Source organism: Plectropomus leopardus, chromosome 17 (genome assembly GCF_008729295.1).
Source record: "Plectropomus leopardus isolate mb chromosome 17, YSFRI_Pleo_2.0, whole genome shotgun sequence".
Classification (NCBI taxonomy): domain Eukaryota; kingdom Metazoa; phylum Chordata; class Actinopteri; order Perciformes; family Serranidae; genus Plectropomus; species Plectropomus leopardus.
This window is the reverse complement of record NC_056479.1, coordinates 10,766,283-10,831,372: the sequence shown is the minus strand read 5'-3', so window position 1 is coordinate 10,831,372 and position 65,090 is coordinate 10,766,283. Positions and strand designations below refer to the sequence as shown.

Genomic DNA, 65,090 nt, shown 5'->3' with positions numbered 1-65,090 from the left:
ACAGTAGCAACGTCACAGAGCATAAATAGCAGACACAGAAGGATGCCTAATTACTAATATGTAGACGTGGAAGTCCATTGACAAAGTAGCAATATGTGACAAGTCGGGATGAAATTGTGTTAAACATTTTGGGCATCAAACAATTTCAGAAATTCTAGAGAATTCTTATGCTCAATCTGTGACTGCACAACAGCTCATATGCTATCTTGCAAATCAGCACCCCACAAATGACATTACCGTCTCAATGTACAGTTATGTTATTAAAATTAACTTATGCAGGTTCAGTTTAGACAAGTAAAGTCACTGTGGTTATGGTGAGGCTCTTTGAGGATTTTTGAGAACCATCCACCACCCCAACCATGAAAGCAAAAAATGTAAAACATATATTATAATCTGATGCAGTAAATGCACAAATAGTGCATAAAAATTCGCCAGAACTCTGTGTTTCTTGTTGTACTTGTATTCACAGCTTTTGTGTAGTTTCTGTTCACCATCAAAATAAACAACTCTGCAATGCGCTCAGGTGGGAACAATTTAATATGTTGTGAAACCAGAAAATGCAGCATACTGGGTGGATTTCTAGTTCCTAATAGAAGTTCAGCACTTTACTCCAGTGAATGTGTCACACTTCTTTTTGCAATCAAGTGGTAAGGTGATGATTTCTTCACTGCAGTCGAGGATGCTGCGATAAGTCGTTCTGCAGGAGGTACTGTATTGTACATAAAAAAGTGATGGAAAGAAAACCATTTAAATTAAATGTGTCATCCTTTTAAGTATCAAAATAGAACTCTTAATATGCTAGAAATAGTTTTTTAAATATTTCTAATAAGAAGGCAGAGAGTACAGTCTTTTTTTACCCCACATTATTTATTCATTAGTAGTAGTATTTGTCTATCCTATAATAATCATTGTATAAATACCTATATTTTCACTAAATTATCACTTTGGGAGAGCAGCATAAATGCTCAGTACATTATGCTTCTTGGTTTAGTGCCAGCATGACCTCTTAATGGAGATACAATAAATGCAGCGTACATACATAAAATAGTCCATCAAATTAAGTAGTTCAAGGTGGCTGCGCTGTCTTTATGGATCTCATTGCCTTGCATTTAGTTGATGTTCCTTGTAAGTGCCCTGCTGAGGAGTTATTGCTTTTGTGAATGAGATGATTAAATGATGTGCCACAACCACTCAGCACTGTTGAGTCATGTTTTGTCCTCTGAAGACCGACACTGCAGCCCTCTGGACACGAATGGTATTACATCACATTCAATTTACAAGTGGCAAAAGAGCTACTAGTCACATTGAGGACAAGCAGGACAATAATGTATGTCAATCCAATACAACAGACCTGCAAAATTGTTACTTATTTTCCTTATATTATCTGTGTGAAGTGCCCTCTTTCAGTGATGGAGTATGGACTACGTTCTCTCGCTTAATTAAAAGTAGGCTTTATATGCAAAACTTAAAAAATATTCCATTACAAGCAAAAGTTGTGTATTCCAACTCCTACCTTAATAAGGTTTTATCAGATAGCACAGGAGTATAAAAAGTGACAGTAGCTATTGATTATGCAGAAAATGGCCTCTTTAACTGACATGCTATTATCGCCTGTATGACATTGTTAGATTGTTCATGCTGATGCATTAATAGGCCTATGTAAGCAGCATATTATTGTAGTTGTTGTGGTTGGTTGTGGTGCTGATTTTAACTACTTTAAATTGAATTCTTAGTTTAGTCCAGTTGTTCCCAGCCTGGGGGTCGGGCCCCTCCGAAGGGTCACAAGTAAAATAAACAGTCTTTAACAATGCACTGTATTTTAGAAGCTTATTGTACATTTCTTGAGGTAAAAACATAATGTTAAAATGGGGTACCCACTAGCTTGCCTGGTAGAGCAGGTGCCCCATGTACAAAGGCTATGTCCCTGTTGCAGTGGCGGCAGGTTCAACTCCAACCTCACAGTCTCCTCTTGATGCATGTCATCCCCCCCTTTCCTATTTTATGCTATAGCCTCCCCCCAAAAAATCGAAAAAACAAACAAGCAAACAAATAACATAATGTGAAACTAACCTGTAACTGTAGCTGTCAGATAAATGAAGTGGAGTAAAAAGTGCAAAGTTTCCCTTGGAAATGTATAATTGGGGCGTGCAGCTGTGTATGCACACTATACAGTGTGTAAAAACTGTGCAGTGGTTTTGGCTGCAGTCACTGTGGAATGAAAATTGTTCATAAACCTAAATCTACATGCTGCTGTCTGCTTTGGTGATGTTCTATCCTACTGTCGATTCCATACGAAGCATCAGCTAATTTAGCTTATCTGTGTCACTTAGATTACTGTTGCTTGTTGCTGCTGCTGTGGTGTCATTTTTGTGTTTTTGTGCAAGTGTTGTCCTCTTATCTGGTCAATTAGAGTGAGGTTACACTGAGGCAGGAAACTGTGCTTTTATAATCGGTCATCAGTATGCACAGGCATTTTTAGTTTTATCTTTTTTTGTTTTATTTCATGTTCGTTTTTACACAAGTTCACCTTTATATAAGTTAAAATAACTGCTATTTCTCAGTTAGAATATAGTAGTACTCTTTTCACATTTGCTTGTTTCTGGAAACCTTGTTGAGTTTTTCAAATTTAATTTCCAAATGCTTTGAGTGGCACAGGCACAACTCCTCTCAGCTCTGTTCTATTAGAAGGGTGGTGCTCATTTTAGAAGCGGATAACTTAAAACATGGGAAGACTTACCATTTGGGGTAAGGAAAAAAATTAGATTTGTGTGAGTGCATGCTGTGTGTGTGTGTGTTTGTGTGTGTGTGAGTGATTTGGAGGAATTGACCCTTTAGAGTCAAAATCAGTCTTTGAGCCAGAAGAACAGCAGGTGGCAGCATGTTTTCATTACATACGGTTTATGGATATTGTATCCCATGACTCCCCAGACCTTGTAGGAAACAGACAAATAGCCCATATTTATTTTTTTCAAAGGTGAAATGAGCAGAAATCATCAGGTCTCTATAGGAAACTCCTGGAGCTCATCATTTTTTGTCCATAACACTTTAAATTACTTTCACTAACAACAAGAAGAAGCTGACAAGAAGCTCTGCTTGCATCTCATACTTCTGGCCAGTTGGTTTTCTTGTTAAGGACATTGGACTATTTACTATAACTAAACTTGAGGGACAAAGATGCTATATATAGTACTTGGAAACAGTGTTGCTGTAAGCCAATCCCACTCAACATATCTACAAAAGGATTTACATAAATGCATAAATACTTACAGTATCTGGTAGGTGGAATACACTCACTCTTAGGCTGCTGTCCGCTGGACCTGCCAGCATGTAGGTGTAGTGTTCCTCATTCCCACTGCCTCTATATTAGTATGTGGGAAGAGATGCTTTGATGGATATGCTCATTAGGCCCATGTGTAAACAGAGCACAGATGCCACCAGTGGATCAGGGTAAATGATATAGAAGAAAAATGCATTAATGACCTGAGGTTGAGGAGCCATTAGGCAGTGGCTTTGGAGCTTCTTTGTTTCTATAAACTTTCCAATGCGACTGTAAAACACACAAAAGCTCTTGGAAACACTCCGTTTTAATTAAACATCTGAAAATGACTGCAGCATATGTAATGCATATATGCTTCTGCACCATCTGTACACTGAGCCTGTAAGTGGATGGGATGAGAGAGGAAAATGAATGCTGTAATGCATCTGTGTTGGAATGTAAATGTAAGAGTATTTATTCAAATATTGTAGCCTATTTAAAGGGACAGTTCACCCCAAAATTGAAAATAGATATTTTTCTTTTTACCTGTGGTGTTGTTTATCAGTCTTTGTTGTTTTGATATTGAGTGGCTGAGTGTTAAAGGTATCAGCAGTAGGGATGTCTGCCTTCAGCTTGTGGTTAACTGGTGTGTTCAATTTCCAATTTCCACCAAAAGAATCTAGCTTGATAAATAGCACTATAGGTAAGAAGAAAAATATGTATTTTTGATTTTGGGGTGAACTGTCCCTTTAAATGAGGTACTTGGTCTATTCTTACGTATTTCCATGTTATTCTACTTTATACTCATATTTCATTACATTTTAGATGGAAATATTTTAGTTTTTTTTCTCCACTACATGCATAATACTAATTTGTGTATATACAGTATAGTTAACGAACTTTGCATTGTCTTGAGAAGAGGCAACATAGGTGAAACACTTGTGTGTAAGGATCATGGAGCTTTGAGATTTTACTTACAAAATGTATAATCATTTAATGAAATATAATGCGTTATTGTTGCTTAAACTATTAGACAGTATAATAACTAGTTAGAATTTACTTCACCTTATAATTCTGCTTATGTACCTTGATGCAGTGGTTTCTCACCTCAGGGTCTGGACTTCAGAAATGTTTATGACAATAATCTTGGGCATCACAAAATGATTAATGTTAAAGTTTTAATTGTTCTAAATAAATTATACTTATTTGTCTCTGACTTCTTCAGTCTGTGCTTTTTTAAAGCTAAATACTGAACTGTTTTACTTCTTCAGGCCTCTGTAAATCTGTCGCAATTAAACAATTTGAGTAGCCCACAAATTTGTTTGAACATTTCAGAATCAATAGACAAAAATGGGTTGCAAATAGACATTTCATAATTTAGGTCACAAATCAAAAAGGTTGGATACCAATGATTTAGCAAAACAGCAGTACTGAAAGGGATTCAGCATCTTACTGAAGGCTATTGTAATAATGAATGAAATTGTAACATTTACCTGTGTATTACGCAGCTAAGAGGACCAATAAAACATTGAGGGACCTTATTACTTACAGTAATAAGCAGTTAAGTCACCACAGAACATGGAAGTATTCGTATGTCTTACATCTGCAGTAATAATTCATGCAGTCAGCTTGTGTGGGATTTGTTAAAAATCCCTGTATTTGCCCAGTTTTAATGGAAGTGAAAATATCAGTGTGTTTGTATTTCAGACACACACATCCTCAGAGACGGTCCAGACTCCCTGTAGACTCTATTTGCCTGGCAGAGTGGTGACACAGTACTTTATCCAGGCCAAATTACACCGCTGAGCAACATTATGCATTCGGTAACCTACTTAGACAAAAGAGGAAGTCTCCAAACTACACCAGGTGTCCAAAGCAGTGCATCTCTGTTCTTGTGTTACTTTAACCGCAGCCATTTCCCGTGATGGATACATTTTCAAAGCCCGTTTAGCTGCTGGAACATGTCCTGAAATTTTCTCCTTGGTCTCACAGTGGAACTATTATAGAAAGCTTTTGCAGCGTGCTTCTCTGCTAATCCTTTTTTCAGACTCCAACCTGCAGTCCAAGTCATTTTCCTGACTGTGCTCTGCTGGTACATTAGCATACTGGCCCTGTCAGAGCTAATGAGGAGAAGAGCCACTCTGCGAGCACCCACAGCATACTGATGTGTATTCAGAGTGGCTCAGTGCGGTCGGTTTGGAAGAACAGACAATCTGCCTTGTAACATTATGCCTGTGTCAAGGCGGCAGATCAATAATGCCTGCATCCTACATCATTAAGCCCCTGTGGGATATTGATCGGGACACTGCTGACTTTGGCCCCAGAAGTGCTGAGTGGCACTTTACGGCCACAAGGTGTCTCACCACTCCTCTTGTGGTCTCCTCTCACTGAATGGACACTGGGCTGGTCCTCAGCTCTGAAGGCACGGAGCTGGAAAATGTGAGCAGACTCTGGTGTCTTTTTGTGACAAATATACTGAAATCTGTGATCATAAGAGTTTATGTATTTTGGCTTTGTCCCATGTTTACTAGCTTATGATGGGGAGGTCATCCCGCCCTGTGGCTCTGGCTCCCTGAATAACACAAAGCGGGTTATATCGTTTAATCAAAAACTGGCGTGACCTCAACACAAACTCATATTTTTCTGAGCTGCCTGCACGGGGAAGTTACAACAATGAGCCGTACGCAGCCCCAAAGTTCCTGCAAATACTAGGCAGCATAAACAGACATTTCCTCTGGCTCCTACTGCTCCAGCACCACACACCTCACTGCTGAACAGGCAGAAAGAAGCAAATATTTGCTGAAAGAAATTTTAATGTATTATTTGTGTCTTCTGTTTCATCACTTCTGAAGGACAGATGTGCACAGCAGTGGTGTAGTACCAAACTTCTGGGCCCTATGCACGAGCTGCCTCTGTGGGCCCCCTACTCCCCCTTCCTCTCTTCTTCGTGTCTCTGTCACGCACCTTTGGTATGCTGCTTTTTTGCTCTTATGATATCACAACGTTCAAACTTTAAAGGGATAGTTTGGATATTTTGAAGTGGAATTGTATGGGGTTCTTATTTGTAGTCGATGGTCAGTTTGGAGAACAAGCAGGAGTCTGGTCTACCACTGCCTTTATTAGTTTGTTAGTTTGTTTTAGTGTGCAATTTTGGTGAATCCAGACTAACCTTTTAAACACCAGAGTCACACAATAACACAAACAGAATAACTGTTCACGGCAGCGGTGCACCACCTGCACCTGTTTTTGTCGGTGGACTCTGGTGGCTTTGACAAGAGCACAGACGGGGAACTGAAGCTGATAACAGTTTTCCTGGTGGAACTGGCTGTCTGACAGAAAGGTCAAAGCGGTGAAAATACTTTCAACATAGCATACACTTAAACTGTTGTAGATGTTACTTGGAGTGATTTTTTTTTTGTGACAAAAGTTAATTTTGTTTCAGACCCCTCCACAGCACTAGACTGCTTAGCCTCCATGTAGGACTCCAGCCTGCCTCTCCAAACTGGGGGTGTGTCGACTGACATCCACTGTATGTAATATCCCAGCTAGCAGGGAACGTTCCCACAACATTGGCTAACATTACCCACAAGTTGCAATAATGTTTTAAAGAGAACATTTTAACCTAATGTTAAAAGAATGTTTTAAGGAAGTTTGTCACATCAAATAATGTTCCTGTACAATTAAATGATGACTAAGACGTTACATTTTCACTGAAACACTCTGAGGAGGTTTTGGTGATGTTGAGAGGTGACAGATCATATAAAAGGTTCCCACAATGTTACATGAGAACAAAATATTAACGTTTTCAAAGCAACATTCAGAAAATGTTATTGAGGCCTGAGATTACAGACCTTTTTTGTTGAAAATGTAATGTGATATGTTAACAGTAGAATGTTGCCTGGACTTTAGTAAGAATGTTCTGGTAACATTAAAAAAACAAAAAATTGCTAGCTAGGATACTGTCTATAAATTGGTGCCCTATGCAATCCTACTTTTTAAAAAAAAAAATCAGCACTAGCCCTTTAATATTTCTGTTGAGACTAAGAGTTGCAGTAATCACCAGATTTTCTCGGATTGGCTCCAATGGACATTTTTGCAAATCACCTCTCAGCTTGATGCAATATAGGCTTATCTTATAGCCCTACCCAGACGGCCAAACCCACCCAATCAGAGACGCCAGCTCCCTGGGTTTCATCAGCTCTCCGTGTTTTCCAGCCTGCCTCTGTCTCGTCCCACTCACACTCTCTGTCAGAGCGCGGCGTTGACAGCCACTGGCCACTGATCAGCCCACTTTGTCGGGGTTTGTGTCTCCATGCAAGACTGCTGAAAAAGAAGCTCTGACTCTCGCATCTTCTTTTATTTGCAAAGGCAAGCAACGAAACAACAAGCCCGTCCACGGCAACAAAAGCGCAAGAAGTCCAAAAAAAAAGCCTTCAAGTAATTTTCTAGACTCATCCCTGTCTCACATCCCTTGCACAATGTCTGGAGAGGACGCACCTGCCGAGCAGCAAAACGCCGTGGACCAGAAGCAGGAGACCAAACCCGCCGAGGAGCCCAAAGCCGAGGCGCCCAAGACGGAGCCTGCACCCGCCGCCGCCGCCGAGGCGACCACCGAGAAGGTCCCCGAGGAGGAGACGTTCACCTACCGCGCGCTGGTGCTCACCGGCTACGGCGGCTATGATAAAGTGAAGCTGCAGGTGAAGAAGGGCAAGCCTGCGCTTAAGGCTGGCGAGGTGATGGTGCGGGTCAAGGCTTGCGGGCTGAACTTCGCAGACCTGATGGCTCGGCAGGGGCTGTACGACCGGCTGCCGTCCCCGCCGGTCACCCCCGGAATGGAGTGCTCTGGGGTGGTGGAGGCTGTGGGGGAAGAAGTGACGGACAGAAAAGTAAGCACACATGCCTCTCAGCTTTTTCTAGTAACGTTAAGTCTCATTTAGTAGTTGTGCTTTATTGTGTCAGTGATGAACATTTGCCAAGCTCCGTTTTTGGTACATCTGGATATGGGCGTGTCAGGCTTTGCTCGCCGCTCAGGCACTGATGGTGTGCAGTTTCATGACTTGATGAATTTATAGCCCATTTGGTCAGACAGTAAACACAATGATGGGTTAATAATAAATATCGAGCTGCAGTTTATATTTGAGCTTTTATGTGCGCCCATCCATTCATTTACTCGTGCGTAAAGAGCGAGCATTTCCAAGTGGAAAGCCTGTAAGTGTGCCCATGTTGTATTTTATTTCTGCACAAGAAGCCCAAAGTGTGTAAATGACACGAGTTGAGCACAATGAAGCCAGCAGCAGGCGTCGCCCCTCCTGTCTCCCCGCTTTTCAAATTGCGCTGAACAGTGCGCACTTAAGATAGAGCAACTTCGAGTCCAAAATAGTTGCCGAGATGGATTCTTTGTTCTTACGCAACATGCGTGTTGAAAGACTTTAAGTCTAAATAAACGCATGCAAATCCGCGGGATGCTTTCCGCCCTTGCAGCACCTACGCTGTATATACTGCGCTTTGATGTGTGCCAAGGCGCGGAAAGCTGCGTCAAGCCAGCCAGAGATAGCAGCACAGAGACAGGAAATTAGACTGCTGTGCCTTCAAAATAAAGCTATGAGTTGTCACTCTTTTCTTTTGCATTTTATGTTAGCAGAAGAATAGAGAAGAAAATTATGTGCAAGACATGGAAATCTAGATGGCGTTATGAGTGTGCAAAAGTGTGTAGCCGGCAGAAAGTGCAATATTCTGCCTTATGCAGTGCACATGCGGATTGTAGACCTGCATTTTCTGATCCTGCTTGGGCCTTTATTGCACTAAAAGCAACTGCAAAAATAACGTTTTTTGGAATAACACAACAAAAAAATGAGTTCTCCGTTCTATATTGCTTCTCATACTTTGCTTATAAAATGTTAACCAACAAGGGATTTTATTGTGAAACCGATAGCACGATGCCACAGCTCTTAATATGGCTGACTTGACACCGGTGGCGGAGACCGGAGTCACCGACGCCTTTTGTTACCGGGAGCGGCGGTGGCGCACAGACTCACCGCGCGGAAAGGGCGAGGCGCGACGCACCAGACAGCGTGGTGTGAGATATGAAATCATTCGCCCTCTTTGTCAACAGAGAGCCTATCGCCCCTGTTGTGTTCAGAAAATATTGACAGCCATAAATACATCGCGATCAAAGTTAAAAACCCACGCGCTCTCGGACAATGAAGTCAATTAAACCCTCATGATAATAAAAAAGACAGTTTTTTTTATGTTCAGCCACAAGGAATGAAGTGGTGATTGCAAGAGCGTTATTTGTCGCTTTCTTCCATTGCATGATGACTCACACTGGCCTATATGTCTGTCTCCTGGCTGCATGGCACCACCAGGGTAACGCCTTTGTAAGGATATTAAACTACAAAGCCAACATTTTACACATGAGCCAGTGATGACTCACATGTATTCTAAGAGCTCCACGTTTTCTCACATCAGCTTGTCAATATCTACAGACAACACCTGATCAGATGTGCAAATGCAGAATCAGAGCATCTGGCTGGGAGTGGCACATAATGCCATGTCCTTACTGAAGTGGAATCTATGCAGAGTAATAGGAATATAACCGGTGACAGGTCAGCCAACAGCAGCCAGACATCATAAGATGTTAAGACCCATGTGTTTCTTAAATAGCTACTTTCCACATTGTAAGTAATGTAGATTGGATTTAAAGGTCATGTATCACACACACACATGCACGAACACCCAGCCTGTCATCAAGGCCTCACACTCCCTCATCCCCTTGCAGCCTTATAGAATTAAGAGCCAATCTTCCTAATGGATGGAGATCTCTGAGATCTGTTGGCAGCCGACTCGGAGGGAATGTGCTGACCCTAGTGGCACAGAATTTTTTGGGAGGCTCATCACTCACTGCGGCACACACACACACACGCACACACACACACACACACACACACACACACACACACACACACACACACACAAAGACACAGTATGGGTGTGTCTGATAGTTTGCTTCAAGTACAAAGCTATGCACACATGTATACCATTTAATTAGATAATGCAACAGAAGCATTGAGGGCTAAGTAAACTGTTATTGATTTTTATTTTACCTTTCAGACATTTAAATACAGCGTGGCAGCTTGTGTTTTCTAAAAGAAGGGCCTGCTTTCATACACAGATAGAAGACCCATTTTAGGACTTTAGGGTTTTTTTTAATGAGAAAAATGTTTATATTTGTTACAGGTGTTGGAAATAATGTTATTTTCTGATCAAAATTCAAGCAAGCAACAGCCATCCATACAGTGCAATCAGACATTGAGAGTTGATAAAGGCAACACTTTCACAATTGTTGCCCTCTAATCACCCGTCTTTGTCTTGTTTTTTGTTGTGCCGCTTGCTGCCTCCTGTGCTTTCATATTATCCCCTGCATGCCTCCCATTATATTTCAATAACTTCTGCAAAACAAGCATCCCTTGAGGGAAATTGAATGAAGTAATACTACAGTGCCCTCACCCGAAATGACCTCAGATGGAGTGTGGGGAAAAGTGTAACAGTGAGTAAGCGAGGAAAGAGGGGAAATATCACAAATCACACCGAAGCTCCCCCGACACCAAACATCAGCACTTTTCTCTCCGGCCCACTTTTTTTTTTTTCATTTTTCATTCTCCCTCTCAGTGAGTCTTGGTCGGATCTGACCCATATGTTCTCAATTACCTCCCTCTGGCCCACATTGTCAGTCTGGTATTTCCTCCATCCCTCCTTCCTTGACTAACTATCTCTCCTTCTTTCTTATAATCTTTTGATTCTTCCTCTGTCGAACGTCCTGTCAGTGAATTTATCATGCTGCCCTCCCTTTATGTTACCTCCTCTCAGCTTCTCCTCTCTCAGAACATATAAAGGCCTTTCTCTTTCATCCTACATGTCTTTCTTAGCATGATGACAACATTAAGGGCTTGCTTTCATACACCACAGCCCATTGACAGTTAAGCTGCTGGGTTAAAAAACAAAAATCAGACATCTGTGTTTTGTCTTTTTTCCCTCATGCTTGTCTAGCGTGATAAAATCTGGACATTTATTAGACTGAAAGTGCATCACGGCTTCTGATTTGAATCAAGCTGCAAAAAAACAGCATGAAGAATAATGTTATTTTGTTGGCATGACATGCTCATTTGCATATTCAATGGTGCAGTCAGGTGAAAAAAGCAGCATGTTAGACCCTCCTGTCACACATTTAACTGTATGTGAGCAGGGCGTGGCCTTTATCTGAACATCACACAAACCATGTTAGAGCACAATAACACCTACACTCACACTGGAGTGATATTGTGTTTCCGTCTAATTACATTTACAGGAGCCGTGCAGGCCATGTGGGTGTTGCATCTAACATTCATCTTTTGCCTCAACCTGACTCAGGAGTAGAAGTTGTTGTTCATCCTTTTTTTCTCTCTCTCTCTTTCTCTCTTTGATAATTTTTTGCTGAGCTCATCAAGGCTCAAAACCACAAAGCAGCTGACTCGGAGGCCCCTCATACCCCAAAACTGAATCACCATCTGATTAGGTCCATTCATATACAGTTAACTGGAAGTGTCTTTGTTCTGCGTGCCCTGCACTCCTGACCCTGACTGTGACTAGATTTGATGCAGTGGCATGAAGGCCTAGAAAGGAAATGCAAGTGTTTGTGTGTCAAACTGTGATGTTGTAACAGAACTGTCACAAGGCTCGCTCGCTTTGGCCTTGAGTGTTCCTACCTCCGTTCTGTGTGAGTGACAGTAACTCACATGCTTTTATGTGGGCGCCGAAGAATAGCTGCAGATGCATTAGAATGCAATGTGTGAGTCATATTTGAGTGTGTTTCCTGTAAAAGCCTGAACTCCCCTGTCTATCGATTTGTGCCACGCTGTACCCCCAATTAAACCCGCGAGGTTGATGAGTTTGAAGACTCAAAAAGGGCGAAAAAATGGAGATGGGAGTGAGCATGGATAACAAAGGGGAGGAAAGAGGGGCAGCCCACGCTGAAAAAGTGACAGTTTGAAAATAAACCAAATGACTTGGCCTCAGACAGAAAAGATGCGGGTATGAAAAGAGAAAGAGAGAGAGAGAGATCTCTCTAATTGGAGTGGATAGACAGCGAGGCGCATGGCTCCCTCCAGACCATTAGAGAGGCCCGGGTGGAGAGGGTTTGTTCCCAGGAGGAGAGAGCTTGTCTTATGCTCAGCCATGGGGAAGAATCTGGCAGGGACTCTGATGAGTGGAGGGAAGCCAGGGGAGAAGATGGGCCCCATTGTCCTGTCTCGCTGATGAGGAAGAGGGGATACGGGACACTCCTTCACAAGAGAAAAGAAAGAGGGTGGTGAGGATGCAATGAGACGGTGAATGATATGGAGGAAAGAGAGAGCGTCGAGGAAGGCGGCAAGACCGAGACACAGGCGGGACGAGACGAGGGACTGGAGAAGGGGAAGGAAGATGTTCTAAAGTTGTAAGGGGAAAAGGAGACAGGAAGTGAAAGAGAAAGAAGGGAAGAGAAAAAGTGAGGAGAATGGAAACGGTGCGGGAGGGAGAGCTGTGCCGCGCGGGGTGAGTGGGGAGGAAGAAAACAGGAAGAGAGTTATAACGCTGCAGTCGTCTCTGTTTCCTGTGTCCCTTGGGCGGGCTCTTCTGATTGGTTAGTGAGGGCGCCGGGGGGGGTAAGTTTACAAAGTGGCGTGTCCTTCTGGAAAGAGACAGTTGTGAATCAAAGGAATCTGCTTCGATAAGGACAGTTTGGAAGCAGAAAGTGACAAGATGGTGATTGTGGCGTGCAGCATGTCTGTGAATTCCTCACTGTCAGAATTGTGGTTCAAAGAGAAAGAAACTGCTTAATGATGCTCATATATTCAGTTTATACTTCGCGATCAATCCCAAAGCATCTAACGTGTCAAACAAAGAGAAAAAACGTAGAGGCACTTCCCTTTTTACCCTGACTCCTCTGTCGTCTCATCTTTTCCCTCCATAAAGTCAATACAGTTTCTGCCCTCACTCTGCTGCGGTTTATCACTTTCCTTGTTTGCTCTCACTTTTTAAGAGAAAACACTTTGAGATTTGGTGGACGAGGTGGCTGCATGTTTGCATGCCTGCCATTGTTGTAGACCATACTCTGTTGTTTGCTGCTGCACGACTCTCATCATTCCCACTGTGCCAAAGAAACTGTGAGGCCCAAACACCCTGTCAGACAAACTGTAACTGCTGACTAATTTTCTAGCAGTCTTGTGGTGTTCAGGTGGATTCACAGTATTCCTAGCTCAGAAACAGCCCAGTCACCGCAAGAAAATGTTGGCATTATACATTTCTGCAAAACAATTAAATACCTTTATTTTGCATTTTTCATTGCTGTCATAAATGTTTCTTAAGTGGTGGAGTGTTAGGGCTGACTTTGTTATGGGTAGATGGCGGGGATGGTGGATGGAGGTGCCTGCCAGGCTGCAGACCACTGTTTGAGACCTGCAAACACCCAAAACCAGTTGTGATCTAGCAGGTCCTTGCTTTGTTTGCAGGGGCTTTTTAGGCTCTAAACATGGTGTTTTGTAGCAACCAGCGGGGATAGTGGCACAAAAATTGCTTGTTTTTACTGAGAAATTGCTGTGTTTCCTGCTGAAATAGTGTTACAAGACATCACTGCATTGTTAATGCCAGGACAGTGGTCCAAAAACCAGTTGTTTTTTTACTGATATATCAATGCAAATAATGCCAGATTGTGGCACAAAAAGTTCTTGTTTTTTTACTGAGACATCACTGCGTTTCATGCCAGGATAGTGGCACAAAAAGCGGTTGTTTTTACAACATTTTTCTGGCGATTGTATTGTGGGAATAACTGCATTAAGTTAGTTTGCACTGTTTTTAGTAACAGGAGAAAGAGAGTCCTTTACTTTGCCATCTTCTTATCCTGTGTCCTCCTTTTGCTCCAGGTCGGTGATAAGGTGATGGTGCTGAACCGCTTTGGGCTGTGGCAGGAGGTGGCAGTGGTGCCAGCAAACCACACCTTCCTCATCCCAGACGGCATGAGCTTTGAGGAAGCAGCCGCCCTCCCTGTGAACTACATCACTGCTTACATGATGCTGTTTGACTTCGGCAACCTGCGGCCCAACCAGAGCGTCCTCATTCACGCTGCTGCAGGTAAGCAGACACATACAGAGAGGGATGCACAGTGCACATGCACATAGGGCAACCCTTTTAATGTGTCAGTATACTCTCCATGAAATGGCTATTAACTTAAATAATAGTTAAATTCATCATAAATTAATCAATGGTTTACTCACAAATTAAAGCAAACATTGTTTCCTGTTGTAGCTATGAATAACTGTTGATTTATGTTGTAATCTTGCAACTAGAAACCACATTTAATCAGTTTCATCTTAAACATTGTCAACCCAGAAACAGATGCAAATCAATATAGTATTTTAGCACCAGCTGTTTGCGCATTTTGAAATCTTGCGCAGAAGCTTGACATAAAGATGCAAAGTTGGTATTATGACGTTAAGGAAATGCCTTTGAATGTTTACAGAACCACCAGACTACTTCCCTCTCTGCACCTCCTGTTTATGCATGTCTTTTCTATATGAATTATGGCTGCTGGAGAAGGTCCCGCTGCTCATTAGTGTGAGATATGGCTCCGTGTTTTGCACTCTCTAGCACTGCAACCAGAGGAAGAGAGAGCACCTGCCACCTGGACCGTGAGGTGAAAGTTCGGTGTGAGTGGGTGGGAGAAAGATGGGGATTGAGGGAGTAAAAGCACCTGTTTTGGGGCGTGATGCACCGAGCCAGAGAGCATTTGATTTTGCTGTGTTTACACAATCAAGCCAGCTGGAGAGAATGGGGAGTGCATTAGCCAAAAAAAAAAATTGTTCTCTCGCTATCTGCCGGCTCTCACTCTTCCTCTGGTTCTCACTCTGTGCAGAGGGAGTCAGAGAGGGATCCCTTGGCATTTGGGACAGTGTGTGGGCGTAGATGGCTAAAAGAAGTGAGCACAAAATGAAACATGGTCCCGGTTTCTCTCTGTCAGACAACAAAAATTACTGTGGGAGACCGCCAGCCCAGGTGGATATGATGTCCCTTGGTGTGCACAATAGCACTGAAAAAGAATGAATTCATAAGATAAAAAAGTACAGTTTCCCCAGAGCTGAACGCTGACAGTTAACAGACTCATAGTTGTGGGATTGGTGGTTACAGAGGAATCCCAAATGTTTGCGTTCACCATTTCATCTGGCTGATGTCACTCACCCCTGTGAACACACATCTCGCTAGATATTTCTGAATATGTTTGCTATAGGAGGAATGCTGTGGAAGTGTGGTGTAAGACGCTTTTCCCCACTGGTTTGGTTGAGGCGGCGTCTCTGGTTTCTCAGGGCTGGCTGCCAGTCTTGGCTCGCCAGCTGTCCGGACATCAGGATTGTAAAAGCACATTACTGAGGCTATGACAAAAACATTTGCTTAACAGTCTGCTTCACTGCACTCTGTCGTTCTCTACATGTGTAAATCATAATCATCACACTGTAGGCTCCACAACGCGCTCTGTTTAGACAAAAGCGTTTTTGTGAACAGGACAGTAATACCTTTTGTGGAAAAGGTGTTACCAGTGTGTGAGATGTGCACATCCCTCTCTTAACACCACCTTTCTGCGTTGTGGGGCTGCATGGTTCACACGGTGCTGGATGCTGAGTGTGGGAGGGGGGTCCCACCCCTGAGGCTGTCAAAAAAGGTTCCTGATATTCTCTGATTCGAGAGACAAGAGGTATCTGCTTTGACAGGGCCAGAGAGAGAGGGTGTGACTGTGTCTGTGCCTTTCTGTCTGCCTTCTCAAGTCTGATATTTTTTAATATTATGAAGGAAATTGCAGTCAGGGTGGCATGTATTCCTCACTGAATGATCTCCGGTGCTGGAACTAGTTGTTTTAGGCAATGTAATGCAGGAAATATTAACAGGTCTGTAAATCAACAGAAAACTCATCTGTAAGAATTTTGGTAACAAATTAACCAATTTAAGTAATTTATCAACAAAAATGCCAAAATTTACTGACTCTGGCTTTCAAAATGCCAAAATTATCTGCTTTTTCTGTTTTATATCATTATGATTTGAATATCTTTGACTTTTGCTTTTTTTGCTAAAACAAAGAAAGCAATTTCAAGACATCACTTTAGGTCCAGGAAAATTTCATTTCTCTCAGTATTTTCTGTCATTTTACAGACTAAAGAATAAACAGATGAACCTGAAAAATAATCAGCATGTTCACTGATTACGGAAATATTTGTTAGTTGCAACCCTGCAGTAATGTAATTAAAGGGCGTGTCTTCACAAACAGATAACTGTATAATGCAGATTACATGTCTACAGATTAACTAATGATAACATCTGTGATGATTATGATTTAACAGAAAGACTTTCACGCTTACACTCAACAGGGAGATTTTGTGTTCGAGGGGCGTCTGCCCTGCAGCAGCAATAAGACGAATCAGTCATGGAGGCCGAACACTGATAGTGATGGCTGGTGACTGTGCTGAGACTGATAGGCTGATGAGGCTGTTGAATCTGCAAAGACTTGGCACTGATAGTGATGAGGTGGAGGGTGTGCACAACTGAAAATACTAGAGGAAGAAGGAGAATCATGTTAGTTAAATGTGATCAGCTGAAAGAACAGCTGATGTGTCAATTGACAAGAATTTCCCAATTTGGGATCAATAAAGTAGTATCTATCTATTGATCGATCTATCCCTCCCCTCTCTCTCCGTCTGTCTGTCTCTCTCTCAGGTCAGATACTGTATGTCTGAGATGTGAGCAGATCAAAGACATTTTCCCATCTGTCCGTAATATATCTTTAAGAGGCCTGAGGAGGTGAAATTGTACAGTATTTTAGACATTTTGTGTACACCCTTAGAAATAAAGCTGCTGACGAGGACCATATAGGGTTCTTTGGCTTGTTGCCATAGGGGAACACTTTTTGGTTCCTGGTAGAACCTTTATAAGGATTTCACCTTCAGAGGATTCTACCTAGAGCCCAAGATATAGGGTTATGCTAAGAACAATCTGTGAAACCTTTGACCTAGAGAAGTGAGATGTTCTACAGAGAACTCTTAAGTGGTGTAATGGTTCCACCCAGTACCCTCTCTTTCTCTTTTTCCACCAAATTAACTCTGGTTCTCTGGACCAGTTCCATTCAGGATTCTTGGAACCTTGGTGTTATGTAGAAAACCAGTCCTCTTTTCCAACAGTTTTCTGCAGAATTATTGTGATCGAGGATGTGTCATCGGATGAGAGCATTACGCATATTACAGATTTTTATTATCCAAAAAACAAGCATGATCTAAATTTAACGGGACCCCTGAACAATCTTTTTTTCTGATGATTTTTCACTTGATGTCTCCATTGTTGTCTTCTCCATCCCATCCTTCTGGTCTATAGAATATGACACGCCCACTGATATTGTTACGGTTCAGGTGAAGAAAAACCTGCTACTTTTAGGGTTTGGGGGTTTTGAGGTTCTAAACCAATGTATTAATCTGTTCCATTTTGGTTAAAAAGGGGTATTGTGGGGTTCGGTCCAGAACATTTCCACTATTTTGTGTTTTTCTTTTGCATCATTTAGGGTGAGAAAACTCGTGAGGGGCCGGGGCTGATGCTGTTCAGTGTAACCAACAACACTCATGGTTCACAATCATGTTTTTAGGGGGCAGAGATGTTGTGAAATCACTACTACTTGGAGTTCTTTACTAATTCAACAGTGCAGTGGATATCAACTCTACCAGGATGCTCGGAGGCAGAGTGCACAGTATCTCCACTAATTAATGATTTAACAACAAGAGTCTGTTCAATACAGCTACGCAACTAAGTACTGTATAGCATGAAATGATGGTAAAGATATCAGCTATGTCAGAACACAAGTAAAATGAATTGATCAAGGGGATACATCTGAATGTAAAAATGCCATTTGAAAAATGGCAAAACATTTGAATAGTTGATGGTGAGGACCTTTTAAAATGTGTGCTTTCAACAATCCTTGAAGAACTTTCTTGAGAAAGGGCTCTTTGGATTGAAAGGGTTCTTATTTAGTCTTACGAATAACCCTTTGTTGGAAAAATGGTTCCTCAGAAGCAAATGGCTCTGGATCAAACTTTAGCCTCTAAGGAAGAACCTTTTTGGAACCCTTATTTCTAAGAATGTAGAGAGAAAGGAGTTTTTCCTTTTTTTTTTCCTAGCATTTTGACGCAACAAGTGGGGATCCCGACCCTCTAACTGAGAATCACAGATCAACAGTATTATCCATCCTCCGAAGTGTACTCAGATTCCTTGCACTCATTTTGCAATTACGTCCAACTTAACCCATTCAGATGTCATTTACTTTACTGTAGTGTGTCACATGAAAATGTGGAAAACCACCACTGTTACCTCAATTAAAATTCCTTGTTCCAGTATGAATGTTTTCCAAGAATGTATCTCATTTTTTACAAGTATTTGGAGTCAAAACCAAGTAACACATCAGTACACAGAGCCTGTATTGTATGTTGATTATGAAACAATAATTAAAAACTACTCTGTCACTTCTCAACCCTGCCCACAGCTCCAGTGAACGCCCCATTCAGCCGCACAGTATTAGTATGTGGTTAAATGTCTTTACTAAAGCTAGTCAGACTGTCTCACAAGACTTTGCAACTGATGTTTGCATATAGTCATATATCCAACTAAACAGCAGCAATTTTGCGTGTCAGACATGCCTGTACAACGCCACATTCCTGCTAGAACAGTGTCTGTTTTGCAAAGATAAAATAGTGAGCTTTTACTTGAGATTAAGTGGGTTTATTTGTACAGCTGAGGAGTAGCAGTGGCAGATACACAATTTGTTTTTCACCCTCAGTCACAGGGTAGGATTCGGCAATTACCAAACAGCTCTCATAGACGTAGTGTGTGAAGAGCAATTTTCTTCTCCAGTCATAAATCTTTTCATCAGAGCATCATTCTAGTAAATGCTTGAGGGGTTCATCCTCACTTGATCTGGCTCATGGTTGACCTGTTTATTCTCATAATAAGCATGTAATCCACTGATTGAATCACAATAGGAAAACGATCCTCCTCTTTTCAATTACTTTTAAATTACTTTGTCTCCAAAGTCCCTGAAGCTTGCAGTTAAACAGATAATTCATTCTAGATCATTACAAAATTTAATGATATTCGTATGATTTCATCATCTTCAACTATAGCCTGTTAAAACAATGGACATAGGTACCCTGACGTCACCTGCTTGTTTGTGAACTTCTGTTTTTGATGCTCCTAGTTTGGCATTTTGGCCATCCGCATTTAGTTTTTTTGGCGCCACAAGTGACCACATTTTGGTGAGAGGCTGGCTCTGTGGAGGAGCGAGGGGTGGATCTGTCTGAGAATCTGAGGACGCTATTTGGAGACACTCAAAGCAGCCCACCCTTCATTATGTGTAATGTTAAGCCTTAATAAAATGTAAATTAGTGAGTTATATAAAAATCCACCCTCAGTACAGTTGTCGTGACTGTTGAAATTAGCTATAGACGTGTTTATTTCTGCTGTGAAGTTGGGCATTTTAACATGGCAGTATGTGGGGATTTACTATGTTTTGGAGCCAGCCTCAAGTGACCATTTGATGTGCTGAAGCTTTTGGCACTTCCATATTGGCTTCATTTTCCAGCCTCAGAGATTACCACTTGTCTTCAGTAGGTTAAGATTTATGTCAAGATAGTCACAAGGGGTCTTCGTCTTGTGTCATTAATAGTGTCATAACCTTTTTTTTCTCTATGAAATGAAACAACAGTAAAAGAGCAAGTCAGGTCCATTTTATTTATCGGATCCATATGGCTTTACAGTGTAACATCCAACAAGCCTTGATTGGGAGAAGGTGAAACCCCATAATGAAACTCTTTCATGGGTAGAGGAAGAAACTATAGGAAGAGCAACAGGAAATATAAAGTGTTAATTAAAGAGCTTTAGAGGTGCTGATAGAAGAGTTTTGTTGCTCCAGCATATTTAAAGCAAATAAGTAAAATGTCCCCAAATTTCATATAAAGTGAAGTTTTAAGTAAGATAACAGTTTGGTGAAAAACGACAGATTGTATGTAAAGATGCACAATACTTCCGCCTCTTCCCACTGTTAACAAAAAAGGAGGCCAAAATATTACAGATATTGCTGCTACCATCTTGCACTGGTGATGTAATTTGGGGCCACATTCTTCGCAGTAGTGATCTCACAGTATACACACCTATACATTTGTCCAACCAATCTTGAGCAGTGCCATTTATTGTGAGCACATCGATCTGCAAACACAGGTGTCAATTATGATGCTATGCCACCTTCTTAGAGCATCAAATAACTAATTAAACCATTTTATCAGGGGAAAAAAGAAAACTTGAAAAAAACCTTGGCATAATAAGAACTACATTCAATGTCAAGACTTTCTTTGGGAATAATTTATTTGACTAGTACTTTTTAGTTTGGGTTACCCACTAAAACAGACCTATACTGCAGTCAGCCACCAGGGGGTGATTCAAATTTTTGCCCTCACTTTTTGGGAGCTTTCATGTCATCATCTTCATATTAAGTCTATGTGTAAAACTTCAACAGTGACAGCTCTATATGGCAAATGACCTGTAGAACCTGAAGATGTAGCGAGGGCCTAAACAGACGATGATGGGTGATGATGGATATCCAAAAAGAGAAATAATTCTCTCAAAAGTATGGTGACCTTTACCCATCATGATCAGGTGACCAGCGTGGAATGCCTGGTGCTTAGACCATCAGTCAGTCATGCCTTTATGTGTGTGTGTGTGCGTGTGTGCGCACATGTGCGTGTGTGTGTGTGAGTAAACTCTGGTGAATAGTCCTCAGCTGTCTCTCCCGTGGGTCCGCTCCTGTCCTCTCTCTCCAAACAATAGCTTGTTGTATTTCCTCCCATCGTGCCTCCCTTCTCTGCCGCACCGCACATCTGCATCCTCCCTTCTCCTCCTCCCCCTCCGGCCCTCCGTAACCTCCGCTCCCTCTGCGTGACCTCGCCATATCCGTGCTCGATTCCTCGTCATCGGGGAACGTGTGTACGTTTCCCATTTTTGTTTTCCCCAGAGGGCTTGGGCGGGGGGAAGTTCAGCGACATTTGGATGTACCTCGTGGGTCTTCCACTGTGCCCAGCCAACAGCCTTTCCTCTGACCTCTCCCTGAACTGGTCCTAATGTTTATGAACCCTGGCCAGCCACCCCACCCACACTACACATTCCTGCATACATATGGGGCTCCGCTGCTTCAGTGATGACGTCCACCTCTGTTTTATTTATGAGCTCTCAAGTGACTTCAGGCCAACGTCAAGTGTCACGCATTGTATTGCAGATGTGGAATATGAATTAGGTGGCGCTACAGGAGCCTGTGTCATCAATTTATCTGATGCCTCAGGGCTCAGATGCTTCCCCCTGTTTGACATTTTGGCACTAATGCTGCTGGAGTTTGTGGATTCCAACTGGATCTTCTCAAACACGCTGACTAACAGCATAGTAAGGTGCTTCGGCCTGCTAAATAACATGTGTTGTCAATCATCTGCTCTCATAAAACTCCACAGAAGTGTGACTGAGGTTTGTGTGTGAGCTTCCACATGTCCTGACCGTTATTAAACTTTTTATTTTCCCCACCAGCCAATTATGGTGGCTTCCATAGTTGTGCAGCTGCTTCTTGCTGGAGTGGCTGTGTATAGGATAGAGTTACACCAGGTTACACTGAGGATTATCTGGAAACGCTTGATGTGAGAGGCTTCCAGCTGCTGCATGTGGGTGCAATACAACCCTGAGAGTGATGGGCCACAACAGTCATAGCAGAGGAGTTAAATCCTTGTTTATGGTAATCTACGTATAGACTTGAGCCGCTTGTTCTAGGAGTAAATTTAACCACCAGAAATTCCTGTTTGAAAGTTTTCTTTTCGTGATAGCCATATTGTTTAATGTTCATCATAGAAACAAGGGAGTTTTCTGTATAATTGAATGATCTTATAGAGTTGTGTTAATGCCATCAGTCTGATTTATTTTAACTTTGCTTCTTAGAAATCACATTTCTTTCTGTCTATTCAGTGTGGCAGATTGCTCTAAATACTGTTGCTGAAGACAGTTGGAAGCACAAATCAGAGCTGTGGCAAATCACAAAAAATATGCCACAAGTTAAATCCAAAATTGACCATGAATCTTAAAAACAGCTGATTGGAATTACTGAATGTTTTATCAGTTTTCTTCATAATCTGATGAAGATATATCTGATGATGTTATAACTCAACTGTTTACATTTTATAAGGCTTCGTGTAACTAAGAGTGGGCCGCTTTGAGTGATAGGTTGTCTTTCAATTGTGTCCTCAGCTTCTTAGTCAGATCCATCCCTTGTCCTTCCACAGCTCCACCCTCACACCCAAATATGTCATTCTGGCTCCAAATATCAAAGATGGCCAAAGCCAAAATGCCAAATTCGAGGCTTCAGAATGGAAGTCCACAAACCAATGGATGATGCCATAGAGGCTACATCCATTATATTAACAGTTTATGGTTTTTAGGTACACGAGGGCTTGAAGCTTAGACTTTTCATTAAAGAGCCAGATCATTTCTTATGTCAGTGGTTCATCAGCAAAATTTCCTGTCGTGTGTAGTGATGGGATATTAATGCAGTTATTGATTTTTCATCAGTCACATTCTTTATTGATTTCCTTATGAATTCTATCAATAATCTGTGTAGAAAAAAGAAGGCCCACACAGGTTTTCATTGTCAATGCAACTGTCATATTATCGCTGAGTCTGAACACAGTGTAGAGACAGAGTAGAAAAAATGTGATCAAAACATTACAGCATCACTGTTGTTATTTTTTTTTTATGAAATGAAGCCAACACTTTGGAATGTTTCTTCCTCTCCACCAGGACTCCTTGTTGTTGCAAGTTTCCAGCAGTGTAGAGGCTTGAGTTTGACATCATTTTTTTTGCAACAGGCAAATTTGAACAGCTTCGTAGTTGATATTTAACAACTCAACTGTTTTGCTTCGTCTTTAGATTTTTGGAGATCTTCTTTCAACTTTATGTGACAATTCATGAACATACCTACAGATTCTCAGAGTCATTTAGTTGTAATTGAACTATTCACTCAACCTATGCAGCATAGATTGAGTGAATTGAATATGTAGTGCATTGCCACATAGATAAACATCTACAATCAAAGGATTGTTTGTAGATTGAACTGTTGAACTCAACTAATAAGCTGAACTAATGTTACTACTTCTCTATAAACTATCTGCAGGAGGACTGTCTAAATAAAGTGTTACCAGACTTAAACTTCTGGAATAAAATTGCTAACTCTATAAGTTGTGTCTGTAAGGGAAGTTGGCCTAAAACATCTCTAAACTATGATTTTAGAAAAGTGAAGTGCACTGTAAATACTTAAAGGAAGTGGAACAGGTGGCTGGATCTCTTGGGTTTGGTGAATTAGAGCCTCATCCTGGTGTAGATCTTCATGACTGCTGTCAGACCTGCAGGCGGGGCCTCAGGCATATGAGCCCTCAGTGCACAGATGATTGCAGATGGGATTGAAAAATGAGAAGCAAAAAAAAAAAAAAACATGTTTGGGGAGGTTGGATGACTACAAGAAACTTTGCTATAGGGACAGAAATATAGATGTATCTTGCTCTCTTAAGACTCCCCCACCTGACAGATTATTGTGCTCATTCATTACAAAGCAGCTAACAATGTCCCTAGCTATTAAAGCATTAGCTCAAGTATAGTTACATCTCTCTCTTTTATGGACCCATTGTTCCTGGGAGCCATGATAAAAGTGATGTGCCTTGAAAATGGTTTCCTCTCCTCTCCTCTGTCTGCTCGGGAGGTCTTACCCTACTTTAGAGAATGCTAATTCAGTCTGACCACTAAGCGGGAGTCTGGGCTGCGTGGTTGAACCGTCTCTGTGTTCCCCAGGCCTGGCATCGCCAGCGGCAGATCAGCTGCACTGATAGGAGAGGGAAACCAGGGCAACCTCCAACCCAACCCACCAATCACAATGCTCGCTCGCGCTCTCGTCGCTGCAGCCGTTGACAAATGACCCCATCCACCCACCCCCCACCCTAACCACCACATACAGTCGCAGGTGCATGTGAAACTTGTGTCAGGGCACCTGTTTGTGTGTGTGTGTGTGTGTGTGTGTGTGTGTGTGTGTGTGTGTGTGTGTGTGTGTGTGAGAAACTGGATGAGTGTGCACCACCTTGCATTTCATTTTGTAACTGGGTTTATGGGAGGAAAGAAAGTGGCTTATGTCAGAAGTAGATTTTGTGTCCATACATGTAGAAGCATATTTTTCTGTTAGCAGTGTGAGAATCCTCACGCAGGAAATCACAGGGACCACCTTCACACACGCGCAAAGGGCGTTTTTTTAAATTCACTCACCCAGTAACTAAAAATGAGCTTCTTCTCTACTGCACGGAGAGAAATTCACCATCAGAGAGAGCACATTAAACTGCTCTTCAAGCCCACAGTGCACACAGACACACATACACACACACACACATGCTTACACAGTCATCCCAGAAAAAACACCAAGGTTACATAATGCAGAGTAATACCTCAACAGTCCACGTTCACAAACAGCCAACCACAGCTCCTATCACCGTTACAGGACTCATATCTGAACTGTTGTTATGGAGCTGCGCAAAGTGGCAATAAAAAGTTCATTTATTGGGTTGTTGATGTTGTAACGCTGCCACAGCGGGGTAAGAAGAGATGCTTGGGTCCACGTTTGTATTTCATTCTTTGTCAGCTGCTACCACTGCAGGCTAGTGAGAGGTTAAGACACACATGAGTCCTTGAGGAAATGTGGAAATAAATGCAGGAGAAATCACACAAGAAAACAACACGGAGCTCAGAGACAAGGGACCAGTCATCTCTCTGGTGGTGACAGTAGACATATGGCCCCATCCGTCCCCCGACTAACACCTGAGATCATCGCTCACACGATATAGAAATGGTGCATTGAGACTACATTTATTTATTTAGACAACAAACCAAATCTGTCATTGAGGTGTTTTAATCGCGACGAGGCAGACGTGGCGTCCGTCCCGTTATTTTTTCATAAATCTGAAAAACATTTCAGATCTCCCCACCCACCCATGCTGCTGAACTCTGGGTGTGGAGCAATAACAGTGGCCTCAGTGTCAGTCTGGATTCCACTGTGTTTTGGGGAAAATTCCTCTTCGCTCCTAACAGTCATGTTATGGAAGCCAAGTGCAATTTGTGCCAAAATGCGAGTACGTAAAGATTCAGGGGAAGACAAATCCTTCTTTGTATTCTCCACAGAGAGAGAAAAACAAAATAGATAGGTGGAAGCTTTTTGACATCTCTTAATTTCCAAGTGTAAACAATTCAATTCAATCTTGAGAACAAATGCAATTAGGAGCAAGAATTTGCTTAAGCTGCTTTCTCTTCCCCGAGGTATGGGTAAGTGTTAGTGGATGGTCTTAAATCACGCTCAGCACATACCAAAAGAGATGATTCCTGTCGGAGGAAGGAAATATAGAAGGAGAAATCAGGAAACCAAGGAAACAACTGGAACTGAAGCATTGGGTTAATGAAAGGTTGATATTTTAATCTCTGTGCATATTTGTGAAGATTAGCTGCCATGCAGGACTGTTCAAGGCTGCAGCCCCACTCCTCTCTGCCTTGTGATCTGTGTATGGATGTATGGATGTGTGTGACTGCATGTGTGTGTGTTCCTAAAGTGATGTGGGGAGCGGTGAGGGGTTCTTGGCACAGCTCAGTAGTCTTGTGACAGGAGATCAGGAGTTTGTTCTCATGGGGATCCAGAAACAGGTACCTTCTTCCTCCCTAGGCATTGTATTTCTTTGCCTGGAAAATACATTTTTACACACCAGAATTTTAACGAACAAAGACAGTAGTGCCATGTTACAAATCAGTGTTTCTCCAAAGCTTTTCATCATGTTGCATATGGGCGGCCAACCTAGTACCTGCTAGTATGTGTACTTACCATATTTCTGATCTAGACATTAAGGAAGTTTTACGGTGTGCCGAATTATCCACAGAGGTCTCTTCCTCTCCAAAACAAACTGTCCCAGTGATACAAACTAGCAAAAACACTCACTAAAGCAGTTTTATGTTAAAATAAGTGTTTTTCCAACGTTGTTTGGCATATCAGAGCTAGCCCAGCATCTGCTGAAGTGTGCTCACCTATTTTCCTATTAACTTAAAATCAAGACATACAGGAGGTTTTTACTGGTAGATGAATTAAAAGCATAGATTTCTTCCTCTCCAAAACAAACAGGCAGGCTGATTAAAATCGCTGAAAACACTGAATAGAGCAGTTTCACGTAAAAAATCTGTGTTTTTCTGATTCTTTAAGGTTCATAGCATAGGGGCTTCTAATTACAGTGGCTGGTGCAAAAACAAAAATGTCTCTACCTATCTCTTATTCTCAGGTGAGAAAAAAAAGAAAACATATTTATATATATTTATATATATATATATATATATATACATATATATATATATATATATACACATCCCTTTACACATCCCCTAAATCTTACATACTGGACCTTTAAGAATAAAGATTTTTTCCTCATGGCTCACTGACTTCATAAAGCAGAAGCAGAAGGGGAATCACTGTGTTTATGACAGCAGCGTTGGTTAAATATTAATATGCGAGTGCCTGGCTGTACGTGGGATTAATGCATGCATCATCCTGTCGGACAGTTTTTCACACCTGTATGTGAGGGTTGCTACTATGCGACAGAGCCATCTAGCAAAACCAGCTCTTAGACAATGCATATATTCAACATTTTCTCACCTTTTTTTATCATCCCTTCTACCTCACACAAACAGTTGATATGTGTAAAAACCCATGTGAGCCAAACAGATGCACATTTGCTTGTTGTGTTTGCCTAAAATATTTATACAAGTACATTTGTTGCACTGTATATCATAAATCCACAGTTTTTTTAGTCTGCCTGTAAATTACTCCTGAATATATAAAAACCTTGACACATGCCATTAAGGGGAAGGTATCACCCAGTCTGTCAAACATAAACTGATGACAAACACACAATAACCACCAAATGACTCTTACATGCCCAGGAAGAGCAGTCAATGAAACAAAATGGCTCCCTTTGCTCAGTCATTGCTGGCAATTTGGCCGAGGTTTCCTTGGCAACACAAACTTGGTTTCTCACTGAGGACAAGGAGAGATGCTGCTGCTATAACGCAGCCGCAACAACACTCACATCCAACAGCAATGGCCTTGATTTTGTTTTCTCATCAATTCTCCCCTCAGGTGTGATTTTAGTAATGCAGAGCAGTGTATTCAGATTGCATGGATATAAGGTGTCAGATGAGAACCAAAAATCTGAAATGCTTCTACACTGATATTGAGGTAGTCAACATTTTTGTCTTTTTTTCCATCAAATGACTAATATCTCTAGCAGAGCACTCAAAACTTCAAATGAAAGGCCCTGAAATGAGTGTTTTTTCTAAAGAGGATAATATGATTTGACTTTAATGTTATCATTACATCTTGCTTTTTTTGGGGGGGGCTGTTTTTGTGATGTGATAGTGCAGCCTCAGAGACTAACTGCCAGGATGTTGTTGAGGAAATTGTGCTATTTGACTGGTTCACTGGCTCAGAATAATTTTCATGCTGAGCTGAAAGGACCAGAGGTGTATCAGGGTCATCTAATCTTATATCCCATTATACAAGATGTTAAGACATGATAACTCTGATATCAATTTGGTTACACATTATCGAACATCATTAAGGAAATATATCTTGTATCTGTCAAAGAAAAACCATCTATATCAGTGCGTTTTCCTAAAAAAAAGTAATGCACTTGCAAGTTTGTACATATCCTTCGTAATCATGAGCCAGTTATTGTTGCATGACCCATGTATTTGCAAAAAACACTGGACTTTCACCCAAATTGAAAGGATTAAAGGTTCTGTATGCAACAGTCAGAGTATTAATATAGCAGCAAACCAGAGCAGAGAATGAAGTCATGTTACCACTGTGTGAGCGGTAATCTGAGCTTCTCTGTTCTTTGTTGTGGTGTTAGTCCCTGTCAGTGTAATCCATTGGCTTTCTAATTGCCCTGCAGTGTGCTCATATAGAGGTTATGGTGTTGTCGCAGAAGCATAAAGCCCACCCTTCAATTAGCTCTGTCAGCACTGTTGCTGTTGTTAGTACTGTTTGCATTGTTAGCACCGTTAGTTGCTGGCCACCAGCTAACGCACCCATGTTGAGAGCAGTGTCCAGTAAATCCTGGCTCAGACTCTGAATCACAAATATGCTCTGAATGCGTGTAGTTTGTAGTATTTAGGGATATGTATTGCCAGAAGTGGAATACAAATAATCATAACTGTATTTTCATTTATTTATAATCACCGGAAAGTAAGATACATTGTGTTTTTCTTACCTTAGAATGAGACATATATATCTACACACAGAGCAGGTCCTTTCTGCGGTCAGCCATGTTGTTCTACAATAGTCCAGAATGGACAAATCAAACACTGGCTCTATATGGAGCTATTTGCGTTTTTGTGTATTTGCATCAGCCACTGTAGATCTTTTACACACTTGGCAAATGCTAGAAGTTTTAGTCTGCAGCCTCACTGCTAGATGCCACTAAATTCTACACACTAGACCTTTAACTACCCTCATAGGTTACAGAAATTCTCCTACATCTGAAGCCAAATAAACCATTTAAGAACCCAGTGGATTCTTAAAAAATGCCTCATAACACAGCTGCTAACGGGGCAGCTTTTCTTAGCTTGTGAAAATTTGACGTTTTGGATATATTTCAGTATTTGCAACTTCCAGTCTGTTGTAATATGTGTCATTCCTGTGTGTTCTCTTAGTTTTTATAGGACTTATGGAGGAAACCTGTCTTTATTAATGGAACATGATAGAATCAGAAATGTACTAGATTATAAATATGTCTTCCTCTTGGGTTACTTCTGCACAGTCTTATCAAACACGCAGAGGCCTTCTCGTGCATGTCTTCCTGCCTTTCTTTATCTCACTGTGCGTGCATATTAAATGTTGGGTTTTTTGTTAGTAAGCAAATCATGATTTCATCATCCATTTAATCCAGACCTGTGCAGCAGTCTGGCAGCTCAGCTATGCTATTAAAAATGGATGTAAAGGCACATGTTTCTTGTTGCTTTGTCCTCTGGTATCAGATAAGATGTGCTCTTTACATGGTCAGGCACAAATGACCTTTGCTGGTGCCTTTCAGTTCAAGTCCTCCAGTCAGCCTCCATTTCAAACAGGCCACTGCTTATCAGTAACCTATTACTTCTTGCCCTGGCTGCCTTAGCAAACATTGGCTGAGGCATTTGCCACAACTATGTACACACTTTCAAATACAGCGAACACAAACACAGATATCCGAAACATCCACTGAAGCACACAGTCTCACAGCGCTTTGTCTTTAAAAGTTATCTTGGACAACGTTGCACATTTTGTTTTCAGCTGGCACTGTTATAAGGAGCTCTGTTTATGTAATTTGCGATAGAATGTCATCCAGCTCTCCAAAACAGATACCACAGCTATATTTTTTTTGTCCTACTGATTTTTAGACAGGTTGTCTCTTGAATAAGGAAACCAAAAAATTAGATGTGTCATTTGAGCTACAATGGCTACTTTCTCCAGAGTTATATGTGTGTGTGTGTGTGTGTGTGTGTGTGTGTCTGTGTCTGTGTCTGTGTCTGTGTCTGTGTGTCTGTGCTTCTGCGTGTGGGTGTCTATTCTCCCCAGGCCAGTCGGGGTAATGTGATTGTGTTTAATGCGCTCTTTACATACCCTTGAGCAAAACACGTCCATGCTGTTATTGACTGGCTTGTTTGGAACAATAAATAATGCAAATCACATTTACCTGCCGTAGAAAGTACGAATGGAATGAGAATTCTTGGGTGCCTTTAGGGACTGTTCTGCTCAGCTGAGTTTCATATAGGTCTTGGTAGGGCTGAACAATATAAAGAAATTGTGCACAATTTTACAATAATGATGTCGCTTGTAATAAATATAAAGTATACCTAGTTTTGCATTTCTGCTGTTTCACTATATTGCTCAATTAAAACAATTTGCTTGTTGAATAAAATTTCCAGCATTCTTTTATTGAACAACTCAAAAACAAAAGCAACCAATATAAGTGCAGTTTTTTACTGATACTTTTAACTAACTCAAATAAATTTGAAGTTGAAATCACAATGAAGAATAAAAAAAAACGACATATTTTTTAGTTCCAGGTCTTGGCGTTGCTTTGAACAACCATTTTCAATTAAAGGGACACTTTGCAGATTTTTCGATCAGCTTTGCATTATAACAGTGAGGGCAGTCCATGAAAATGAACTTTGGTAAACTCCCTCCATCTAACCAGGGCCCAGATCTCCCTACTCATCTCCCAGCTCAAGTCTGCCAAATAATGCGAAATCGCTGGCTCTACAGCAGTTAATTTCACTACAGATTGAACTTCCACACTTTTGCACGCCTGCCACCATGGACACAGAGTATAGAAGCGGATCAAGAGAAAGACACACCCCTCTCTCTCAAACACAGACTGAACCTAGATCAAACTCTAAAACTAGGCAGCGCTGAGCAAATTTAAACCAATATTCTGTCACTGTATTGCCTATGTCTTGCCTAAAATGTCTTCAGAAACATATTTTTGCTCACCATTTAACTGTAATACAAGATCATTTGTCACCAGCTGGTCCCCATAGTTAGCCTTTCACTAGCTATAAAGTGTTAGCTTAAAAGTTAGGTGGTTAAGGTTAGGATTAGGGTATGGATAAGGGTTTCTTGTAACTTAAATCATGTCTTCAGGTATAATTAATAATGTCAATACATAAAGTTGATTATTTACACTTTTGGCCCTTCCTCTGGTCATGCTGTACATATTTTCAAAAGTATTTGTGTATTCCTACTGCATAGATAGCGCAGTTTTATGGAAATACCATCTTTCCAGCAAAGAAATGCTTTTTTAAGCTCTTTGTTAGTTGTCTTTTAATATAACATAAGTCATACCCTGTTATTTATATTTTTTCAAAAAATCATCAACAAACTTTTAACCCCTCCTTTCGTCCTTTAGGTGGTGTTGGTATTGCAGCCACTCAGCTGTGCAAAACAGTGAAGGACGTGACTGTATTCGGCACAGCATCTGCCAGCAAGCACGAGACCATCACCCAGGGCGGAGTCACGCATCCCATCGACTATCGCACCAAGGACTATGTGGAGGAGGTCCGCAAGATCAGTCCGAAAGGTGAGAAACTTGTCATGTGCGCTGGGATAAGTGCTCTAAATTTGGAGATGTTTGTGCAGAGACCGTAAAAAATGAACCAGGTTAAACTGTCTGTAATGAAGGTTTACATCAGTATGTATGTTCATCACTGAGATGGATTCATAAAGCAAATAGACCGGCTCTATATATTCCCACCAGCACAAAGCAATACTGTGTGACTGCAGCTTTTGTTGATCAGTGTTGAACAAACTGCAGACAGCGAGATGATGTATTTTCATACACTGTGGGTTTTTTTTCCTGACACAGTTCTCAGCAGAGTTGGCTGCCATGTACACTAGACTGACAGCATGTAGGGAGTCATTTTTCCTCCCGAACAAACTCATTTTACTAAGCAGTGACTGTTTGGATTCTCATCGCCATCAATAATGTATCCGCAGTGTTTTATTGAGATGTGGACTTGCTGAGAAAAACGTTGCTTTTCAGCAAAATGAAACAATGTCCAGTTCCTGTTTTTTTTTTTCTTCTTTTTTTTTTGTGGTCGCCCACCGCTGTGTTCCTAGCAGGATGGAGACTGTTATTATGCTGGAGGCTCATTTTGTAGTCCCCTCTCCAACCCGCCTCTGTTCTCTGTAGCATGTAGCGAGACAGAGAGACATTACAGAGACAGATAGGATGAGAGCGAGAGCTGACACTTTAGACAGAATGTATCTAATTAGAAGATCGGATCAATGTGCAGCCCTGCTCGCTACCTTTCCCTCTGTCTTTGGCTCTCTGTCAATTCATCTGTGCTGTGGTCAAGGCGGAGTCCTGCTGTGCGCCTCCAACAATCAATAGAACCAGGGTTTAATGGAGCAAGGAGGGGTAGCCCAATTTGAGGAGTCCCCTCTGGCACAAAGGAGCATCATTAAGTCTGAGCCTACATGGCCAGACAATAATAAGCTACAGAGAAACCTTCATAGTTAGGTTGCCGTTCTTTACCATCTGCTCAGAGGTTGGATTGTTATTCCCTCCACTTAGGAATGGAATGACGGAGAAAAATTTTATCCCTCTTGTCTTATCAGTGACAAGAATGAGAAAACATAAAACAAGCAGGATCTCACCACGCTCTCCTCCGCTCCTCTCTTGGCATACATATGGGTTCCTCTTCGTGTAAACATGGCACAACTTGGCTACACTCGCTACTCCTAGTGAACTCTGGCATGCGGAGGGGGGCTGCTGAGGAGACTTGGCAGGCTGCTCTCGCTGAATTCACACCAGTGATAACCGGGCCCTTCTTCTCTCTGCTGCTACAGGGATGGACATAATACTGGACCCTCTCGGAGGATCGGACACCCATAAGGCCTACAACCTGCTGAAGCCAATGGGCAAACTTATCACCTATGGTAAGTAGTAAAAACCAGAGTGTAGACCAGTTAGTTTAAGTTTAGAGCCAAGTTTGGAGCAGCTTTATCGGAATCCTAAGTGATCCAACACATGCCGAGTCCAGGAGTTAATGCAATTACATTTGGTTAAAATGGTCAAACGGCAAGTATGCTCGCCAATTTCAGTGATCCCCACAGTTTTCCACACAAAATAAGCACATTCAGAACCATTTTATGAGCCAAAGTCAAATAAAAATGAAACCTCTACAAGCAAACGTCTTGTAACTGCTGTGGATAAGTCTCACGCAGAGTTTGCCCCCAGGCTGCATACATCTCTCCAACCAAGCTTCTCCAAATTTGAATTTTTAAACTTACCAGAACATCTTATGTAATGCCTGAAACCAAATATGTGGTTTGTTAAGCTTGGTTGCTGCACTGCACAGCATGGTAGGAAGCACACGTTATGTTTTACTGGTATACTACACAAGATTTTCCTTAAAAACAGAATCGTACCAAAGTAATCCCTCTCAGTCATCACTGATGACCCACTGGAGGTGTGGTGATGTATTTACCTGCAGAGACCCCGCTCTCTGTCTGGATTTTCTTATTTTCTTCTGAGAGCTCTGACACACCACGTAGGTAGAGTACATACGTGCAGGTTCGCTATTGGCTATAGTCTTTGCAATGTGTTCAATTGCAGCTTCTCGGCTGAGACATAGGCGACATGAGGCGAGCAACAGTTGGCCTTCATCGCCTCTAGTATTTTGATGTCATTTTGGTGTGTCAGGGCTTTTATTTTCCTGAGCACAGTGTGCAGGTGAGGCAAGAACTTTATAAAAGACCAGCAACCAGGCCGTAAAAAGCATGCATGCAAGAGGAAGATACAGAAATTGCAAACACAGTGCCGGGAATAAAAATGCAAATAAAGTGAACAAACTGTTAACAAACAGTTACCAACAATTCCTGCATAGTATACCTTTAAGTTAACTTCATAACTAGCTACCTTCACAAGATAGCAGCTGACAGATGATGAACGCAGTATTTCTAAACTCGTTTTTTTGTCTTACTGATGCTCCTTAGCTATATATTATTATATGTTATGAAAATATGTCACCATTTTTTTAAAGCTTACTTGTTATTTTTAAATGTTAATCCACATTATTGCAAAAAATCATAAAATTTTGGAAAAAAAATTGTAAAAGCAACAAATTCAGTCTTCCTGGATTTCTTCTTTTAAAAGAAACTCCCACAAGATCTTAGAGTGTAACTGCTGAGCAAATTGTACTACAGTACATGAAATGGTCGTGGGTTTCCACACACACAGAATAAAGCTGCTTCCTGGTGGGCAGTGTGACCTCTCTGTAGAAGTCCATGTCCTCAGTGTGCCGTGTGTCATCTGTGGGAAGGCCTTTTACGCTCACTCTGTGGCGATGCCAATCTGGAACAAGCATGCATGCAACAGTGGGCGGGGTCGGCATCCATGAAGAACAGGGCCTTTCCTTTGCATGCTTGACAAAAACCCACTACCCAGCATGGTATCCCCCCCACCTCCACCCTCGCCCATTCACCCTCTCTCAACCCCAGGTCCACCCCACCCTCCCGCTCCCTCCATGCTGGTTGCTTCTCTTCCAGCTTATCAAAAGTATGCATGGCGGAACAATGGGCGTTTTATCCACACGAAACCTGGAATGTGTCTAAATGTAGCAGGCTGGGTCCCTCTCTTCCCTCAGAGCATGCTTTGTGTCCCCCGTTTTCCCCAGAGAGACACACAGAGACAGTGAGAGTATTGGAGCGTATGTGACTGCAGAAAGAGGGGATAGGGCAGGGATGTGGTGACAGTGAGCTGAAGTGCTACAGAGGTTTTCAGGGTGGAAGGTGTAGGTGAGTGTGTGAGAGAGGCAATGATGTAAACTAAAATAACCAGTAGAGGCAAATAAGGGGACCAAATATTGTTTTGACATGGTTGATTGATTCTCTTATTGTTATCAATAATTATTTGACCCATAAAATAATATAAACTTGAAAAGGATTAGAAATCACCAAAGCCCAAGATTTTAGTGCCTGTTCAAGGCAGAAATATCTCCCAGTTCTGCTGGCTTGCGGTTCTGTATAACGGATACAGTCGCAGAATGGGGGAAAAGAGTTGTCTCACCTTTCAGCCAGCACCTTTACACTGTTACAGTAGGTAGAAACAGTGCTGAAATGGTGTCTGGAAAGACTGGAAAGCCAGTAGGACGGGACCATGGACAGAACATGTTATGCTTGCATCCCACCACAGGACATTTAATAAGCAGCAAGTACTAGTTAGGGACTAAGTGAAAGAAGAAGACCTTGATTAGAAATTGTTGAGATTGAGATAGAGATTGTTATTGACATGTGTTACATGTCATGCCTCTTTGGAATCCACGATGCCGGCATGCTGTCTGAAATCACACTGGTGTGGCATGATGTTGCCGTTCTTTGGTTCTGTGTAAAAATGCGAAGGTGGCACAAAGAGGGGACTTTTTCCCCAAACCAACAGTAAAAGAAACAAACAGCAATTTTATTTAAAATGATATAAAACAGAGAAAGTGGCCAATTTCCAAATTTGAGGGACAGAAACCACCAAATGTTTGGCATTTTTTTCTTGATAAATACCTTAAAATAATAATTTATTATCGAAATTTGGTTATTTTTTGCCAATTAAAAACACGAGTTTGTTTCAGTGCAAAAAAGGAGGATTGATACTTAGGTGAGGGCAAAGTGGGAACTAAAGAGGAAAAGGGAGAATGTGGGAGTGGAGACATTATTGGATTAAAAAAGAACCAGACTAATAAACAATTCATTGTCAGTAAATCAGTTACAGTCACAGTCAGGGATTTAGAAATGTACCTAAGTTATACATGCACTGTGTTTCTTAGACTTTATCTCCCACAGACTATAGATTGAGCTTCTTCCTCTCCTCCTCCTTCTCCTTCAGGTGCAGCCAACATGCTTGCAGGCCAGAAGAAGAACCTGCTCGCCGTGGCCAAGAACTGGTACCATCAGTTCTCCATCCACACGCTCAGCCTGATCCAGGGGAATAAGTCGGTGTGTGGCTTCCACCTGGGCTACCTGGACGGGGAGATGGAGCTCATCAGCCAGGCCATGAACACCATCCTGGATCTCTACAAGGAGGGCAAGGTCAAGCCCCGCATTGACTCCACTTGGCACCTGGAGCAGGTTTGTGTCTAACTGTGGTTGCCTTTACACCAGAAATTAAACTCTATTAGAATAAAAATATATATAGCATGAAAGAAAATATTCTAATCGTCCACCATATTTACAACTGATGCAGCTATTTTTCCGGCTACATATGTCAATTAAAACATGTCTTTGACCTTTTATGTTACTATTTGAACAGCAGATTTTTAATATATTCTTGGCTGAATCCACACACAGAGATGTATTGCATGTAAAGAAGCTCTACATGACATTAAGAACATTAATATGGCAGAAAATAATTATTTGCTATATGAAGATATAGTGAAGTAATGGAGTCTTGAGCAGAGAAGGAAGTTGTGCTCCGTCAGTGTGTATTGTAAGCGGAGCTTCTCTTTCTGTTGTTGTGGTACATGGTTCAGCCGTGCGTGCATGTTAGTGCACTTGAGTCCCATGTGTGTATCCCCCTGGCTAGTTCGTTATTGCTGCTCAGCACTGTGCTTTTATGGTGGTCACTGCTCTTATTAGGATGGTGTCATTGCAGGAGCATAGCAGCTTTGTTTTCCTTCTTGTTAACACTGTTGGCACTATTGCCATTCACGGGCTGATCATGAAACAATGGGTCCCTGGGCACAGACATGCAAAAGGCCCCACCACCTCTCCTATGTGGAAAACAAGAAACACAGACTTTTTGGTGGTTTTTGCATTTCTTTGTAGTCCTTATGCATCTTTTTGTGTCTCTTTGTGTATATTTTGTGTTTCCATGTGGTTGTTTTGTGTCTCTCTGTACTAGTTTGGGTCCCTTTTTGTATTATTTTGTGTCTTGTTGAGGTAATGGTTCCAAAGTTACTGGAGAAACTAAATTTGGTGCAGAGTTATTCACAGCCAACATGGGCATCTGGTCAAGGATGGAGACACTTGAAATTCTTTCAGATATTTATTTCTCCATAAATACTCTGAGGTACTGAATGTGGTTTTGATTAAATCACAGACACTACACACAAAACCATCCAAGTCAAAAAAGACCAAGAAGCCACACTTAACACAAATTGTGAACAACTTAACGTCCCTCTAATGTGATGGCTCTAGCTGGGACAGAAACACAATTAGCCAATCGCAGAAGATGATGTTGGAAATACTGTTTCAGTTCTTAGAGGTGACTGCACATATCTACAGCTATAGGGCATTTTCAATATCAATTTTGTGCCTTTTTGCTTTTGTTTTTTTTTGTTGTTGTTTTGCTTTTCAGTCATATTTGTCTCCTTGTGGTTGCTTTGTCCATTTTTGTAGTTATTTTGTGTTTTTTTGTATTCTCTTATATTTTTCCCTTGTTAGCACGGTTCACACTGTTCTTTCTGTTAGCATGGTTCGGTTAGCTACTAGCCTCCTGCTCAGCATCCTCCATGTTGAGAGCCATGTGCAGACAATCTTTGAAGCATTGATTTACCCTGAGTATCACACAATGCTTGTATGTGGATTTCAGATCCATTCATACCTGGTTGTTAGTGACCTAATGCATCCCTGTGCACCAGGGTCTGGATGTCCAGATGATTCACTGTGACACGAGTGCATTTGCACCTGAACTACATCCCATTTTTACACTATGTGCTCACAGCCGAGTCCCCCAGAATTCATGTGAATTCCAGGTGCGTTTTTGCAGCTCGATCTGCAGGAGCTGGGTGTGGCTCTTCGATTCAATAAGGCTCAACAATCAACAGGCGAAGTTTGTCCACAAGAAGCGCCGTGTCTCCTCAAGCATAACTCACTCAGCCAGACAGAGTCAGATTGTTGCTGATAAAATTAACACTGCTGACAGATATGAATAGAGAGAGTGTGAAAAACACCAAGAGAAAGAGGGAGTCAGAGGCTGACATCTTCTGTTGTCGGAGTTGGAGCTGGTCAGTATTTTGGCCTGAGTTACCGCGGCCAGAGAGAAACACCCGCTGTCTTTCTCCGCCATCTGACGCTCTTTCTCTGCCTCTCCATCTGTCTGCTCTTTATATCGGACTCTTTCTCTCTGTCTTTAGGTTATTGACTCCCTCTCTGTCTCTCTCCATCACGCTGTATTCTCTCCTTCTCCCTCCTCACAGTGTATCTTTTTTTGCTTTCTCTCTTGTTGCTATGGTGACATCCTTTAGTCAGTGTGTGCGTCTGTCTTAGGGAGGGGCCCTGATGTATGAGAAAGAGACATGGAAGGAGCATGGAAAAACAGAGGAGAAGACAAGATATATCGTAGAGCTGTTGGGCGATAGTCAATCATATAACTGTTTGATTATTACAAGCTGAATACAAATGCCACGCCCTGACCCCATCCATCACAGCCCTTCGTCCATCCTCCGCCACCCTTCGTTTTTGCTCCAGTAATCAATGAACATGCACAGACAATAGTTGGAAATCAGCATTATCTCTCCCTTCCATGGTTTCTTGTGGTTCATTATCTACATCTGCACTGATATCCAGTAGGATAACGGTCATGTCATCAGCCACAAATAGCACACTCCAGTCCACAATGCCTGGGAGTCAAAGAGGTCGACACATCTTCGAGAGTGAAGGGTGGAAGTGGGTGGAGTCGTCAAAAGAGCCTCTTACTGTGACTTTCATTCACATTGAAGATGATTCTAATAATTCCCTGACTCACCCCTCCCTCCCTTTCGAGGCACGTTTCTCATTCGAAGGACACCAGTTGCTCCCTTCGTTCCCCCCACTCGCCTCCACTCTGAACTCCCACACTCCCCCTCTTTCCCATGTGTCTGAGTCGTCAGGGCCACGTTTCAGCCAGGCTTTACGTTGCTAGGAGATGGCCCTGTTGCCGTGGCATTGGTCGTTAGGTGGTCTGCCTTCCTCGCACGAAGAGGGTGATTGGAGGAAGGAGGGAGGGGGAAGCGGTGGAGGCAGGAACAGACAGTGGACAGAGCTCGGTGGTCAAGATTAGGGTGGGGTCGGTCTGGCTGGGATTCTCCTCTTGTCATTGTGATTGACAGTCAGTTGGATCAAGTTGGTCGATCCACCATGGGATCAGGGTTTGACTGATTAGCTGTCAAAACACGAGTGTCTGTCCCCAGAAGCAGGATGATAGGTTAACTTTATTAAATTCAGCTTTTATATCTCAATCCAAACATATTACGATTCAACAGAGGAGAGCTTTGATCTGGCCATAAAGATCAAGCCTGACCCCACATGAACCTGTACAGTTTCTTTGTGAGCACAGCCAAAGCCCAAGCCCAAACCATGGCAGGAGTTTTGTGTCCCAGCTCGATTAGAAACCGGAATTTCAGCGGTAAAAAGAAAAAAAATTATATCCAAACACTTTTCGCAAGCAAAAGTGGGAGTCTTTCTGAGCGTTAACAGACATTTATGACACAATCTCCAACACGTGTCTTCTTCTACTGCATGTTCAGCACAATCACATGCCTTATATCCTAAAAAGAGATTGTATAACATTTCTCTTGATTAATGAGTGGCAGTAGTCAAGATGGGTTGATGGCAACACAGCCTATACATTATTTACATCATTACACAGACTGAAAGATCTATATTTTAAAAAATTGGAACAAGCCCGATCCGATTCCGATTTTCAAGCCTAGATTTCGGCATGTAGGCCATTTCCATCTCGTTTTTTGATATCAGAGTGGCCACATTTGGACAAGGGGTCGGAGCTTTGGAGGAGCATGCGGTGGATCTGTCTCGTAGACTGTGGTGTAGGGGTCGACATATTATTGGCCTGGCCAGATGCTGAGGCAGATATTTGGCATTTTTCAGATTATCTGTATCTGCATTTTATTTTAATGATTGCAGATAAAATTAATTCAATAAAAAGTGCAAAGAAAGTGTCGGCATAGGAGGAACTTTTGTTTTGTAAAACCCCAGGGACCTGAGTTTGATATACTCCAAATTCTAAATATTGACAGAAAGATTTTCATTTTTGCTGTAAAGTCCTAACAGTTCTAAACATCAGTTATTGGTCTCAGTAATTACTAATAATCAGTAACGGTATCGGCCCTGAAAAACTAATATCGATCGACCCTTACTGTGGTGACGCGCTGCAGACAGCCCGTCACTCAAGCAGCCCTTAATTGTAAATTAAAATGTAAACTGATGAGTTATAAAACATTTGTTATGAATGTTGAAATTAGCTTTAGAGACCAAAAACTGTCTTCTGCACCAGGCTGTAAGTATTTTTTATTTCTACTGTAAAGTCTCGAATTTTACATGGGGATCTATGGAGATTGACAGACTTCTGGAATCAGTCTCAAGTGGCCATTAGAGGAACTGCATCATTTGTTGGGACTTCCGACTTGGCTTTTTTTTTTCAGCTTCTGAGGTTGCTGCTTGACAGAGAATCAATCTCAGTTTTAAACAAATACATGCTGTAGTGTGCATATTTAAAGGACAGGTTCACCAAGTCTAGTGTCCAAGTCTATCTTGAAACAACACTCACACGTCTAAGTGTCCAGTTGCAAATTTGTCTGTAATTGTTCCTCCTGTCCCTTATAAAAGCAATTTTTACATCAGGGGGACAAAATGAGCAGTCCGCAATTACTTTGATGCTTTAATACTCTACTCTACGCTAATACTTTTATGTTTCTAGTGCAAAACTCTTTTGAGCCAAATTCCTTTTCTGTTTCCCGAGACATTGTTTCCTGTCTGACTTGCAATAGAGGGATAATAACATAAATACCGGATTTTGTACTAAAAAAATTGTAACTTTGTAGGAAAGCCACTTGATATCTGTAACGCAGATGCTGAGGCCACATATTTTTGTCAGCTAAATGTTATTATGCATTTCTTAGCTGAACAAGGACTATGGATTTTGTGACCCAACACTTGCACTTGAATCACATTATGAAAAGATCTCTTTACAGCCGGTATAAAGAGGAGGAACATGCACAACCACCAAAAGCTCTTGCATTGTACATGTGGGCATGTGAGTGTTGCTTTACGGCAGACTTGGAAAAAAATGTGAACCTGCCCTTTAATAATGAGACATAACTCTATCTGAAAGCAGAGGTTCATTCATTCATTGACTTGTAGTGGCTCACAACTAAATTTTAGACAAATTACGACATAAGAATTCACATTACTGCCAATATTAAACTCAAGCACCTCCTGGAACTGACACTCAGACAAAACCAGGATTGAACCAAGATCTAAGATCCAACTTTACACTCCATCGTCCACTTGCCAGGAACTCCACCTCAACTGCCATCCTTTGTGTCCTTAACTCAAAATGCAAGATTATACACACATTTTAATGTCGAGATTATATGATTTTCTAATCAAAATAAATGTGTTGCTCGATAACGTTTGGATAGTAAATAGAATGATCACTTTTGTCTCTCTGCCTGTATTTCTTGCCTACATCATAAACATTTTGCTATATTTATACTTAATAAAGCCTAGTATTGAAAGCATGTGTTTTCAGTACGTTCTCCCCTCATTTATTTGGTTATCCTTTTTTATTTGCTTCTTGCTGCTGCAACAATTTCATTTCCCCTCAAAGATTATTACAGTCTCATCTAAACAAATGCTGTTTCTCATATACTGCATATTAAAGTTATATTTGAGCCTGTACAATTTGTTCTAGTCTCTGGCTTCAAAATAAAAGATTAGAGGCAGAGAATGCAATCGGCTCACTGTGGAAATGTGTCGGTGGAGGAGAAACTTTCTACTACTGCGTACTCTCAATAGATTTTTCTCAATGACAGGTGTATTTTAAATCTCCCCTGCCCTCCTTTCACCCTCCACTCTTTCATTTCGCCTTATGTAACCGTCTTCTGTCCCTCCTCCAGGTGGGCGATGCCATGAGAAAGATGCAGGAGAGGAACAACATCGGCAAAGTGATCCTCAACACGGAGCCAATGCCTGAGGAGGAGAAGAAGGAGGAGCCCAAGAAGGAGGACAAGAAAGAGGACAAGAAGAAGGAGGACAAGAAGAAGGAGGACAAGAAGAAGGACGATGGCAAGAAGGAGGAGAAGAAGGACGACAAGAAGAAGGAGGAGGCCAAGAAGGAGGAGAAGAAGGAGGACAAGAAGGAGGAGGAGAAGAAAGAGGAGCCCAAGAAGGAGGAGAAGTGAGAGGGAGGGATGGATAGTCAAGCAGACCAGCATGGAGTTTGTGTCCTGGGAGCAGGGGGTGGGGTGTGGGGAAGGATGGAGATGGGGTGGGAGGGTGGGGGTGCGGTGTAAGCACGGATTGGAGGGAGTTAGAAGGGTAGATTACAAAAATTATCACACCACTGTCGATCGTTCATCTCTTTCACCTCCCCTCCGCCTCACTCTCTTGGGTCCACAATGACAGCGATTACTCAGGCCTGGCTCCGCCCACCCCCGTCCCAGCTCGTTTTCTTGCGTTTATCACTAAAAGCTAAAAAATCCAATCATTTGTAACACCTAAAATTTATCGCTCCGCCTTGCAAGATCAAGATTTTACTATTGGGAATGAGACAAGAGAGCCATGGAGGATTGTGGGTACGGTCCAGGCCTGGGGGCAAATTACTGTTTCCTTGACAACCGTAATCCCTGCTCGCACTCCCGGCCCCACCCTCGACCCCCGTGCCCCTCCGCACCTCAACTCCCACTGTGCTAAAATTGTTCTGCTCTGACTTCCACCTGCCACCTCCTCTTCCCCCCTCACTGTGCTGAGTCCCCCCCACACCCCCTCCACCACCCACCTCCCACACCACCACCACCCCGCCACCCCCCAATCCATCCACAGGCCGGACCCACAGACAGGCACAAAGACAGGCAGATAAACGGAGAACCACACCCACCCACACGTTGCTCTCTTAGTGTCCAACGCTTAGTTATGTCACAGAGGATGAGTCAGAGAAGCCTGTGATTGGCTGATTCACCTCCCCGGAGATATTTGCATCATGGTTTTGATCATGATGTTTGGCGGCTCAGACAATAAAATGCTACAAGGCCTAAGTTCGGTAATCATATATGTGGCCATAGCTTCGATTGATCTTGTCTCCATCAGTGGGTGAGGGAAGCAGCTCTGCCATGCATGCGTTCCCACCAAAATCCAGTTAATATAGTGGCTGCACTCGCCTGAATATGAATTCCCCTCATAATGAGCCTTTCTGTGCAGCGCTGAATAGGGAGGCAGAAATCATTGCTCAGCTTCCCTCTCCTTAGTTACAGATTTTTCTAGCTGACCAACTGTTGGCAAGAAGTGCACGGTGCCAATTAAGAGAGAATTTGTTTCTGTTCAAACAAGCCACAAACACACACACACAAACACACTCTGATGAAAGAGGCACTGTCATGCTGAGACAGTGAAGCGTCTGAAATGAAAGTTAAAAAGGTGAATATCGGTCCCTTTTTTCGCCACCTCAGGATCGGGCGGCGTCCTTCCTCCCCTGATCCTCCTCGAGGCATTCCATGGCATTCTGCTCCTTTCACAGCGACCGCTCGCCTGTCGATCAGCCTGACCTGAGAGAGGAGAATTCAATTCAAGCTGGCATCCATACTTCGCCTCCCCTGCTTGTCTCCACTCTACTCTCTCTCTCTCTCTCTCTCTCTCTCTCTCTCTCTCTCTCTCTCTCTTTCCCTCCTCTTTCCATTTCCCTCTCTATGGTCGGCATAGCAACAGGCGTCAGGCTCGTCAGAGAAGGCACTGTGGTCTGTTTCTCTGACTCCCTCTCCCTGTGTCTCCCTATTCTGCCTCCCTAACTCTATATTTGCCAAAAGTCGGTGCCGTCGACCAGTATTCCAACAGGTGTAAAATGTATTAAGGATTTCAGATGATAAAAATGAGGAGCTGAGGGTTGATAGTATTAGAAACAGTTTGTTCAAACCAGCTTAAAGGGGAATTTATGTATTTTTCAACCTGGACACTATTTCCTCATGTTTCTGAGTCTGAGTGAGTAATCAGAAAACAGTTTTTAAAACTGGTCTACTATTGAGAGAAAACAGGCTGCAGTGTAACAACTTGGGCATTTGCGCATTGTTAATATACGTCCACTAAAAGTGCTTGTTTTTGCCACTGACAAGCTTAGATTGTTATTCTAAGTGTCTGACAGCATTATGGAAAGGATCCCTACAGAGAAAGATCTCTATTTAACCAGACACAGGCTCAAAATCACTATTGCCAAACTTAACAAACTCTGTTTAAATAAAGCATAATTTTAAGTGTGTATAGAGCCAACATATTTTAACATCCAGCTGGATAAATTTAGGATTTATTTCAACAAACCAGAGTTGGTGATTTTTGGAACAAAGAAAAGACACACCCAGATGACTTTTGTGAGTTTTATATTGTTTCTGTCAACTTTGAATGACAGAACAATTTTACAATGATATAATTTGTTTATTTAAATGGAGTTTGGTGAGTTTGGTGACGGCAGTTTTGGGGCTGTTTCTGGTTTCATGAGCAAAAAAAGGTAACGCCTGCACACTCACTCCATGCCACACACTGTTTCAGGTTTAACAAAAAAGGTCTATGTCTGTAGGGATCCTTTTCATGATGTCGCCAGACACTTAGAATAACAACATGAGCCTGCAGTGACAAAACAAGCACTTTTAGTGGTTGTAAGTTGATGATGCACAATTGCCCCAAGTGGTTACATTGCAGCCTGTTTCACAGTCTTGATTACAGCTGGACCAAGTTCAAAAAATGTTTTGTCATATTAGTCACTCAGACACAAAAACACAAGAAAATAGGGTTCAGGTTGAAAAATACAGAAGTTACCCTTTAAATCAAGTACTGATGTGTGCAATTAGCAGTGTGCTGACTAAAACAGAGCACCGCTCCCCCTGATGGCCAGCTCGAGCTGTGTCTCACTGGTTTAATTTCATTAGTTAAGTAAAGTTAAACTAAATCATCATAAAGTCCTTGGTGGACTCTAAATATTTTATGCAGGAGGATATCAACTTTAAACCTTAGTCATTTATCTACCTGCCTGTCTGCCCGTCTGTGAGCCCGGCCTCAGTGTTGAGACTCAGATGGTGACTAGTGACTTTGTAAAAAACACAAAACAAAAATGTTTGAAAAAAAAAAAGAAAAAAGTTGTTGTGTTAGCATGAGTGGCCTCCCTCATGTGCTGTGTGTGGTGTGCCATTGTGTGTGAAGATGTGTGTGTCCTCAGGTCGTTTGTCAGGTTTTAAAAGCACCCACCCCACCCTCCCTTAGCCACCCCCTCCCACCTCATACTTCTCTGCTACAGTGTGATGTAGCTCCCACCCAACCTTACCTTCTTACTCGATCTCCCCCTCCCTGTCTGATAAGAGGCCTGTGTTATGAGGACAGTTGGTATTAGTATTTTTGCACTCTGCTCGCTGATCTTAATGCACTTACAGGCATGGCGGTTGCACTCCAGTCCCACGCAGGCTTTGATTCTGCTCCAGGTTTGCAGCCTGTTTCCCATCATCTGCTCCCAGTGCATCTGCTGAAGCTCACTGAAAGCACAGGTGGCACAAACACACACACTCATGTAAAGGTCCCCTCATTTTCAGCTCGCCAGTCCCTGCCCAGCCAACTTCTCCTGGGTGGCAGCTAAAATCAAAGCATTCATCCATCCTTGACTGTGGGAAGGAAAATGTGGAGCAGGGGCGGAGTGGACTGGGGCTGGAGTGCGACGGCCACGCTGGTGTGGGGAGTGACTGTGTCCTGTCAGCCTCTGGTTAGTGTTCTGTTCTAATCTGCTGGGCTCCCTTTGTGAACCTGTGGACGGTGCTTCTGTTCCGAGTGCCATGTGAGAAACAAACGCTTCGGTTTAAAAAAAAGAAGAAAAAAAAGGATGTTTTACTTAATATGTTATTTTAATTTACCTTTATATTTCCGTTTGTTTGTCTGTTTTGTTATCCAAGGGTTTAAAGTTCAAAGCTCATACTATATTGTGTGGGGACCTGCCAACCTGCACTCCTTTTAAATGTGATGTTCTGTTGGTCCGAACCATGTGTGCCAAATTGTATGTATATTCCTTCTGTCAATGCTTTGAATATTAACAGTGCATAAAAAAAAATATGAAGACAATTCTGTTTTTGGATGCGTTTCCATCAACCTTGAAAAAAAAACAAAAGTCACAGTGTGTCAAGATTTGTATCCCAAATGCTCATGGGTGCTGACAGGATTCTTGCTGCAGTTTACAAAAAGGTTTAACACAATTTGTAGTTTTCGATTGGTTGCAGTCTTGCTCAAGCCTAGGCCTGCACTGTGCCTCTCTCCTTGCACACAGCTTACCTCAATCCGAGGCACCTCCCTCTGTATTTATATCCTTTTCACTGTGCGTTACCAGCTCTCACATCATGTCAACCGCTACAGGTTGAAGTGTTTACAACCATAATATTAGTATCACAGTGAAAAGGAAGTGGACATAGGGTGCATTTAAGGTTCAAAACTCCACCAAAAGACATATAGATTCACAGCAAATTTCCTCCAAGTCCAAAGCTCCATGGTTTTCCTCTCTATGGATTTCTGTTCCTTTCAGTTTGTTTCCAAATGGCTTGTATTGCAAGTGAGGGAGCAGATGTTTTCACACAGCTGTGCAGGGATGCCAATACTGTAACACAGCTGCAGAAAACCCCCAGCTTACTGGCTGATCTTAGCTCAGCTCCGGCCTGCCCCAGACACAACATTTCCGCTTCACAGCTGATCTCAGTTCGCTCAAGGATTGTTAGAGACGTTCCTCTTTTCCTGTGCTGCATCGCAGAGCGCCTTGGCCGGTGTAACAGTCACAGTCCAAAATTCCTCTCCGTATCGCCCCCTCTCCTCTTCACTCTCCATACTCATTCACAGCAAATAAAACATTAGTTTGACATCTGGAATTTGAAATTGCATGCATTCACTGGCATGTGGAAAAGTGATTATGATCTTTTTCTTTCTTTCAACATTTTCCCCCTCGGTTCTTTTGAGCTCAGATGCCTTTGAGATGAACTCAATCAGTTGGGCGGGTGGCCTGAGAGCGCTTCCACCATGGTGAAGCTGCAGAGTAATGTCATCTTGAAATGGTTTCCCAGTCATTCCAGACACTTATGCAAGAGTACTTAGCAACTCAGAGACGCACAGGAGAAAAAAAAACAGTGTTTCAAAGTTAAAATAAAATTTTCTGAACATTTGCAGTTCTAGATTTGATATGACTGATTAACACTCGTAGTTTTAGGATTAAAAAAAAATGCACTAAGACAATGAGTTTCCGATAGCTACTCTTCTGTCTGTCTCGGCTTGTGTAGCTGAAGTCCCTCACAGGCACCCACCGTTCAGCTTTGAGGTGAATTTCTTTGTTTTTTATGGTTTCTCAGGTCATTCCAAAAGCAGTTTTCTTCATGTAAGAAACCATTCAATTTTCACTAACACACGTTCTTTCACCGTGTTCACTGCACAAACTGTCACGCCATCCATGTTCGATGTAAGCTTTAGTATTCCGAGTCAAAATGTGAGGCTCTGTCAAGTGTTCACTCATCCACACTGAGAACCCAAACATCTGCCTGCAGCTATTGTTTTGTTTTTTCAACGCAGCAACATTGCAGAGATGCTACGGAGGTACAACCTGGCTGGGCTTGTCATGTACAGTACTAGGATGCATGTTTAGTCGACCAGAAAATAAGGCATGTGTTTATGTACAGCTCACCGTCTCTTTTCACGATAGTTTAGTAGTCGTGTAGTGGCGTGGTGTGAGGGAGAATGCCCTTCCAGTCGTATCAAGTTGCCAACTGAAGCCAATCCACTGCCCCCCCTGTGCCGCCTGACTCCCCATCCTCACCTGCAGCATGGGCACTGTCATGGCCAGCTGGTTCATTCATGATACAACTTAACCTATCTCTGGGAATGTTTTAGAAATCCATCCCACCGCACACCTCCTGTTAGAGTTCAGACACCACTGGTAATTTTCTACAAGGCATACCCAACAGGTTGATTTCTAAGCTAGTTCTCCTCTCTGTCCTAACTTGTGTTGTTTTGTTTTAATTTTTTCCCTGGTTGCAAACACTCTTCTTGTCTCGACTTTGTTTTTTAAACCCTTTGAATTGATGCTGCTTCTGTGCTTGACTCTGGGTTTACTGCGTGGTGCCATGTTGTCCACATGGCCTCTAGAGCTTGTAACGCTTCAGTGTGTAATGTTACCATATGCCTTACATGTTTTCCAGGACTAATAAAAAAAGCATAACAAAACGTGTCAGGGGATGTGTTTTTTTTATTTATTTTTTATTAATTTAAAAAAAAAGACTCAAGCACAGATTTTTATAAAGCAAATAATTTTACTCAACCAATTTTGTACAAATATCTTCCTGTTTTTCCTAAATTAGATGTTCCTTATAACCACACTGGATGGTACCAAATGTATATCTATACAGTACCATGCCTTTATGCATTTTCTTTAAAAAACAAAATCAATTTGAAGTGAGAAAAAGTTCAGGAATAGAGATAATGGTCACATTTGTCATTTACATGCAGTTTGAAAAAAATACAGCTTGAACCATCTATCTTAACTTCTTCAGATACCCGTCCATTGCAATGGACATAACTTTTATAGCATGTCTAGATCACTGCCATCTGACTCGATCTGACGCCACACAAATGCCCAGACTTATTTGATTGGGTGTCTATAGGCCAATCACAGTGTTCCACATCATCTAAAGTGGACGGCAGCAGAGCCATGTTCAATTTTTGAACATGCAAGGCTGACTGTGAGGAAAGGAGGAGGCATAAGGTATGTTTCAGTCTATAAATCATACTTTTAAAGTACATATTTTGTGTTTAAACTGTGTTTATAGTTCTATAAGAAGTTACTTGGAAAAGTAAAAATCAGGATGTGTTCATTGGAATGGACCATGGATCCTGGTGTCTCTTGAAAACAAATATGGAGAGTCCAGTTTTAATGGGGAAATACTGTCCTGTTTTGATTTTCCAATGAGCTAATCAAGCTTGTAAACCAATTATTGCCATTTTATTATTAGGTAACTTCTGTTTTTCTATTGAAGTGACAGAAAAAATAAAAAAAATACTAATGATTTATGAGTGCATTTAGAGAACAAATCCACCATTACAATATTTGTATTTATTTTGGGAGTGTGTTTGGAACATATTTGGGTTGTGAATGGGTTAAAGAAAGCAACACTAAGGCAGGTTATAACATTAGGAAATCAAAAATAGCTGCAACGAGTTATAGTATTAAGATTTCTGTACTCTATAATCAGAAAAATATTTAATTCTCTATTTACATCATCTGACATGCTCAAATATATCAATATAAGCTAACTGCCATAAAAAAATAGTGCAAATGACTCCAAACAAAAGAAAAACAAAAACAAAAACAAAAGACAACAAAAAAAAGTAAAACTGCACAAAAACTCCTAATTGATTTTAGTCCTAAGATTTGGCTGGTGACTCCTCAATCCCCTTGGAAGTCAAGACCTCAGACAAGCGAGTCAAGTAAGTGGAATCTGGGTAACCGTTCCTGTGAGAGACAAAAAAAAACCTCAGATATATGGACTGATGAGTCCTTTACGCCACAGCTCTGTGACACTCCCACTGGCCTCACTCACCCTGATTTGCCTCCTTGTAGGCTGGTCTTGTGTGGGATGCAGTCCCAGATGACATTGGCTTTTTTCTCTTTAACTGTCAATGTGAAGGTGAATCCCTGTTTAAAGGCCTTTTCCAGCCTGGGCAGCAGCTTCTTTGTGTTCTCGCTGTCAGGAAGGAAGGCCTCAAACACCCCTCCATGAAATGGTTTTCCTGGAAAGGGGTGATCCTCCTGGCGAGACATAACACAAAGACCAGTCTTAAACAAAGTCTCTAGATATTACCATGCACAAGGTAAAAGCAATTTGTTGTTAAAGCTATATGTGATACCTTAAAGGAACAGTTTACCCCAAATCAAAAAATACATATTGTTTTCTCTCACTGTATTGCTGTTTATCAGTCTAGATTGTATTGATGCTGGTTGCCAAGTGTTAGAGATATCAGCCATAGAGATATCTGCCTTCTCTCCAATATAAAGGAACGGGATGGCATTCGGCTTGTGGTGCTCAAAAAGACAAAAAATTAAAAACTCAACAGTATTATCTCTTAAAGAAATCATAACCTGGTTATTCCATTGCATCAAACCCACAATCTGTATCACTGCATAGAGGGAGGTGTGCATGTACTCATGGACGAGAGACTCATGCTCGTGGCAGTGCAAGATGTAAGCATTAATGGCATATTAGCTAGCACAGTGTTGTGAGCTAGCAGTAGATGTACACTTACTTCTGCATGGCAAGGTTATTATTATTATAATTAACTAGGTGTGAAAGAAACATTTTAATTAAAAAAAATGTAATTTGTTTTACTGAAACTATATTTTGCACCTATAAAACTAACTAAAATAAATTTAAAATATATAGGAAATAATGTCTTAAGTTTTAGTCTTTGCCAATTTGGTCAAAGTCATCAACACATCAGGCAACAGGAGGCGCTGGTGCACATGATCATACAGACTGGGATGTCAACATGACTGTGTGTCAACTGCCTACACAAACTGATGTTTGTATATCAATAATCTACATGTTCTAAACTTCTTAAATCTTGCCTCTGGCACATACACAACCCATCATAATAATCAAAACGAAAACTAAAAAATTAAAAGTAAACTAAAATTACATATTTTTCAACTGGAACAAGCAAACCCACTCTGGAAGCTGAAATTAAACTGAATGTAACAAAGAACAAAAATGTTTTAAGTGAAATAAAAAGAAAAACTAATTAGAAATATAAAACTGTTATTCTGCTGTATGGTGATACTGTTGTGGGTGTAGTTCAGTAGAAGTAAAATAGTTCCTACATGAAACTGCTCACAACAAAGCCTGTAGATTATTTATGAGTAACCAGATCATGACCTCTGGAAAGAGACATTGCTATTGAATTTTAAAAAATAAATAAATAAATTACATTATATTTACGAGAAGGCAGACATCTTCACGGCCAATATCTCCAACACTCAGCAGCTCACACCAAAACAATCTAGACTGACAAATAGCACTACAATGTAAAAATGTGTATTTTTGATTTTAGGGGGAAACTGTTCCTTTAACACACATTATTTAAACAAAGTCATACAGGATGGTAACCTCCTACAAAACATCACATTGTATTTCTAGTACTCTTTGTGTCATAATAGTTGATAGTAGTAGACATATATATGACTATAAAATAAATAAATCTGCCTATACATAACTTGTCTGGAGTAATGGCCTTCCACAGAATAATTCATTTTTTATGAAGTTATATCAGGTTATAACATTAGAATAGCATATTATTGAATACCATAATGAATGAACAGCATATTAAAAAGTAATTGAAACTGGTTTAAAATAACAATATCATCTGTTGTCTCATCCAAAATTAAAGACTTATAGTCAGTCCAGTATATTCTGTGAAAGGCCTCCATCATATACAACGGTAGACCAGTGAGAATGTGTTTTAAAAAAGGCCCTCACCCCTTGGATGCCATCAGGAATGATGTAAGTGATCTTGATAGCTGAGTCTTTTTTCTGACCCGGCAGGTTAATATTGTGGAGTTTACAGTAGCTCATTTTGCCATGGATGCCCGGTGTCATTGACTCTGTCTCGTGACAAACTCTGCAGTGGACATGTACAGTTTCCAAGCACTTCGGACACATATTAGCACCACACTTTGTTTTCATCAACTTCTCGGACTCCCCACACACACAGATGCACCCAGGGCCTCCCTGACCTGATCTGGAATCGTCTGGGTTGTCCTGGATCTCTGTAGGCCTTCTGTCCTTTTGGGAAGGAGGGATGGTTCTCTCTTTCTTATGAGAGGCCAAGCCTTTATCAGTAGAGGTTGTTGATCCGACATCATTCACTTGTCTTGTACTTTTGTCATCCCCTGCTTTAGAGTTATTGACAGTTGTCTCAGCTGTCTGTCCATCCATTTCCACAGTACCCACAATTTTAACTTTCTCTTTAATGACAGGGTCTTTCCTCACCAATCGTTGGCCAACAGATCCATTCACAAGCTCTGTCTCTCTCTGGTTTGTTCTCCTATCCTGACTACCATCAGTCCCATTAGCTTTGCCTGTTTGGTGGTCTAGCATCACCTGAGGATTACTGTAACCCTGCAGGCTACTACTTTGGTCCTCATTCATGTGTGAAAATGTAGATGGACTTTGATTGGAGGTAGAGGGGCCAGGGAGGTCCTGTCGTTCAGGTGTTTTGGCCAGATCTCCGGAAAATACCTCCCGCAGTGCAGCACCAACCTGAGAACACAACACTTTTGGGCCAAAAAGATATAAGCTCTTTTTATAAATCTGAGTGCTAACCTTCTTGAACCGGCTCCGCACATCAGCACAACAAACCTGTAAGGTTTCATCAGCTGGGTCAGTGATGCCCAGCTCTGACAAGCGCAGTCGGTGCACAGTGAAATCTGCACTAACTGAATCAGCCAGCCTCTGTAAACCCAGCTGACATGAACTCACTTTGGATGAGCTTGCCCCTCTTAAGGTGACAGTCAGATCAACGCAATCAACCGAGCTGCTCTCTTTCACCTGGACATCAGAAGTCAGGTCATCCACTCGGGTGCTATATGCCTCTTTTATGTGCTTCCACTGCATAGTGGGGACTTTAATCTCTGCTTTGTAGACTTCCCGCTTTTCCCTCCCTGTTTGGCTACTGAAGCTAGAGGATCTGCCCCTGGCTCTAACTGTTGACTTGCTGCAGTCGTCTTGACTCTTTGGACTTATGACTTGGGCTTTTTGCTGAGGTGTCCCTGAGAAACTACTGGCTCGCTTCAAGGCAGATCCAGACCCAGCAGGTGGAAGTAGAGTATTTCCTGGCAAACTGGACTGAGCCGTGCTAAGGGGGGATGTTAAACTCTTGGGTCGAGTATCAAGTAAATGTGAGTTCGAGGAGGTTTTATTCTGTGTGGAAGCACTTGACAGCAAAGCATCTTCACTTTTAAACAAGATGTCCCCACCAGTGTTTTGGGCTAATGCTCTGGAGACACTTTCACCAGTAATCCCTAGTGTTTCTGACAGAACATCATGCCCCGACATTGGCCCAAGGCGTGTTTGTCTGCTGGGAGATAAATGCCCTCGTAAGGTGAAGTCAGTTGGTCGGTTGCCTAAAGCGGCCAGGCCTGAATCCTTAAACCGAGCAGCTAGTTTATACTTTCTGGCTCCTTCAGCTCTCCTCTCATCCTCCTCTGATATCAGCTGCTGATCATCCAGATCATCCACAGTGGTGGACATGGTGAGGGGGACTCTCTGCTCATCAGCATTGGTTGATGAACTTAAATCATATAAAGGATATCTAAGACAACTGGCTACATCCTCTTTTTTACCTCGCAGTACACTGTGGTCCAAGAGAAGAAACTGCTTGGCCTCAGACACATCACTTCTGCTACCAATAACATAAATATTTTGCTCATCTTCATTCAGAAGAAGCTTGGGAAATCTGATACTTAGGTTCTCCATTGCCCTTTGCAGTCCGCCCCTGAGGGACAGGATATTCTTGGGGAGCTGGTTTCGACATATTTTGGTCTCATTCTCCTGATATAGCCTGCTTATTGCCTTTCTTGCCAACTTCAGGCACTCCTGATCTTGAACACCCTCCCCCTCTCTTGTAGCAACCTGCAAAAACAGAGTAGTCAATCCCTGATTTGTCATATCCACCACTTCAACGCCATACTGACTCAGGATATGTTGGTATTCCTTCCTGCAGTGTTTATGCAAATACTGGAACATGTCTGCATCCACAATTAGTGAGAAGTCCTCCTCTGACGGGGTTGGGTGCCCAGGAGGCTGCAGAGCTGCATCCTCTGTCTGGCCAGTATCTTCCCAGCTATAACCACCAGGTGTCAGGTCTCTATATGAGCTGGAGTTGCAATCATCAAAAAGCCTGTCACTGTGAACTTTCTCTCTTTGCATATTAGGTTTCTTGCTCTGATCCTCAGACTCCTGAGTATGCGGCTTTTGTGCTATTTGGAGAGACCTTGAGCCACTGGTGGTCAGTTGACCTGAGTCTTTGTTTTCTGCTGATTGTGGGTCTCCAGGTCCAAGATGGCCCAGTACTTGTGCCAAAGCAGCCTGGACTTTAGAATAGGCGCCATGCAATGTGCACAATTCCTCAGTAGCATCGTAGCTCATCTGGATATCAGGGTGGCTCTTAAGAAGGCTTGTCAATGCTGTTAATCCCCCAGGAAGCTGGATGTGGTCAACAGTTGCTGATAAACTTAAGATGACCTAAGGTGATGTAAGAAGAAAGAAAAACAAACACTTGTGGCTTTTAAAACATATTCAGTATATGTTTACATATTTTCCAGTATTCTATTTAAAGTAAAAGTGTGTAAGATTTAGGCGGGATTTAGCGGCATATAGCAGTGAGGATTACAGATGGCAACCAGCTGAAACTTCTCCCAGTTAGAATTCCTGAAGTCTTCATTATCCAAGAGGTTTTTTATCAGGAGCCGTAGAGATCTCTCTCTCTCTCCAAAACAAACGGACTGGGAGATTAAAACAAGGCGATGCAAGGAGCACCTGTTAATGTGTGCTCACCTTTTTTCTAATTCAGATGTTCAGGAGCCAAATTATCCATAGAGGTCTCTTCCTCTCCAAAACAAATAGACCAACTCATTTAAACTGGTAAAAACACTGAATAAAGCTGTTTCACATTACAAATCAGTGTTCCGATGCTGTTTGGCATCAGAGACAGGCTGTTAGCCCAGCACCTGCTGATGTGTGCTCAGCTTTTTGCTCTAGTAACTTAAGATCTATACATTCAGTAGGTTTTTACTGGAAACCAACTTATCCACAGAGGTTTCATGCAAGGAACAGGTGATATAAACCCAGGAAAACACTAAATAAAGCAATTTAAAAAATCTGGGTTTTTTCCAACATTGCTCTTCACATATGGGCTGTTGACTATGGTGGCTGACACAATAACGTGAATGGCCCTATCTAGAGCTAGTGTTTTGTTTGACCATTCTGGGCTACTGTAGAAACATGGCGGTGCAACATGTCAAACTCCACAGACGAGGACCTGCTTCCCATGTAGATATAAACAGCTCATTCTAAATTAACAAAACACAACAATGTTTATTTTCAGGTGATTATACAAAAAAGAAAACATACTTATTATATTGTATTCAATTTCTGCCAAAACATCCCCCTACATCCTACACACTGGACCTTTAATTTTACCTTGTCTGGGTCCAGGCTTTCACGGTGCTCAGTTACAACGACTTCACACTTCTTCCCATCCACTTCCAGAATATGCCGGCCGTGTTGAATAACGCTCTGTGCCACTGTGTAAGAGGGGTCAACAGACAGAAATCAATCTCAGACTGTGAAGCATTCTGACTAAGCGTTTTACAACTCCCCACTTCATTGACGTGCATGTCAACATTCCAGCTTAGTGTGAATCCCTGGTGACAGCTGACATACTGAAATAAATTACTGATACTTTGCAAATTACAGAAAATATGCTCTCATAAATCTTTCTTTTCTTATCTACTTTTTATTCTTCGGAGTGAAAAGTTAATGGAGCATTTGCTTTTGTAATGTGAGACCCGAGTGTCAATGTAGTTAATATAATAATATAGTTAACAGTATTTTCAAGCCAACATGTCTCTGGAATGGACTTAAGAATTCAGAGTAATACCCTTCCCCTGTAGTTCATATGCATGGACACGCACACTCTCTGACCCCACTGACCTCCGCTGTCCTCGAAGGTGATGAGGGCAGAGACAGGCGTTGCTTTTACAATGGTGACAGAGTCTATTTCCCCTCCTCCATTCTTGGCCCTAAGGAAGTGGATATATAGCTTGTCTTTCATCCTCTCATCCTCAATGTCTTTGGGCAGACCGCTCACCCTCACAGTCCTGCCCGGCTCTGCCATCTGCTGGGAGACACACGGTCAGTGCTGTGGAGAAGAACTCTTTTAAGAGCGAATGCAAGATAGCTGCACAAAAATGTTGTGATTTTGCATAAATAATGAGTATGATATGCCAAAAGACAACACCTTTTCATGGAGCTTTTAACGTAAAAGTATTGGCCATCCAGCCACAGACCCCACCCTTACAAAGAGCAAAGGAGACATATTTGATAATATAACACCCTCTATTGGGGGTTACTAGGACATTGCAGCAACATGACTAAAAAACTTCCATTTCAGGTGCAATCAACAATAGATAGAAATCGATTGAAACTGTGAGCAAATAAATCCTAAATTTAAGAATTTGTCCATTTCCTCTAAGGCTGGTTCTTTAAAACATTGACAGGCTAACAGAAAACTGATATTTGATTATTTTAATGCCATAACTATTGAGATATTTGCTCTGTATCATTAACGAACGTATTATCATCTCTTAATTCTAATCCCTTTGTGCATTATAAATATAAATTCATATAAAAAATAGTAAATAACAGCATAGCCTGTTATTTACTATTTTTTATATGAATTTATATGAAGATGAAGTTAACGCCCCTTCTTCCTCATTCCAACAATTTGAAGCTTTGTTTTGGCAACTACAGTAACTGACAGAGGATAAACTGCTGCTTTACTTACTCTCCTACATGTTGCTTTCCACACACGCACGCACACACGCACACACACTAGACATTTGTAATTGTAGCCTTAGTCACATTATACTGGATTTTAAACTCTATAGGTCGATTTTGCAGTCATCCTGCAACATAAATGCGCAAAATATTGAGTGTTTGTTGCTACAGGATGTCAGAAAATATGTGCAGAAGCGAGCAGGAAAGCCACATTGCAGAGCTGAGTGTCAAGGAAGTAGACAAAAATCTGACATTTCTGCCTATCGCAGGACGCACTATCGACGGGTCGTGTTGCGCCGCACGCAGTAACCATCAATCACCAAATATTGGATGTAGGTTATGTAAGATTTGTAACGAATACTGACCTTACAAAAGTTTCACGGCGATTTCTCGCTACCTTTCAAAAGACCGTCACACTTTACAAGACACGGAGGAAAAGTGAAACTACAGACTATTGTGTGATTTGTCATGTCCGCGCGAGAGGGCGATCAAGTGCCTCTTTCTTGCAGTTTTCATGTCACCAAATAGGTTTGCGTATCTACAATTCTCAATATTTTTTTAAAAGACTTTTCTTTTAAACTTCTTAGACAGTCTCATTCAGATAACTTATTGAGGCCTATATTTCACACCAAAAAAGCAAAGATAAGAGAAACGTCCAATAATGAATACAAAATTGTATAACTTTTTTCCTAGCCCATTAATCATCTCATGTCCCCTCAGAATAATGTTGTGACCCTTTGGAGGGGCCTGACCCCTACATTGTAAATCACTGGATTGAATTATCTAATTACACTAAAGCTGTCAAAGCCACATTCACCTAAACAAGCTACTAATGTGAAATGCTACTTACACATTGTTGCATTGTATTAACAGTATAATAACATCATGTGGCCCATAGTCAAGGGGAAACTACATTTACTTTTGATACTTTGAGTACCTCTGTGGTATTTTGACTGCAGCACTTGTAATTGAGTAATTGAGTATTTTTTAAAAAAATAAAAATTGTATTGGCATTTTTATCAAAAAGCAACTTTTTTTTAACCTAAAGATCTACTGATCAGTATGCAGCCAAACCAAATGAACCCACTGAAAGTAATTGATTTGAGCTGTCTTGACCAATTTAATTACACAAGATTAACATTCCGAGACCATGCATACATAAAGACATGAAGGCATTTTTGGGTTTGCTGCAATTTATACCTAATTTTGCTTAATGTAGACCTGTTGTCTTTGTTCGTGGATACTAATTGTGCCATATAACAAAAGCACAGTACACCAATCCATGTAAAAACAAGATGGCAGCCAAGTTTTGAAGTTTTGAACAGTTTTGACTTGAACAGTGACCCCTAAACCATAGTTACAAATCATTGAACAAGTGTTGCACTAATTTTGTTTTTGCACAACTATGTTAAGGCATTGAAATAAACATTTTAGACATTTATACTTAATCACACAGTTGTGATTATTAAAAATAGACCCATAGTCCTCATATGAGGGCATAATTTCCCCCCAAAATTACTAACTGTTCAAAAGCAATTCTTATTTTTTATACTTATCAGGTGGTAATCCCAAATAGCTAGGAGAGATTTCAAATGCATGCCAAACAAAAACTCAGACCTAAGGAGGTTGAATAGTAAGTTTTAGAAAACAAAAAACTTATCTTTTCACTGTAGCCTTTAACCCTAGCTTAACTGCTTTGCATTTTGCTTCATACTTAGGCACTGCTGCACGTCTTTAAATGTATTATTATTATTATTATTATTATTATTAATGTGCATCCTCCTTTTGTGATTAAATGGTTTAATTTGGATCCAACAGAGGAGTTTATTTATCTATTTCTTAAATCACTTGAGTTAAATCTTCAGTTGATGAGGTCCAGCCAGGGGTGGCGGTAATGCATCATTGTATTGAATGCAAGTCACTCAGACAGGAGCCGTAGAAGAAGAACCCTGTCTTTTGTCCAATCAGAGGCTACGTTGCCACATGCAGTGCGCAGGCGCAGTGGAGCAGAAATTTCATGTGTTGTACGTCGTGTCCGGTGGAGGTCACAGACATCTGAGCAGAACCGAGGTGAGTTAATCATGCCGTGCGCCCGTGACACTGAAAATACTTAACTGTGTTAACAAATGTGTGTGTAGCAAGAATTTCAAGCAAACTGGGGGTATTTCAACAATCTTTAATCTTTAAACGACGTTTGTTGAAGTGTTAGGTAAGGCTAACACGAGCAGCCACTTTGCATGTCCCTCAGCTAGAGTAACATGCGTAAAGTCACCCGGCGTGACTCTCCTGGCACACGCTTTGCTGTAGCAATAATTTATATCACATGATACATATATACGTAATTTTTAGCGTGTCATAAACGAAGAGCTTCAGTGCTCCGTTTAGTCGTCTTGGCTCTCCAGCTGTCTCAACACACCGCTAACTAACAAGCTAATGCTAGCAGGTGAGCTAAATTAGCTAATACACCCGCAGCCTTGGCATAACTCAGACCAAGGCCAAGGCCACCTATTGATGGATAGAGGGGATTTATATGGGCTTTCTAAGCTCCGTCGCACACACTTTAATGGTTTACGCTGCGTAGGTGTATTGTTGGTGATGTGTACTAATTGTTTCATCCTCTTGTCTTGTCTTCACTGTTAGTGGGATTGCTGTCATGGCCAAGCTGTTCGAGTCTATTGGGAAATTGGGGCTGGCCCTCGCCATTGGTGGTGGTGTTGTGAACTCTGCCCTCTTCAATGGTGAGTTTTGGACAATTAACAACACACATAACTGGTCATTTTTAACAGCAGCAAGGGCCATGTACTTAGATTTTACGTTACTGACAAGTGATCCATGTGTCCTTGATGTGAATGCTGCAGCACACAGTGAAGAATAACAAAAGTATCTTGCAGAAGGACCTGAAATTGTCTGAGCCGATTACCATCGGGGAATTGAAGTCACTATTAAACTTGGTCAACGTGATTGCTGCTCTAATTTTTACCGATATTGAAAATTGCACATATTAATGTAATTGACTGTTTTTGTGTTGCATTTTAACTGGAGGTTGTGCATGCTCTTTGTAATGTGTGACAAGTGTATTTGTCGGCTTGCATTTATTGTTGTAACAATGTTTAGGTTACTCTCTTGGCCAGGCTGCTCTTGAAAAAAGAGATTTTAAATCTCAATGAGACTGATTTAAAAAAAGGGGGGATATAAGGAGTCTGAGCAATTGCATAGTGTCTAGTAAAACCACCATCTAATTCACTGTGTGATTATTGTGCAATTACAGGTGTTTAAGATGTTAAATTAATTAATCACCACGTTTAACTTCAGCATCTGAGACAATATTTCATGAAGTGGTTGAGAAAGCTCACTACTGAAACTTTAGAACATGCATGCAAATAAACAAAGCACAAGTAAATAAAGAAAACACCAGTAATTTGATAACACATAGGCTGCATTTTGAAAAAAAAGCACAAGTAAATAAAGAAGACATGAATCAAGCATTTTACAATGCATTTATAGAATTTTGCCTGATATCACACATAAGGGCCATCGTGTTACACTTTTCCAACGTTTCAATCAGTCAGCTCAAACTCAAAGATCTGGACCCAGTAGATAGATAGAATAGAATACAGAAATGCATAGCAAATACTGAAATACTCAAAGTCCTATGCTCCATGTACTTGAGACATTCACCAGTCATATTTATGTTTATTGTAGTTTTGAAATTCTGTTTGCATGATACTGTTTTTATTTGATGTATTGACTATTCTGTTGGCATTAGTATTTATTACTCATGTGTATCATAGTTTATTTAGTGTCTGCTTAAAACTTCTATGATGTTGTAACACAATATACAGCATTTCTCTATTGTTACTTGTTGTTGTGTATATGCAGTGCATTTATTACAGCGTAATTTCTGTTTTCAAATGAATGTTCTATGAGTTCTATGTCAAATGTTAGGAAAATACTACACTGGATAAAAAAAAGGTTGTCAACAAAACATTTAATGGTTTGACATTTGTAGAGCTATAAACTAAAAAAACCCCGTACACTGCATACATTAACCTCTTTACAGAGAGACTGATGCTTCTTTCTTCTTTCTGCAGTTGATGCAGGGCACCGGGCTGTGATATTTGACAGGTTCAGAGGAGTGCAAGATGCAGTTGTTGGTGAAGGGACTCATTTCCTCATTCCGTGGGTTCAGAAACCCATCATCTTTGATTGTCGCTCCCGTCCACGCAATGTACCTGTCATCACAGGCAGCAAAGGTACATCAGTTATCCAGTAAACTGCTTGGATGCCATCCTCACTTTTGCCTCTAAATATTCTGTGTCTTTAAAACCAGGGAGGCTGTAGAGGTCTTATGTAGATGCAACTGGCCTCAAAGAAATGTCATAATTCTTGTATAAGGAGAGAAATGAGCCGGTGTGGTTTATCTCTATGTCACCTAATGTAATAATGCTATATATGTTAACAGTTGTTCATACACACAGGAGGTTTTAATCCTTTAAAAAAAACTTTCACTTATAGGCTAATACGTGCTGTAAGATCTACACTTACATTATTCCCCCCACAGATCTGCAGAATGTAAACATCACATTGCGTATCCTCTTCCGGCCGGTGACCACCCAGCTGCCGCGCATCTTCACCAGTATTGGTGAGGACTATGATGAGAGGGTGCTACCATCTATTACCACAGAGGTCTTAAAGGCTGTAGTGGTGAGTGTCACAATAATCACAAATACAAGTTTTTGTCGAAGAGTGATAGTGAGCTGATAAACGGACTCATAACTCACTGTGTGGTTGTGTGTGTGTCTGTTTTTCACAGGCTCGGTTTGATGCTGGTGAGCTCATCACCCAGAGAGAGCTTGTGTCTCGGCAGGTCAGTGAGGATCTCACAGAAAGAGCCAACACCTTCGGCCTTATCTTGGATGATGTTTCACTGGTATGGAGCTACTGGCAAATTTTGGCACAATGTTCATCAGTTGTGTTTCAGTTTGGAGAAGTTATTGTATTGTGTTCTTTCAGACACACTTGACCTTTGGCAAGGAATTCACAGAGGCTGTTGAGATGAAGCAGGTGGCCCAGCAGGAGGCTGAGAGGGCCCGTTTTGTTGTAGAAAAGGTAATGTTTTTAACACACAGGTCATTCCTATACTATTTGTACATTAAGGAACACGGTGGAGGGTTTTTCTGACATTGAGATTATGAGGCGGTGAACCTTTGAATTCCCGCCTTCAGCTCTGACAGGTGTTACAACCAAAAACACTTTTTTCTAATAACCGTAGCAGTTGGTGGGTTTCTAATGTTTGTGAATGCAATTGTGGCATTACCCAGAAACTAGCAAACAGGAATGAAGAGGAATGTTATGAATCGGAGCAAAGAGGGCTCCAGTCCAGTGCACCACAGTATTTCCGCAGATAATGTCTTTGCCGCCACATTGAAAAAAAAACGTTATGAAAACAAAACTTCTATTCCATGCTGTTCAAGGATTTTCCGGGTGGAGTTTATAAATACCATTGCAAAAGGCCGTTAGAATCTGTGTTTGTGAATGCTATCCCACGTGCCTCTATGTGTTTGTCTCACTGCTGCCCTGTATTAAGACAACATGTTTACACCGATGAAATATAAGGAAACAAAGAAACTTTTTTTAAATCAACCTTTTTCCCCACTTTATCAGTACAAAAGTTCAATCAGCCATCTATAAAACATAATGGTTTATTACCATACATTACAACATGACTCCCACATATAATGATAAAACCAAAAAATTTAAAATAGGAAATAAAATAATTAAAATAAATACAGTATAAAAAGGGATAGGTTGTCATATAAAAATGTCTTGTCAAAGTGTGTGAGGGGATTACTTACGATTATTTTTAAATACTTGAAAAACGGGGGAGATTTACATTTGTGTGACAGTGTGTTGGCCAAAATGCATCAATAATTTTAATTTTATTTTCAATCATATAATTATTAAAACTCTTAAAATACGTGGCTTGTAAAAAGTCTTTCCTTGAGCTAGTTGAAGGCACGATAAACATGCATGTGTGTGCACATGATCAGGATGGTACCACCTCCACCTAATTTTGAGCCAGGAAAAACCCTGGTACGCATACTCGAGGGGTAAATGTGTGGAATATTAAATTACAGTTATTGTGAACTAAGGCAACTCACTATATCTTCTTTACATTCTCTTAGGCAGAGCAACAGAAGCAAGCTGCCATCATCTCAGCAGAGGGAGATTCCCAGGCTGCCTTGCTCATCGCCAACTCCCTGATGGAGGCTGGAGATGGTCTGGTAGAGCTACGTAAGTTGGAGGCAGCTGAGGATATCGCTTTCCAGCTCTCCCGCTCCCGCAACGTTACTTACCTGCCATCAGGACAGGGCACATTGCTCCAGTTGCCCCAGTGATAACATCTCGCCTGTTGTGTAGCCCACTCCTGCTGTCACCAGCCGTTTCAAGGGCCATGGGAGGGGTGGTTGGAGGATTCAATAAAGTACTCTCAATTTCACACACATTCCTCCCACTCTTTCTCTAACCAACTCTGGACTGGGCTCTGCTGATAGCAGGGTGGTGGGAGACAAAGTGAGAGGTCTGCGATGGATACATAATGAAGTCCACCTATGTATACGAAGTGAGGAGTAACCTATATACAATTTTTGTTTTGATAAAAAAAAAAAAAAAGACAATGCAGTAAATTCTGTAAAGATTAGTCTTTGCTACATTGTTTCAGAGCACTGCATGTGTGGAAAGCAACAGATTTTAACATCAAGGGAAAACTGTCTGATTCCTTTTAAAAGATAACATGATAAATCGTGAATAATAAATGCCATAATTGTTGTGCTGGAACGTTTCATCAAATTGTGTAACTCGGTATATTCAGATATGTAATGAAAGGCTCTCCTTATGATTCACTGACATAACTGACAAGAGATGGTGTATTCATTTGACTTAAATTCTCTCTGTGCATTCTGATTTGCCAGAGGGATTAAATTTCTTGAATATATCTGCTTCTTAGCTAATTATTTCGTCATGAATATTGCTACTCCCTATCGATTGGAACGTGCCTGTCAGATAGTAGAGGATGGTCCTTCGTTTTTTACAGTGGTCGCTGTGTCTTTAGTTTGTGTGGCAAAAGTGTACGGCCAATGTTTCAGAAATGGCTCAACTAAATAAAATTGTCTTTCTATGTTTCAGTGGTCACAGTCATTAATCAAGGCCTCTGAGCTGGCTGTGCAGTGGTTTTTGTTTAAAGTGTCACTATGGAGGATAACAATTGCATCCCATTTTCAAAAAATACTGTAGAAGATTATAACTTCATTGATGCCTCAGTAATTGTTCCATTGTGTTTCAAAAAGGATAAAAGTGTTTATCATTGGTAGTTTTGATGATGTAGTGAAAGTTTAAGAGATTTTCTTTTAACAATGGTAGGGAAGAAATTAAAACCTATGCAGCTCATAGTGTTTTTTTGTTGTTTTTTTAATTTTCTGGTATAAAGATAAAGATCAAATTGTGTCATAGTTCAAATTAATTGGATGATATATATAAGGTTTCTGCATTTTAGTTATTTTATGTTGAGCGTCCGTTTTTAAAACCCTTCTAATTTCCAAATCTTTTCTTGAAGGAAAATACAGTACTGTGCGGAAGTCTTAAGCCACCATACATAGATTTGCTAGCAAAGTTGTAATATTAATAACAATAAAATTATTTATATATATATATAAGACGTTTGCACAGTACTGTATGTCGTTAAATTATGGAATTGGGTAATTTTACTTGGACTTTCCATAGAAACATTAGAAATACACAAATATTTTACCAGGACGCCTTGTGTGTACTGACCATAAAAGCTTAATGTTAAAAAACAACATCAAACTCATTAAAATTAAGATGCATTATAATATTTAAGAGTACCAGTTGGTAAAAATAGAACAAAGTCATTACACTCTTAAGATTTCTCCTTGGAGAGGATAAAACGGTCCGTAGGGTCTTCTCATTATTATTTCATCAATCAAGGATTTCAGCTGGGCGCGCGCACCCTGTCTGGTTTGGAGGGGAGACGAAAAGAATCCAGACACGCTGCCGCGCGCCTGCCCAGACAGCGGCCTGAATGCCTGGGATGAGCGCGGGACGACGGTGGTACGCGCGAGAGCTTGGCCGGGCCACGTAGCGGGGCTGAAGACACCGGTGCGCAGGTATCTCCGTAGCCCGTACAGCATATTTACAAACAATCTCACCCACGTTTGCCCATAAAAATAACTGGCATTGCCTTTTAGAAATGCACATCCGCGAATGTAGAGGGAGAGCGAGAGAAGTGCGCGTGCAACCCTGAATCTGTGCAACTCTGATTGCACGAACGCAAGAGGGAGGTCGCTCTCGACGAAGGTAAGCCAGCAAACCTACAACAAAACGTCGCTATATAACTTACATTAATGCACTTCATGTATGACAAGGGTAGCAGCTTCTGTGAAAAAGCACACGTATGTCACCGGTATCCGGTACCCGGAGCTGCTGTGTCCGCGAGCACAGC

The 65,090-nt window shown here is 41.4% G+C and overlaps 4 protein-coding genes across 6 annotated transcripts in view; 3 read left to right on the top strand and 1 right to left on the bottom strand.

Moving 5' to 3' along the window:
• The first annotated feature begins 7,498 nt into the window (after positions 1 to 7,498).
• Positions 7,499 to 42,171, top strand: vat1 (vesicle amine transport 1). The gene is made up of 6 exons (XM_042505357.1): positions 7,499 to 8,142; positions 14,191 to 14,398; positions 31,387 to 31,557; positions 32,829 to 32,918; positions 35,857 to 36,098; positions 41,867 to 42,171. The coding sequence occupies exons 1-6, from the start codon at positions 7,735 to 7,737 to the stop codon at positions 42,149 to 42,151; spliced, it is 1,404 nt and encodes a 467-aa protein (XP_042361291.1). The 5' UTR covers positions 7,499 to 7,734; the 3' UTR covers positions 42,152 to 42,171.
• A 6,914-nt stretch (positions 42,172 to 49,085) lies between these two features.
• si:busm1-163l24.3 lies at positions 49,086 to 57,021 on the bottom strand. 2 transcript variants are annotated; one of them, XM_042504193.1, is made up of 6 exons: positions 56,938 to 57,021; positions 55,727 to 55,934; positions 55,214 to 55,317; positions 51,491 to 54,256; positions 49,559 to 49,767; positions 49,086 to 49,470 (listed from the first exon to the last, which is right to left on the bottom strand). In XM_042504193.1, exons 2-6 carry the CDS (start codon positions 55,908 to 55,910, stop codon positions 49,383 to 49,385), a joined length of 3,351 nt encoding a protein of 1,116 aa, XP_042360127.1. In that variant the 5' UTR covers positions 55,911 to 55,934; positions 56,938 to 57,021; the 3' UTR covers positions 49,086 to 49,382. The 2 variants fall into 2 exon arrangements, with proteins under 2 accessions (XP_042360127.1, XP_042360126.1); XM_042504192.1 differs by having other exon boundaries at positions 55,727 to 55,910; positions 56,938 to 57,020.
• A 1,556-nt stretch (positions 57,022 to 58,577) lies between these two features.
• Positions 58,578 to 63,756, top strand: phb (prohibitin). Its single transcript, XM_042504881.1, has 7 exons — positions 58,578 to 58,642; positions 59,213 to 59,310; positions 60,664 to 60,825; positions 61,134 to 61,276; positions 61,386 to 61,502; positions 61,586 to 61,681; positions 62,758 to 63,756. The coding sequence occupies exons 2-7, from the start codon at positions 59,226 to 59,228 to the stop codon at positions 62,968 to 62,970; spliced, it is 816 nt and encodes a 271-aa protein (XP_042360815.1). The 5' UTR covers positions 58,578 to 58,642; positions 59,213 to 59,225; the 3' UTR covers positions 62,971 to 63,756.
• Positions 63,757 to 64,649: 893 nt separating this feature from the next.
• znf652 (zinc finger protein 652) overlaps positions 64,650 to 65,090 on the top strand; it is a 20,304-nt gene continuing 19,863 nt past the window's right edge. The window contains exons 1-2 of one of the 2 annotated variants that reach the window (XM_042505139.1): positions 64,661 to 64,755; positions 64,837 to 64,945. The gene's annotated coding sequence lies outside the window, so the exon portion shown is untranslated. Of the gene's footprint in view, positions 64,946 to 65,090 lie in introns of both variants that reach the window. The other variant, XM_042505138.1, reaches the window with a different exon arrangement.

Excerpts from the sequence above, each read along its gene's own strand:
- phb (XM_042504881.1), top strand. The coding sequence starts at position 59,226 with ATGGCCAAGCTGTTCGAGTCTATTGGGAAATTGGGGCTGGCCCTCGCC. Across the intron at positions 61,277-61,385 it reads AGGTCTTAAAGGCTGTAGTG|GCTCGGTTTGATGCTGGTGA; the intron begins GTGAGTGTCACA and ends TGTTTTTCACAG. Across the intron at positions 61,682-62,757 it reads CCCGTTTTGTTGTAGAAAAG|GCAGAGCAACAGAAGCAAGC; the intron begins GTAATGTTTTTA and ends ACATTCTCTTAG.
- vat1 (XM_042505357.1), top strand. The coding sequence starts at position 7,735 with ATGTCTGGAGAGGACGCACCTGCCGAGCAGCAAAACGCCGTGGACCAG. Across the intron at positions 31,558-32,828 it reads CCGCAAGATCAGTCCGAAAG|GGATGGACATAATACTGGAC; the intron begins GTGAGAAACTTG and ends CTGCTGCTACAG. Across the intron at positions 36,099-41,866 it reads CCACTTGGCACCTGGAGCAG|GTGGGCGATGCCATGAGAAA; the intron begins GTTTGTGTCTAA and ends TCCCTCCTCCAG.
- si:busm1-163l24.3 (XM_042504193.1), bottom strand. The coding sequence starts at position 55,910 with ATGGCAGAGCCGGGCAGGACTGTGAGGGTGAGCGGTCTGCCCAAAGAC. Across the intron at positions 55,318-55,726 it reads CACCTTCGAGGACAGCGGAG|TGGCACAGAGCGTTATTCAA; the intron begins GTCAGTGGGGTC and ends CCTCTTACACAG. Across the intron at positions 49,768-51,490 it reads TTCCTGATGGCATCCAAGGG|GAGGATCACCCCTTTCCAGG; the intron begins GTGAGGGCCTTT and ends ATGTCTCGCCAG.